General features: G+C 42.4%; 2 protein-coding genes and 1 long non-coding RNA gene across 3 annotated transcripts; all 3 read left to right on the top strand.

Annotated features, from left to right (window-relative positions):
• The first annotated feature begins 13,668 nt into the window (after nucleotides 1–13,668).
• On the top strand, nucleotides 13,669–34,930 carry LOC118493385. The gene is made up of 3 exons (XR_004895347.1): nucleotides 13,669–14,073; nucleotides 16,226–16,227; nucleotides 34,834–34,930. It is a non-coding gene; the product is annotated as an uncharacterized LOC118493385 (long non-coding RNA).
• Nucleotides 34,931–40,238: 5,308 nt separating this feature from the next.
• On the top strand, nucleotides 40,239–53,561 carry LOC116050077 (zinc finger protein 79-like). The gene is made up of 5 exons (XM_035993428.1): nucleotides 40,239–40,297; nucleotides 44,073–44,216; nucleotides 47,446–49,224; nucleotides 52,378–52,577; nucleotides 53,508–53,561. Exons 2-5 carry the CDS (start codon nucleotides 44,165–44,167, stop codon nucleotides 53,559–53,561), a joined length of 2,085 nt encoding a protein of 694 aa, XP_035849321.1. The 5' UTR covers nucleotides 40,239–40,297; nucleotides 44,073–44,164.
• A 6,180-nt stretch (nucleotides 53,562–59,741) lies between these two features.
• LOC118493373 (zinc finger protein 2 homolog) lies at nucleotides 59,742–67,969 on the top strand. Its single transcript, XM_035993005.1, has 4 exons — nucleotides 59,742–60,039; nucleotides 63,190–63,900; nucleotides 66,489–67,085; nucleotides 67,170–67,969. Exons 1-4 carry the CDS (start codon nucleotides 59,847–59,849, stop codon nucleotides 67,583–67,585), a joined length of 1,917 nt encoding a protein of 638 aa, XP_035848898.1. The 5' UTR covers nucleotides 59,742–59,846; the 3' UTR covers nucleotides 67,586–67,969.
• The last annotated feature ends 4,120 nt before the right edge of the window (nucleotides 67,970–72,089 follow it).

The raw sequence follows: 72,089 nt of genomic DNA, 5'->3' as shown, positions 1-72,089 counted from the left end.
TACCGTTTTCGGCTGCATATTTTACTACCTGCAGTTTATAATCTGCAGAATAGGATTTTCTTTTCTTTCTCAGTTGTCTTTAGGAGCAGCATATAGTTGTCACAAGCCTAGAGCGCCTCTCGCGACTTTAGACGGTAATGTTTTCAGTATGAATTAACATTTAAAAACATGTTAAATTATATATATTTTGATATATAAGTCGCACCTGACTATAAGTCGCAGGACCAGCCAAACTATGAAAAAAAAGTGACTTATAGTCCGGAAAATACAGTAGTGACTAAAGGGCGTTCTATGGTTGTGCGTAGAATCAACGGCGTACCCCCGCAGACCCCTCTGCGTCTATGCCGGACCGTATGCCATAGCCTGACATGCACCTCTCGAAAAAAGTAACTACACGTTGCAGCGACGCACGTTGCAGCGACGCACGTTGCAGCGACGCACGTCGCTCGGCCATTGCTTGGTAGCGTTGCATTTCCCCTGACTCTTTTTACTGGTTCTCCTCCATAAACAACCTGAAATCAAGGAGAGGGTTAACTTTTCCTGCTACAGATTTCCCACCTTGGTCAGAAAACACAGGGCAGACACTTTGTTTCTCTTACTATGACTCTAGAGTCGGTACTCGCTCCAAAGCTAAATGCCGTCACTCTCTCACTTCTCCCTCGCTTTATCACCCCATCCCCACACACACACACATGCCGGCTCGACCCACACACCAGCGCACAAGTATAAACATCAGGCCAATTACGTAGGCTACGGCGAAAGCTCTGCGTGGAGCCTCCGCAGAACTGTAAAACATAAGCGACAAAAACTTAGGTGACAATTGTGTGTGTGTGTGTGTGTGTGTGTGTGTCAAAAAAAAAATAAATGGCAATAGGTGAAAAGCACAAAATGGACAAAAACGGAAAAATATCCATGTGGAAAAACAACAACAGAAACGGCTGAAATCTTCCCTAGGGAATTATTAATCCTGCACACAAAGCTCATTAACGTAACAAACATCAACTCACTGGTGTGTGTGTGTGTGTGTTTGTGTGTGTGTGTGTGTGTGTGTGTGTGTGTGTGTGTGTATTTTTGTAGTAACCTAGAATTTCTCCTCTGATATTCCCGTTTACATGCAGCCGTGTAAAACAGGATGTTCTTTTTTTTTTTTCAAGTTTCCCAGCAGTGGAGACCGTGTTGGAGCGTGTGAACACAACGTCCCTCTTTCATTTTGCAGTAAAAACCCTGATGGAGACACGCGTTCTGAATGTGCTGTATACATCTCCAAAGAATGCTTCTAAATCCTGAATATTACCGACGTATCGCACACATCTTAACCCTTGTGTTGTCTTCCCTTCCACCATGAACTTGTTGTCCATCCAGGTCAAAGGTGAAATTGAATTTTTGGTGCTTTTTTCAGCATTTTTGGCTCTTTGTTATGCTTTTGCCACTTTTTAAAACGTTTTTGTCACTTTTTTCAACATTTTGTTTTAAATTCATGGTCGATAAACATTCTGACATTATTAATGACATTATACCTATTTTTGAGTTAAATAGGCAGAAATTATGAATTATTTTGACTAATAGTTAACATCAAAGGATGTTGAGTGAATCACAGACTGGTTTATGTCAAAGTTTAGTCACAATACTGTTTTATATCAAACAGTATCATGTCAGTTTGAAATCAAACTGGTTAGAACATTTTTACACCGGCCCAAACCTAGCATGAAACTGAGCAGAACCTCATCCTCATTAAATGGTGCAGCAAGTTATCTTACCTTCCAGCTCTGAGATTTTCTCAGACAGACTGGGACAGCTTTTACAGCCGGAGCACAGTGGAGGCATGACGTTTTTCTGAGATTCATTAGATCATTACGATTTATATTAATAAATGTCTGTCTGTGTTTCAGATTTACCTCCAGACATTCTGGAAGTGATTATTGGTGAAGAGGAGCAGCAGGAGATGGTGGTTAAAGAAGAGGTTCCCCCTGAGCAGCAGGAGTGTAGCTCCAGTGTGGACCAGCAGGAGCCAGAGTCCCCCCCAAACATTAAAGAGGAACAGGAGGAACTGTGGAGCAGTCAGGAGGGAGAGCAGCTTCAAGGGCTGGAGGAGGCTGATATCACCAAGTTCCCATTCACTCCTGTCCCTGTGAAGAGTGAAGATGATGAAGAGGAAGCTCAGTCCTCACAGCTTCATCAGAGACAAACTCAACACATGAAAACAGAAGGTAATTGTGACGTTTTGAAGGAGAGCGGCGAACCTCCGTCAGGTTTGAGAAGTCATGTGACTGTGTTGATGTGATCACACAGCAAACGTTAACGCTTATAGACAAATAATCAGTGCAGCTGTCTTCTGTTATCTGAGTCAGTGGAAGCACGTCGATGTTAAACAGAAGAGGCCCCAGAATGGAGCCTTGGGGAACACCGCATTTCATATTTGTCCGCTCAGATGTTTATCTATAGACACAAAGTAGTCCTTGTTCTTTAAGTAGGATTCGAACCACACCAGAAAATTAAATAAAAATAAAATAAGCCTCAGGTATAATTGTCAGTCTTTATAGCACTCAGGCTGTAAATTAGAATGCAGAAACATGAAATACCAGTTTTTTTTTACCACGTAAAGAGATTTGAAAAGAGACTCTGTACTGTTGATGCTGTCTCTCAGTGTCTGTCAACGTCTCTCTCTCTGTGTTTCCTGTAGATGTTGAGCAGCTGTTGGTGGTTAAAGAAGAGGTTCCCCCTGAGCAGCAGGAGTGTAGCTCCAGTGTGGACCAGCAGGAGCCAGAGCCCCCCCCACACATTAAAGAGGAACAGGAGGAACTGTGGAGCAGTCAGGAGGGAGAGCAGCTTCAAGGGCTGGAGGAGGCTGATATCACCAAGTTCCCATTCACTCCTGTCCCTGTGAAGAGTGAAGATGATGAAGAGGAAGCTCAGTCCTCACAGCATCATCAGAGACAAACTCAACACATGGAAACAGAAGCTGATGGAGAGGACTGTGGAGGACCAGAACCAGCCAGGAACTCACATCCACTTTTACAACCAGAGACTGAAGACCAGACTGGAGACTCTTCTGAACCTGAGACTGATGACAGTGCTGATTGGAAGGAGACCAGAGAACCTCAGTCAGCTTTAAACTCTCTGAAACATGATTCAACATGTAAGAAAACATTCAGCTGCTCTGAGTGTGGGAAAAGATTTGGCTTCACGTCAGATCTGAAGACACACATGAGAACTCACACAGGAGAAAAACCTTTTAGCTGCTCAGTTTGTAAGAAATCTTTTACACAGAGAGGAAGTTTACAGAAACACATGAGAATCCACACAGGAGAAAAACCTTTCAGCTGCTCTGAGTGTGGGAGAGCTTTCACTGTTAGTGGAACCCTGAAGACACACATGATGATTCATTCTGGAGAAAAACCTTTTAGCTGCTCAGTCTGTAAGAAATCTTTTAAATACAGTGGAGCTTTAACGATACACAAGAGAATCCACACAGGAGAAAAACCTTTTAGCTGCTCAGTTTGTAAGAAATCTTTTACACTGAGTGGATATTTACAGAAACACAAGAGAACTCACACAGGAGAAAAACCTTTCACCTGCTCAGTTTGTAATACATGTTTTACACAGAGAGGAAGTTTACGGTCACACATGGCAGTCCACACAGGAGATAGAAGATTCAGCTGCAGTGTTTGTAACAAAAGATTTTCCCGGCGTTCTGATGTCAAAACACATAAATGTGTTGGTCAGATGGAAACAGAAGCTGATGGAGAGGACTGTGGAGGACCAGAACCAGCCAGGAACTCACATCCACTTTTACAACCAGAGACTGAAGACCAGACTGGAGACTCTTCTGATCCTGAGACTGATCACATGGAAAAAATTAAGGTCTTTTGACTGTCTCCTATGCCACTAATTAGGCCAAGGTAAAGCTAATAAAGTAAAGAAATATAATCATTTGATATGACCGAACATGCTGAAGTAAACCATCTGTTGACTACCATGTATGTTAGTAGTTATTGTCTGGGTCACAACAACCTAGGTGTACTTAAGAAAAGGAAGATGAGAGGACTGTTAGAATTAAAAATATCACCAGTTCAAGTCCATCTAAAGATGTAACTAACATGAGGTAACTGTGGGCGTGAATGTGTCCAACTGACACCGCCCAAAACGCTGTATAAGAAGAGAGTTCTATGAAACTTAGATTCAGTTGTCTATGCGACTCACTATCACCGGTGGTCAGTTGATGTGTCCGAGGCAGCTCGGTTTGTTTGTTCAAATGTAACAAATAAATTGCATGGAGTGAATATCTACAGTCTCAGGAGTCTTCATGGTGTCCTCACACATAGCTTAATAGCCTTTCTATCTATCTATATCTATTTATTTCTATTTGCCATGGTCATTTGATGGGTACACAACAGAATGGCGATTGTGGTCAGTTGTCACGGTGAAAACATGCGTCAGTGGGGCTGTAAAGTGTCGAAGCTCGCTGGGAGGAGATGAGGAGGAACAGTTAGACCCAGCGACAGTGGGTCAGCAGACCCCTAACGTTAGACCCAACAGTAGTGGGTCAGCGGACCGCTAACCCAGCGGACCATTAACGTTAGACCTAGCGGCAGTGGGCAGGCATGCAAACTCTTGCTACAGATTGGATTTGGAGTATTTATAAAATGAAATGTCCAAATTTTGCGTTCAAAGCTTGTCCTTTTGATGACTCAAATGTATACTATACAAAAATGTGTTTATGGTTAAATCACTTACAAGAACACAACATTGTTTACAAGAGCACAGATTCTACATAGATCTAGCCTCTTAACCCTTGTGTGGTCCTCGGGTCAAATTTGACCTGTTTTCAAAGATCTGTATCAAAAATATGGGTTTCTTTCAACCAAATTGCCCAAAAATAACCTGGATGGTTCCATACAGGAAACAGGCTATATTTATGCATCAACATTTGTTCCTCTGATCTTAATTATTAGCTAAAGTAATTCATAATTTCTGGGGTTTTTAACTAAAGATTAGGCCTATTTTAACATGAATGAGGTTTATTGACCATGAATTCCAAACATAAGTGTAAAACTAGCAGTGATAAGTTGGAATGAAGTTGGCTTAGAAGAAAACAGACCGGGTCAATTTTGACCCGGGAAGAAAACACAAGGGTTAATTTTGCTGTCAAAGTTCACCAGATTGATGTTAAACTTTAAAATGTACAAACTTTTCTTCTGGGGGAGCATACCCCCAGACCCCCTTAGATGGTCCGGGGTCTGCCGTATCCTTCTCACCTATTATATCAATGACTTGTTTGTATGCCTGAGTGGGTCAGCGGACCACTAACGTTAGAGCCAGCCCGCTGTTCAGCTCATTCTGTGTAACCGATGCAGCATAAAAGCACGGCGGAACCAGCCATCCAGCTGGTGTTAGTTGGCTAACGTTAGCTTGCTAATTCCGCCTTAACGTTACCCCCTTGTCACATTGTTCACAGAAAATGAGCCGAATGAAGCTGTCACTCGGGGCGACAGCAACGTGCTTTGTGTGGATGAAAGATCAAGTTATTTGACTCATTGAGCGGCTGGCTCTCTGCTTTGAAACATTACTACTCCACGACTCGTTGGTCCGTTGCTGCAAAAGATTTACAAACTGGGACGTTTTGGGAGCGATTGGTGGAATTGCTGTAATAATATATTTAATTTAAAATTGCCCACGTTACTGTGTTGTGTCAACAGTTAACTTCATTTAATATAGAATGTGGATTTTTCTTTTGCGGGGTGCAAATGTTCCACCAAAACATGTTCCTTCCTGGGACTATTTAGCAGAGCCACCGTCGCTGCGTCCGGAGCTTAGCGCCGCCCAAGACGACTGTGATTGGTTTAAAAAAATGCAAACAACCCCAAAATGTTATTTATTTATTCCCAGAATGCACCTGTAAGTAAGTAAGTAAGTAAGTCAATTTTATTTATATACCACCTTTCACAGACAAGAGGGGTCACAAAGTGCTTTACAGTAAAAACAAATAACACATAAAATACAATACAAAACCATATGGCTAATTAAATGCTTGTCTTAAAAGATGTCTTTATGTGTTTTCTAAAAGTTTTCACAGAATCCAAGGCTCTCTAGGCTAAAGGGAGAGAGTTCCAGAGCCTTGGAGCCACCACAGAAAAGGCACGATCACCTATTATATAAAACGTGACGATTGTGCGACTTTTTGAAATGTCTCTACCTTTTACCAGAGATGGTTTACAAACGATAACCGAGACGCCCCCCAACTCAGAGCAGTTTCCTGTCTCCGTGTCCCGTGGGCTCCGCCACGGCCACGCCTCTTTAGGAGACTAGCGGGACGTCCTGAGTGTGTTGATTCCAACGGGAGAAGTTGGAATCCTCTATAAAGACTTGTGCGCATTAAACCCCAATACTGGAAGTGCAATAACAATATGTATATAGTGCCGCCTCATCATGTTTATTTATCTTGATTGTTATATTTTACTATTTAACCCTTGTGTTGTCTTCCCGTCGCCCATGCAACTTGTCCTCCCAGGTAAAAATAAAAAATTAACTCTTTTTTTAGACGCTTTGTTTTCCACTCCCACCGGATTCACCGCTAACATGAACTTCTTACTCTTATTTTTGAAATTCATCATCAATAAATCTCATCTATATGAAATTATACATGAAATGAGTTGAGAAATCAGTTAAAAAAAAGCGGAAATTATGAATAAAAAATTTTGAGCTGAGGACAACATGAGGGTTACATTTTATATTTCTATTTGTCTGTGATTTAACTGTCATTATTGAGAGCTGCTAAACGGTGTTTCATTGTTGAAAACAATGACAATAAAGATCTATTCTGTTCTAAGTGAACGTGAACACAGATTATGAGAGATCCTTTTCGCCCCGTAGTCATCAAAATAAATATTGGAGCCGTTCTTCAACAAGCCACATATCTCCAGAACATTCTGACACTAAAATAAATTATTCAAATATAACTTTTCATCCATCCACACGACGTTGACGTTCAAACGAGGCCACGCCCCTTTAGGAGACAGGAAGTGTTTACAGTTTTCATACTGCTGCTTGAAATGCACTATCTTTACAGAGCAGGGGTCTCCAACTTTTCTTCATCTCGTCGTATGACAAGTTGGTCACAGGCTACTAAAACTGCCCTCAGGCCACTTGGGTCATTATATAAAAGCTCTCTAAAGATTCATGATAAGAAAGGCAGACGATTCCATCACTGTCATATTCTTGTAAAATACCAATTTCTTAGCTTTGAAAATCTGATAATCCACACAAATCTGTGTTTAATGTATAAAATCCTCCATGACACCGCTGCTCCCCCACTAAAAGAATTCATATCTTTGGGCTCTGAAATAACGGCTCGAGCAACTAGATCTACAGTGCGAGGTGAATGCAGGATCCCTAAACGCAGGACAACATTTGGAATAAATGCTTTTTCTTGTGTGGCCGCTCGTCAGTGGAATATGTTGCCTACAGAGCTGATAAGAAGCACAAACTCTTACACGTTTGCAAGACAGGCAAAGACATGGCTTTTGTCAAATCAAATTTGTACCCACATGTGACCGGATATATGTATGTGTGTGTATGTGTATGTGTAAGTGTGTGTTCTGAGGTCTAAAAGAGTAGATTTGAGTACATGAAAGGTTTGAATATGACCTTTTTTATATTATTTATTTGGTCAATGTAAATCTCACTATTCATGTATGTATGATGTATGATGTATTTTAGCTACGATCAGCCTGCCCAGGGACTACGGGTGAAAATTAGCTCTTGAGCTAAAACCTGGTACTATGCATCTCTCCTCTTGAGGTTAATGTTTATTGTACGCTGTCCCTGTTTCTCTAAATAAATAAAATAAATAAATCTAAGGGTTACTTTAAAATAACAAGAGTGGCCAAGAGCTACTTGCATCACATCACTTACATTTATTTACATAACACACATAAGCTGAATGAAGCTACTGTTTGCTGAAATTGCAATACCCAAAGCTTATGAAAAATCTTAACTTGTCTATTTTACACTTCTTTTAGCTCACAGTTAGCTACATCACTGAAAATATTCCCATCACAGTCCAAGAACAAATTAACACTTTACGTGTCTATGGCCCACAAAGTTAGCTACCTCACTTTTAATATCGGGGTAATTTTGTGTCTCAGTTTGTCAACCTATCCACAAGCTACTGGACACCTGCTCGCGAGCTACCAGTGGCTCCAGAGCTACTTGTTGGAGACCCCCATAGGTTTAGAGGATCTTTGCTTTTACATCTTTAATTACAATTATCAAAGTGTTGTCAATCTGTTGTTTACCACACAACCCTCTAGCAGAAAACACCATCAAACCCCAAAAAAAAATTGCCGATCAATCAATCGATCAAGTTACTATTCCATCATTTCCTTAATGAAATAATGTGTTCATGTATTCATTCTGTTACTGATATTTTAATTAGATAGCTAATTCAAGCAGCGTTACAGCTGTAACATTATTTATTTAAACAAAGAAGAGTTTAAATTATTTATTTAAACAAAGAAGAGTTTAAATGTTTAAGTGTAAGGTATTTTAATGTGTTACCTCTCTGTTGAAGGTTAAGAGGAAGTTACAGTAAACAATAGAGCTTTTATTGTGAAGGGGAAAGCGGAAGTGGATAAAGTGTAGTATTGACTGTGTTGTGGGTGAATAAAGTGAGCCGTGCAGTGCCGTCTCTGTTCCGCCATTGGACGCCCGTGTTTCTTTATTTTATAGTCAGACCTGAGTCTAGGCAACAGAAGAAACCCTCGGTTACATTAGTAAACAAACATCTGCCCGGAAGTTGTTGGTACGACCCGGAATAGCGTCCGTCCCCGGAACTAACGTTAAGTGTTTGTGTGTCACATCGTGGTGAGGACGGCGGAGTAAAAGGCGCCAGTGTTTAGTTTCTTAAGAAGAAAGAAAGGTCCCAAACTGCTGGATGTGGTTTTAAAAGCTGGAACAAAGCTACACAGAGCAGGTTGGTTTTCTCTTTTAATGTCGCAGGGAGTCGGTGCTAAAGCTAAGGTTAGCCGCTAGCAGCTAGCTCCTGCTAAGCTAACGTGTTGTTGTATTTCCTGAAACAGGTCGGGGAGAAGAGGAGCAGAGCCGCGAGGAACTTTAACATGAAGTCTGAGAGGAAGCTGTCAGCGGACCAGGGGACAGGTGGGACACGTTTACATCTGAAATATATAGAAATATATACAAGCTATGTGTCTATACATGGATATAGAAGCTATGTGTGTATACATGGATATAGGAGCTATGTGTGTATACATGTATATAGAAGCTATGTGTGTATTCATATATATATATATATATATATATATATATATATATATATATATATATATAAGCTGTGTGTGTATACATGGATATAGAAGCTACACTACCGGTCAAAAGTTTGGGGTCACTTAGAAATGTCCATTCCACTCCATTCCAGACAGAATATCAGCTGAGATCAGTTGCATTGTTTTTTTAACCAGGGCAGCAGTTTCAGATTACATTATGTGCTTACATAATTGCAAAAGGGTTCTCCAATGTTTTCTCAGTTAGCCTTTTAAAATGATATCAGATTAGTAAACAGGATGGGCCTTTGGAACATTGGATGAATGGTTGCTGATAATGGGCAACGTAGATATTGCATTAAAGATCAGCCACTTCTGTCTACAACAGTCGAGAACCCTTTTGCAATTATGTAAACACATAATGTAATCTGAAAACTGCTGCCCTGGTTAAAAAAACAATGCAACTGATCTCAGCTGATATTCTGTCTACAATGGAGTGGAATGGAAAGTGCCCCCAAACTTTTGACCGGTAGCGTATGTGTGTGTGTGTATATATATATATATATATATATATATATATATATATATATATATATATATATATATATATATATATATCTCATACAATGTATGTCTTTTGCAACAAATGAAAATATTTGAGCAACAAAACTAAATGGAAGAAAAAAAATCAACAATAACGTGCCAAAAAGTAAGAAGAAAAAAAAGTGACAAAAGTTGAAAACAACAAGAAATGTTGAAAAAGAGACAAAAAAGCCAAAAATGCTGGAAAAATCTAAAAAATATCCATGCGGAAAAACAACTAGAGAAACGGCTGAAATCTTCCCTAGGGCATTATTAATCCTGCACACAAAGCTCATTAACTGACATAACAAACATAAAATAACAACAACGTCTGTAAGTGTGTGTGTGTGTGTGGCTGTGTATTTTGCTTTTATCTTTGTTTTAAGCCCCCACTGTCTCCTTACAGGCGGCGCTGCCTGGATTAGGCAATGGTTATGGTTTGGGTTAGAGTTAGGTTTAAGACTAGGGTTAGGTGCCTTGAAGTCAACGGTCGCAGTGCTGCCTGGAAGGAGACGTTGGGGGCTTAAAACACCATCGAGCGCTCAGGTTTAGAAGTTTTTTGTCAAAGTAACCTAGAATTTCTCCTCTGATATTCCCGTTTACATGCAGCCGTGTAAAACAGGATGTCTTTTTAAAGTTTCCCAGCGATGGAGGACGTGTTGGAGCGTGTGAACACAGCGTCCCTCTTTCATTCTGCAGTAAAAACCCTGATGGAGACACACGTTCTGAATGTGCTGTATACATCTCCAAAGAATGCTTCTAAATCCTGAATATTACCGATGTATCACACACGTCTTAATCAGAAAATGCTAAATTCGGTAATAGACCTTATTCTGAACATCCAAACAGAACATGCTGTTCACATGACCCATATCAAATGCATAATATTATCATAATCAGAATGATAGTGTTATAAAGTGTGCATGTAAACGTAGTCGTCTCACTGTCCTTATATATATGCACATGTAAGGGGATTAATGTTGGCCAGCAGATGACATTCTTGTGGAATATGAAGTGATAAGATAATATATACTTTATTGTCCCTGAAGGGAAATTAGTTTTGGACTCGGTCCGTTCCGCAGCTTTACAAAGACAACACAAAATACAGAAAATAAGCATCTCTCAACACATACTCTCATATACATTAGACAGGTACCTCTATAGTAATACTCTCATATACATTAGACAGGTACCTCTATAGTAATACTCTCATATACATTAGACAGGTATCTATATAGTAATACTCTCATATACATTAGACAGGTACCTCTATAGTAATACTCTCATATACATTAGACAGGTACCTCTATAGTAATACTCTCATATACATTAGACAGGTACCTCTATAGTAATACTCTCATATACATTAGACAGGTACCTATATAGTAATACTCTCATATACATTAGACAGGTATCTATATAGAAATACTCTCATATACATTAGACAGGTACCTCTATAGTAATACTCTCATATACATTAGACAGGTACCTCTATAGTAATACTCTCATATACATTAGACAGGTACCTCTATAGTAATACTCTCATATACATTAGACAGGTATCTATATAGTAAGCACATTAACTCCTTCTTTCAGTGGTAGTTTTTAATTGAACAACCTTGTACGTATTGCACAAAATGACCCAATGCCCAACCCCAGTAGCCTGCGTAGGTAGGGTTGCACGATATTGACAAAATGCGATATCGATATTAATTTTGATATTTTTAAACATACGTAAAATTACAAAAGTTATGGGAAAACGCATCAAAATAGATTCATAACAAATAAAACAAGCTTTATTCCAACTGACGGTCATATTGGACTGGTCCAACATGAATAAATAAATAAGGACCATGTCTACACAACAGGACATGTTTTACTGGTTGGACAGTATAAATATATAAATCAAGAGAACAGGACACAACTTTTCTTTCGCTTCTCTGATTCACTCCGTTTTGTTGTCTATCTGTTTCTTCACTTACACTGTCACTCTGTCTATCTATGTGGCAGATAGCCATATAGATAGATATAATTTATTAATTATATATTATTTAAATTTAATATTTAGTGTTAATAAATAATTGTTAAATGTAGTACAGAGTCTGTAGTCTATCACAAACACTCAACGAATGCTACAAACATTTGACAGCCAGTATGAATTACCTGGGAGAACATATGGGTCACAAACGGCGACTCCACAACTGTCCAACAGCGTGAAAGACGACTAAAGGAGATCAAAGACATATTGTGGATATTTAAAATGTCTTCCAGTTCCAGTGTTAAATATTCTTTAGAAATAAAAGTGTATTGATCTTTGAAAAGGTGTACCTGCATTATTATGCCATTATCATTATATTAGATGAAAATTATCTCAGAACGACAATATTATTGTTCATCGCAATCATTTCTGGGACAATTTATCATCCAGCAGAATTTGTTATCATGACAGGCCTACTGTCACGTAGTGGACCCATGCGCTGACCAACATGTGCAAGTGGCATGGTAACAGGCCAATGAAACATGATCATTGTGCGTGTGGCTGTGTGTGTTTGTGTGTGTGTGTGACACAGTTTCTGCCGCTGTATATGTGAACTATCATGCGGCACGTGTGTGCTGAAGACAATGAGTGGACGCCCGTCCCGTGCGTCGGTTCCCTGGATGTATAATAATAACGGTTGGCTCATTGTCCAAATGCTCTCCCCTTGTTTTTACGTTCATATGCGTAAAAACAGTTAGGCGCTGCGCCTAAGCCGTATAATAGCAGGGAAAACCCTGCATTTAGCTAATAAGCATTCAGCCCACCTGTTCCTTCTACCTGTCCACCCTAATATAGCAGGCTAGACCCGGCCCTGGTGTTGAATCTACTCCAAAGCAGCAATGCAGGACGTGTGAATGCAGCCTAAAGCAGCCTTTAGAAACTTCAACAGGTTTGTGGTGAACCGTGGGCCTCGTCTTAGAGCTACGCTTCCTTCTGACTAACAACAGAAGCTTGTTAACTACTAACAAAACCCCAGATATATTTAGTCTACAGTCATTGAAGACAAACAAAATCAACATATCCTTAAATTTGAGGAACCGTCTTCTTAAAATTGTTGCTGAATAATTTTCAGTGTTGGATTTTGCCACGTTTAATGGAATTGTAGATGTTAAATTGTACAAATATTCACACTGTGTTTCAGCTTTACCTCCAGACGTTCTGGAAGTGATTGTTGGTGAAGAGGAGCAGCAGGAGTGTAGCTCCAGTGTGGACCAGCAGGAGGCAGAGCCCCCCCCACACATTAAAGAGGAACAGGAGGAACTGTGGAGCAGTCAGGAGGGAGAGCAGCTTCAAGGGCTGGAGGAGGCTGATATCACCAAGTTCCCATTCACTCCTGTCCCTGTGAAGAGTGAAGATGATGAAGAGGAAGCTCAGTCCTCACAGCTTCATCAGAGACAAACTCAACACATGGAAACAGAAGCTGATGGAGAGGACTGTGGAGGACCAGAACCAGCCAGGAACTCACATCCACATTTACAACCAGAGACTGAAGACCAGACTGGAGACTCTTCTGATCCTGAGACTGATGACAGTGCTGATTGGAAGGAGACCAGAGAACCTCAGTCAGCTTTAAACTCTCTGAAACATGATTCAAGATGTAAGAAAACATTCAGCTGCTCTGAGTGTGGGAGAAGATTTGGCCAAACAGGAAATCTGAAGAGACACATGAGAACTCATACAGGTGAAAAACCTTTTAGCTGCCCATTCTGTAAGAAATATTTTACACAGAGTGGACATTTACAAAAACACATGAGAATCCACACAGGAGAGAAGCCTTTTAGCTGCTCTGAGTGTGGAAAAGCTTTCACTGATAGTGGAAGCCTGAAGAACCACATGAGAACTCACACAGGAGAGAAGCCATTTAGCTGCTCAGTTTGTAAGAAATCTTTTACACAGAGAGAAAGTTTACGGTCACACATGACAGCCCACACAGGAGAGAAAAGATTCAGCTGCAGTGTTTGTAACAAAAGATTTGCCTGGCGTTCTGATGTCAAAACACATAAATGTGTTGGTCAGATGGAAACAGAAGCTGATGGAGAGGACTGTGGAGGACCAGAACCAGCCAGGAACTCACATCCACTTTTACAACCAGAGACTGAAGACCAGACTGGAGACTCTTCTGATCCTGAGACTGGTGACATGGAATAACGTTTGTGCCTTTAAGTCCAAGCTAAAGTTCTCAAGTATCAACATCTGAATAGAAGACATTATATAGTGTGGTAGGAAAAAGTACACTCTTATTTCAAATATTTTATTAGATATTGTTTTGTAATGTCTGTCATATTATCAATTATAATCAAGAAATAAGACAAATGTAACCACATATATTCACTTCTTTCTAAGTAACGTATGTTTAGCAAGATTCACTATTAATCATGTATCAGTATGGGAGTTTATTCAATATACATTGGGTTCATGTTTTAATTTTGTGTATCATGTTTAAGCACAATTTAGGCCCAGCAGTCTCAGAGAGGAGACTTTTCTCTCTGAGTCAGGGAGACAGGAAGTGCAGGTTGAAAGCTATCTTTAGTTTAAACAAGGGAGATGTGAGGGAGGTAGCATAGGGAAGTTAGCCTAGCAAGGTGTTTCCTGTCAGGGAGAGGAGGAGTTTTCTCTTTGGAGCAAAGCTGAGATGGACATATTATGGTCTGTAGAAAACTATAAAAACTCACTTGTGCATTGCCATGTTCCAAGGTAATATGATCAGTGACACCAACATGATTAAGGTCTTTTGACATGTATAGTGTCTCCTATGCCACTAATTAGGCCATGGTAAAGCTAATAAAGTAAAGAAATATAATTGTTTGATATGACCGGTGTGGTCACCAGGACATGCTGAGTACCCTCCAGGATGAAATAAAGTGAAATCATTTGAAGTAAACCATCTGTTGACTAGCATGTAGGTTAGTAGTTATTGTCTGGGTCACAACGACCTAGGTGTACTTAAGAAAAGGAAGCTGAGAGGACTGTTAGAAGTAAAAATATCACCAGTTCAGGTCCATCTAAATATGTAACAAACATGAGGTAACTGTGGGCGTGAATGTGTCCAACTGACACCGTCCAAAACGCTGTATAAGAAGAGAGTCATGTGAAACTTAGTTGTCTATTCGACCGACTATCACCGGTGGTCAGTTGATGTGTTTGTTAAAATGTAACAAATAAATCTGCATGGAGTGAATATCAACAGTCTCTGGAGTCTTCATGAAGTCTTTGCATGGAAATAAAATGGATAGAAAGGCCATTGGACTGTTTGCCGTGGTCATTTGGTGGATACACAACAAAATGGCGATTGTTGTTAGTTGTCCAGTGACAATATGCGTCAGTGGGGCCGTAAACTGTGTCGAACTCGCTGGGAGGAGAGCCTCCTGATGCAGCTCGGGAGACGTTCTCGGAGGGAATGAGGAGGAACAGTTAGACCCAGCGACAACGGGTCAGCGGACCGCTAACGTTAGACCCAGCGGCAGTTGGTCAGCGGACCGCTAACGTTAGACCCAGCGGCAGATGGTCAGCGGACCGCTAACGTTAGACCCAGCGGCAATGGGCAGGCATGCAACCTCCTATCAGTGAAATTTTCCGTTTTGAAACCAAAATGGGTCACCTACGTGATTTTTGCAGATCCGATGAGAAACATATTTTGGTGGGGGGTCTGGTCCGGCCACAGTTTTATAATGAATCAAAAATATTTTTACATCTCTCGTGTGTTCTGTGCTAATGCTTCCTACGCCACCCCGAATAAACACCAACAAAGAAACCCCCACCCCGCTGTATGCGTGCCGCTCACACACAGACATGCTAGGAGGCATGCAGTGTAAAGTTCACGGCTCGATCCGAGACCTAGACCTCATTATACATCCATGTCCCGAGACTCACTGACAACATCCTTTCTGGTAACGTTAAAACTAATGACACAGTATCCACTTCAGTTATCTACTAGTCTAGACACACTTTTATCATTATGAATGTACGACAGCAAACGGATAGAGTTACTGAAGAAGTTATCATTGATAATTAACGTGATCATTTGCTAACGTTAACGTAAGTTACGTGTTGGCTAACAATGTTAGCTGACTCCTCTCCAGCTTGTCATGACAACGTTAGCTTACGTTAAAGGGAAGCTATGCCAATTTTCCACCTGTATTTGTCTTTGCAGTGTGGGATGAACGGTGTTTGGCTTCCCCTCATTGCCCTAAACGTTAACTAACTTACATGACAAACTACATAACGTTAATCTTCTTATCAAAAATATGGGTACTGACAGTGTGCTCCAAATGCACCTTGTGCCTTAACAGGCTCTCCATCAATGGGTCGAAACTAGAGGCCATTAGAGCTGTTCTTCTCAAAGCCCAGGAACATTAAATGTCTAAAATCAGGGTGCAAAGTTTGTCAAAAGGGAGGTAGAGAGAGTTAGAAAATAATATATCTTATTGTCCACCATGACAAGTTGTCTGATTAAATTCAGACAGTGAGCTGGATTACTAGGGCCCTATGAAATCCGTTTTATTTTTTTTTCAAATTCCGTTTTATTTTATTTTTTTTTCAAATTCCGTGTTTTCGGATTTATTTTTAGCCCTTTCGGAATTTTCGGATTTGCTTGATTTCTTTTCACTTCTAAGCAGTATTGGCCTTTAAAAACTCAGTGACACAAACTCACAATTCAGCTTTTTTATTTAAACTGTTAATATATTCAGCAAAGCACATTCAAAATGACCTAAATAAAAGCTTTGGTTCCTCACCTATAACAATGTTGAGGACACTGCGTTCTCGGTTGTCTGAGGTTTAGTTGACAACAACGAAGATTTTCTTTCCACGGATCTCTTGCACCACTTTTTGCGTGTGCTGGTCAAAGACCCACGGCAGGTGGGACTGAGGCTGCTGGCGTTTTCTCCCTGCTTGCAATGTTTAACAAGAAACGGACGCATCCTCTTCATTTTCTCTAGCGGTATGTCAGCTTCATCACACAAAATCTTCCACAAACTCACACCTTGCATCTATTGATTTTGTCGTTGCCTCAATGGTTACCTGGAGGGATTTTCCCGCTGAAGATTTAGCTTTGTTCTTGAGATGAGCTTTTGATTTCAAATGGTCGTTACATGTGTCTTTGCGGGTCCAGTCAACAGTATGTTGACAAAACTTACAAAACAGTCATCCAGATTCATAGTAGTCGTTGGGGTATTGTTCAGCCCAGTATTTAGCAGTTAATTCAGAGTTTCTTAATTTTTTTGCCACCGTTGTCTTATCGGTAGGCGCCACTTGCTTCGACATTTTTTCCCTCACAACAAACTCAACTTGAGCGTGATGACGTATGGTTACTAGGCAACAGGCTGTGCCATTTGGCCACGGTTTAGGTAGAGACCTGTCTCTGCTTTTTGTTAAGACCTTTCTCTGCTTGTTGTTTTAAACTGAAAAATGAGAAGGAAGTTTATTTAATATGTCAACAAAATATATGCAAATTACGTGCGATTCCGCGTGTATTAAAATGTCTAAAAACGACCAAGCCTATGTTATATATTTTTATGAGTTATAATTTTTTCTGTTTATTGATCCCCAGTGGGGAAATTACAATTTTGTTAGAAATCACTACACACAGGCCTGAAATACACACACATGCTCAGGACCTATTCATGCACAAATGGAGAGATGTCAGAGTGAGTGGGCTGCCAGTGCTGGACCAGCGCCCTGAGCGGTTGGGGGGGGGGGGCATCATTGAACTGGCATCTCTCCAGCTACCAATCCACACTCTGTACTTTGGTCCGTATTGGGACTTGAGCCAGCGACCCTCCGGTTCCTAACTCAAGTCGCTACGGACTGAGCTACTGCCACCCCTAACCTAGTTGTGTTCTTTCACTATCCCAAATGTTTCCAGCAAATTCAGAGAAATCTGTTATTTTATTTTCAGACACGGAGCGTTTCCTTTAGTCGCCCGTCAGTGGCGTCATATAACCTCTCACCCTCTACTTACTCGTAACCCTCGTCAAAACACGGGCACCCAGATGATATGTTCAGGAGTAATTGTAAAAAGGTGGGGTGATGGCGCAGTGGATATGACACATGCCTTTGGTGTGGGAGACCCGGGTTCGATTCCTGCTGTGATACATCAACCAATGTGTCCCTGAGCAAGGCACTTAACCCCTAGTTGCTCCAGAGGCGTGAGACCTCTGACATATATAGCAATTGTAAGTTGCTTTGGATAAAAGCGTCAGCTAAATGTAATGCAGCATCATTTTGTGATTAATTACATGCCACTTTGCAACACAGTAATACAACAGAGACCTTATTTATTGATACATATCAATATCAATCCAGCTTAACGTTACTACAATGTGCTGGTTGACAAGTAGCTAACGTTAATGCTAGCTAATGCTTGGTGGATAACATTATAGGATTACAACATCGTTCAACACGCTCATTAAGTTATTTTTAGTATGATTGTTTTCACCATGGTTAACAGCACTGGTCTAACCCACGAATGAGTTCACCAGTAACGTTAATGTTAGCTGTATAGATAGACAATTAATCTAATGCTAATTTAGCCAGCTAGCTAGCACAGGCAGTCTGTCTGCCTCACTCCCCCGGCGCAGAGAGACTCAGTCGGGATGACAGCTGACAACTGCCCCGGGACACTACTAGCTAGTTACCGTTAGCCCCTAGTCAGCTAGATAGAGGCCAGGCACTTTCATTACAGCAATCCCCCCGGCCAGCACTTAACTCCAGTGCCTGCCTGGAGCTTACAACACTAACGGCAGTTTAATGAAGTGTCGGGAAACAGACCATATCAGACCCAGCACCCGAGTCCCAACAGCAGCCATCCAAACGTTAGCTAGCTAGCTAGTCTCCGTTAGCGCTACCGGTGTCCGTGCCGAAAATCTCCTCTCTGCCGAATTTGTCCCCCTTAGCTGTCTTTACCATTAGCTAAATTAACCCGACAAAGACAGATAGGTTAAGCACCAAAATGAAAAGTTAAAGGTCCAATATGTAATATATTTACTGTAATAAATCCAAAAATGACCCCAATGCGTCATCAGATATTAAGGAAACATGCTAAGTTGAAATACTATCTTTTCTGACAACAATGCTAATGCCAGTATTTTCTTCTTTTGAAATTTCCGTTCCGTGATGGAATTTCTGTTTGTGTTTTGGCCTGTTTGTTGTTATCAACTGCCCAGATTGTCAGCCAGGCCGGGTTGCCAGATATACCTGTAGAAACGTAAACACAGCGCGCTACAGCAGTAACGTTAGTACAGCCGTGAAAGCAGCAAACAAACGAACAGGATCAATGGAGATTGATTTTACCCGACAAAAAAAAAGGCATGTTTCTAATAGTTGCGTGACCAGAGATGTAACAAACCCATCTGGGTAAATATTGGAGATGTATTTGAAAGATGGAGACAGCTTAGAACCAATTTATCACAGCTACTAGGGATGTCATTTCAACATTTGTGTAGCTACTCCTGTGTGTCTGTCTGTGATGTTTGTCTCCACCTGCAAGTGGCAAGGGGCGTGCCTTGTGAAACTAGGTCAAGAGGCGTGGCCATTCATCCTACTCCGTTCTACACAGCTGAGGCACATTCCATGATTCACCTCTGCAGTATTTAGACCCGGGCTGTTTACCTCTCCAGCGCCAGATCGTTACATACTACGACGTGGTAACTTGGCTCCCTGCTCGTATGTTCTCGTTTACTCTTGTTGCTTTGTAATCAGTTCCTCTGTGCAGATTCCACTGCTGCCTGCTGTTTACCTCCCGTGCCTCACGCCACTCAGACATTTCTACTTTCCGTGCCCCGCCATGCCTCCTGTTTCACTCCACTCAGACATTTCCACCAGCTTCACCTGGATTCCATTGTGGAGCTCCATCGTATCTGCCATCGCCTGATTCCTCCAGGCTCCAGCTTACTCCCAGGAATTCCAAGCTCAGCCTCGATTGTTCACCTTCCACTGAGTATTTGCTTTGATTAAATTACTTGAACTACTTATCTGTGTCCTGGTGGTATCTCTGTGTGCTGGGTCATAAAGACAGTCCTAACAGAACGATCTGGCCATGGACCCTACAGAGATACCCCAGGCTGTTCAGGAAGATGGCGCCCAACGGGCCATCCATTCCGAGGGAATTTTACTAGGCCAACACGACCAGTTAATCCGCACCCTTCTGGAAAACAATCAGCAGCTAATCAATCAGGTCACCAAATTAACTACACAAGTTGCTAACCTGTCTGTTTCCAACCCACCTTCTCTCTCTGCTCCTTCCGTCTCCCCACCTGTTTCCCCAGACATGGCGACCGCGCTGTCTCACCGCGAGCCTCCCATCACCTCACCGGAGCCCTTCGCTGGAGAATTGGATAAATGCCGTGGATTTCTACTTCAATGCGGGTTGATCTTCCAACAACGGCCGCAGTCCTTCGCCACCGAGTCATCCAAGGTACACTATGCCCTGGGGTTGCTCAGAGGCAGAGCACTGGCTTGGGCCGAAGCTGTATGCATTAATCAAGGGTGGTCGGGATTAACTTTTGATGATTTTTCCTCTAAACTGAAATGTGTTTTTGATCATCCGGACTACACTGGGAGCGCTTCTAAGCGACTGATGAACCTAAAACAGGGTGCGGACAGCGTGGCAGATTACTTGATTGGGTTTTGGACACTGGCGGCGGACTCCAAGTGGAATGAGGAGGCACTGCAGGGAGCTTTCCTCAATGGTTTGAACGAAGCTGTCAAAGATGAACTAGCTGTCAGGGATGAACCCAATGATTTAAATGGTCTCGTGTCCCTTGCTATCAAAATAGATAACAGGTTGCGGGAGAGGAAGCGAGAGAGAGGCGGCCGGCCACACTCCACTGGTCGGATGTCAACACCATCAATTCCCCTTGCCACATCCTCACCGTTGCTGCGCCCCATCTCTCCTGTTCCAGCCTCGAGGGTTGAGGATGAAGCTATGCAGCTGGGTCGGACTCGGCTTACCCCTGCGGAGCGACAGCGCCGATTCCAGGTGGGTGAGTGCCTGTATTGCGGTGAATCCTCTCACTATATTGCAAAATGCCCCTCTCGGCCAAAAGACAGGGCTCGTTGGTAAACGTGGGCCTACTAGCGAGCCCAGATTCAGATTCAGTACCCACAGGACCCCGATTACAAATCCCAGCCACTTTGCAATTTAAGAATTTGTCCCTGCCCCTCTCTGCTCTCATTGACTCCGGTGCTGAGGATAACTTCCTCGATATCAACCTCGTCCCTCAAGCTGGTTTCCCCATTATGCCTATATCTTCCCCTCTCCGTGTTACTGCCATAGATGGTCATCTCCTGGCGAAGATTACTCACCAAACCGTCCCTATTACATTAATTCTTTCTGGAAACCATCGTGAAACAATCACTTTTAAGGTCATGTCCGCCTCAACTACTCCCCTTATCCTCGGTTTTCCTTGGCTGAGTTTTTATAACCCCCAAATTGATTGGCAGCGTCATGCTATTCATAGTTGGAGTAATCGTTGTCATTCTGAGTGCCTGGGATCGGCCATTCCTCCAGCTGAGACCCCTCCTGCAGTCATTAAAACTCCACCTGTTTTATCCTCGGTTCCTGAGATTTATCATGACCTTTCGGAAGTTTTCAGTAAAGATAAAGCGTTGCCACTACCTCCCCATAGACCGTATGACTGCCCTATTGAGCTGCTGCAGGGAGCCCCGTTGCCTTCAAGTAGGCTGTACAATCTGTCCCGGCCATGGAGAAGTATATAGGCTATGGAGAAGTATATAGGTGACTCTCTGGCTGCTGGAATCATCCGCCCTTCGTCGTCCCCCGTGGGGGCGGGTTTCTTTTTTGTTGAAAAGAGACAAGACATTACGGCCATGCATTGACTTTCGTGGACTAAACAACATAACGGTGAAAAATAAGTACCCCCTGCCGCTTATTAACTCCGCTTTCGAACCCCTTCAGAGCGCCACGGTTTTTTCTAAACTGGACCTCCGCAATGCCTGTCACCTTGTTTGTATCCGTCAGGGAGACGAATGGAAAACAGCTTTCAACACCCCTTTAGGCCATTTTGAATACCTGGTCATGCCGTTTGGCCTCACCAACGCCCCAGCGGTTTTTCAGACTATGGTTAATGACGTGATGAGGGATTTTTTGAACGGCTTTGTTTTCGTGTATCTCGATGACATCCTCATTTTTTCTAAATCCCTCGAAGATCATGTATCCCACGTCCGCCAGGTCCTCCAGGTCCTCCAGCGCCTTTTAGAAAATAAGCTTTATGTTAAAGCGGAGAAATGTGACTTCTGTCAGCGTTCGGTCCCTTCCTGGGATTCATCATTGAGAGTGGGCAGGTGTCGGCTGACCCGGAGAAGACCAAGGCGGTTACTGACTGGCCCACGCCCACCACTCGTAAGCAATTACAGCGTTTTCTGGGGTTTGCTAACTTTTACCGCAGACTTATTAAAGACTTTAGTCATGTGGTAGCCCCCCTTACAAGACTCACGTCCCCCAAAGTTCCTTTCCACTGGTCTCCCGAGGCTAGTCAGGCTATGGAAAGGTTACAGAGACTGTTTTCCTCCCCACCGGTGTTGATCCATCCCGATACATCTTTGCAGTTTGTTGTGGAGGTGGACGCATCTGACTCTGGGGTGGGAGCCGTTCTCTCCCAACGCTCCCCCTCAGACCAGAAACTCCATCCCTGTGCCTTTTTTTCTAAAAAAATTGTCACCTGCAGAAAGAAACTACGACGTGGGGAATCGGGAGTTGTTGGCGGTGAAGTTGGCACTTGAGGAATGGCGGCATTGGCTAGACGGAGCTGAACAACCGTTTGTGGTGTGGACTGACCATAAAAACCTGGCCTACATCCAGTCCACCAAAAGACTCAATTCTCGTTTAGCCAGATGGGCTCTGTTTTTCAGCAGGTTTAACTTTAATCTGACCTACCGACCCGGCTCTCGGAATGTTAAACCCAACGTTCATCGACTCTGAGGATTCCAACAAACCTGAAGCAGTCCTGCCTCCCTCCTGTGTTGTGGCCGCTGTTCGTTGGGGAATTGAGTCGCTGGTGAAAGCGGCCCAAGTTTCAGATCCAGGACCTGGAGAGGGACCCCCGAATCGGCTCTACGTCCCTAATTCTGTACGTTCCCAGGTTTTGCAGTGGGTCCACACCTCACGTTTTGCCTGTCACCCGGGGATGCATCGCACTCTGACGCTTTTAAGGAGACACTTCTGGTGGCCTTCGGTGGAAACGGACGTCCGAGCCTATGTGGCGGCATGCTCAATTTGTGCTCGGGGTAAAGCCTCCCACCAATCGCCCTCTGGATTTCTGCAACCCCTTCCAGTCCCTAATCGCCCCTGGTCCCACATGGCATTGGACTTTGTCACCGGCCTACCTATGTCTGAAGGTAATGATACTATACTTACCATTGTGGACAGATTCTCTAAATCTGTTCACTATATAGCATTACCTAAATTACCTACTGCCAGTGAGACAGCTGACCTCTTAGTCCAACATGTATTCCGTCCCCATGGAATACCTGTGGATATCGTTTCCGATAGAGGACCACAATTCATTGCACGTGTTTGGAAGGTATTCTGTTCTGCCCTTGGTGCATCTGTCAGTCTGTCTTCAGGGTTCCATCCCCAGTCAAATGGTCAGACGGAGAGGGCAAACCAGGATCTAGAAGCGTCTCTCCGTTGTGTGGCTGCTCAACACCCCACCACCTGGGCGAAACACCTCCCTTGGATTGAGTACGCACATAACTCGCTGACCACCTCCGCCACTGACCTCTCTCCTTTTAAGGTAGCCCTGGGTTTCCAACCCCCGTTGTTTCCTGCCCAGGAGAAGGAACTGGCTGTGCCCTCTGTGCAGGAACACCTTCGCTGTTGCCACCGGGTTTGGAGCGATGCCCGAGAGGCCCTGCTTCGGACCACGGAGCGAAATAAGGAGATGCCGGATAGACACAGAACACCTGCTCCCCCGTACCACCCGGGCCAGGAGGTCTGGCCTTCCTCCCGAAACATCCCCCTGCGTACGGAGTCCCGCAAGCTTCCCCCCCCCCCCGGTATCTGGGACCCTTCGTCATTGATTCCATTGTGAACCCCTCCGCTGTTCGGCTTAAGTTGCCTCCAGCGATGAAGATCCACCCAACCTTTCATGTGTCCCAGCTTAAACCCGTGTCCTCTAGTCCCTTGTGTCCCCCTACGGAGCCCCCGCCTCCGGCGCGGTTGATCGATGACCACCCAGCCTACACGGTCCGTCAGCTCTTGGACGTTCGAAGACGTGGTAGGGGATTGCAATATCTGGTGGATTGGGAGGGGTATGGACCGCAGGAAAGGACCTGGATCCCCAGGAGGTTCATTTTGGATCCACAATTGGTGACTGACTTCCATGCGGCACATCCTGACAAGCCTGGTGGGACGCCAGGAGGCGTCCGTTGAGGGGGGGGGTACTGTTGTGGGTCAGCTGCCTTTTCTCCCCATCCTGTGTGTTTGTATCTCCCTTTTCCCCTGTGTGTCTGTCTGTGATGTTTGTCTCCACCTGCAAGTGGCAAGGGGCGTGCCTTGTGAAACTAGGTCAAGAGGCGTGGCCATTCATCCTACTCCGTTCTACACAGCTGAGGCACATTCCATGATTCACCTCTGCAGTATTTAGACCCGGGCTGTTCACCTCTCCAGCGCCAGATCGTTACATACTACGACGTGGTAACTTGGCTCAGTCTCCCTGCTTGTGTGTTTTCGTTTACTCTTGTTGCTTTGTAATCCCTTCCTGTCTAACATCAGTTCCTGTGTGCAGATTCCACTGCTGCCTGCTGTTTACCTGCCGTGCCGCCTGCCTCACGCCACTCAGACATTTCTACTTGCCGTGCCCCGCCGTGCCTCCTGCTTCACTCCACTTACGGTGCAGATCCACCTGGCCGTGCGACGCTTCTGTCGCGCCGCGCTCCACTCTATTCCTATGGGTGACGTTAAGCGACTTCAACGTGCACACAAAGCATTCCGAGAAGGCGGCGCTGCATTTGAGAAAATGTTGCGCGTCAAGAAGCTCGCCGATGCCCATCTTTATGCAAATGAATCCGGTGAATGTGATGCGACTATCCAGTTGAAGTAGACGAAAATCTTTTAAACTGACCTTTGTCGATCTGAAATAAAGACAGATTCAGCAACTGCACGGCCTATTTCTCGCTTAAAATGTTTTCAGAAACATGTTTCGGTGAACTATTTTCGTAAAATACCAGATCGTTTTCTCAATGAGCCGCCATGACAGTCTGTTGAAATTCTCGAGAAGCCAAACCCACGACACGCGTTCGTTCAATCAGCTGCCGGTCAGGGGCGTGGAGCATCAACCATTGATCTATGACGTCGCGACACCACGCTTCAGTCGTGTCGGACATATGGATCTGTACCGTCAGACATTTCTACTTGCCGTGCCCCGCCGTGCCTCCTGTTTCACTCCACTCAGACATTTCCACCAGCTTCACCTGGATTCCATTGCGGAGCTCCGTCGTATCTGCCATCGCCTGATTCCTCCAGACTCCAGCTTACTCCCAGGAATTCCAAGCTCAGCCTCGATTGTTCATCTTCCACTGAGTATTTGCTTTGATTAAATTACTTGAACTACTTATCTGTGTCCTGAGTGGTATCTCTGTGTGCTGGGTCATATAGACAGTCCTAACAGCTGGGCAGCTATTTTATTTGAATAACATGAATAAACGTTACTAAATGTAACGTGAATTAACTTGAATGGGTAAACTCGTCCGTGAACAAATGCATTCTAACCAGCGAAGGCGTTTAATACTAAAAACTACAACTCCCACAATTCCACGCAACTTCCCAACGTCATCAAAAGTTTGTGTTTACCATCCATTGTTTTGCAAGGGGGTAAGCTTCTCCTCGGACCGCGAACCTCCTATGGCGCCATTTAGATGCTACCAAGCCATCACCTCCCGTTAGCATCCCATTGACTGCCATTCATTTTGACGTCACTTTGACAGAGAATAACTTTACATCTGAAGAGTTTAAAGACTCTATTTGTCCATTGTTTATTTCTAAAGAAACACGACAATGTATAAAAGGCTCCATTACCTTGTACCTCACGTTATGGCTCCGTAGCAGACGTTTTTATAAAAATAGGCTAACGATTGGGTCATAACCACGAGACTTACTGTCTCATAGTAGAGGAATTACCGTATAGTACAGGAGAAGCTCTCAGGCAGTTTGGACTTCCATTAGCTGTTTAAGTTTAATTACTAATGTTAACTATCATTGTAGTGATCAATAATTAGCCTGTGCCTATGTTATCTCCTTACATATACCTACGCTCTCCGTCTCTGCTAGATTGGGAATGATTGAGATTTCTCTTGGCACAGCTACCAGAAGACTTCCAACTTTCAGACAGGTTGCTCACGTCACATCTACGTCTTCAAGCTCAGTTGGAGGCTGCTCAGTAACGCTCAGCCATCACCGGGAAAGAGACTTCACTGGTCTCCGTCCAGAGACACGAGATCTGTTGGTCCATTCTTATATACAGTCTATGTTGTTTTGGCAGAAAGTTACATATTGTACGTTTAAGTGATGCTTTTGACTTAAGCTGCAGATCATCTTGCCTTTGCTGTCTCACAGAACTTACAATTCATAGTGTTTCCTGCTTCATGAAGGTGAAGTTAATGTTCACCTTCAGACAAACAACAAAATCAGATGAAATTACACTGCAAGACCAAAACTTGTATCTTCTGTTTGACACATTAAAAGAAAAAGGAAACAAACTACCATTGTCTTTAATTTGGTTCATTGTTTTCACTGAGCTCTGAACATGTATTTGTATTTCTTCCAAAGTGTATTTTAATCATTATTCTTCTTTGTGTGTATTTCTGAGGAAGTCTTGAACACTTCCGGACTTTTATTTTGAAGCTCAGCAACTAATCTACACCGGAAGCTGTAGTATTCACTGCGGCTTCACACTTTGAAGATGGCGTCTAGCAGGAAGGTGTGTTAGCAGAGTGTCTTAGTTGTGTTGAGAAAGAGGTAAAATGAGTAAAGTCCAGATGCTGAGAGCGTTGGTGGAGCAGCGACTAACTGCGGCTGCTGAAGAGATATTTGGGCTGTTTGAAAGAACGATAGCAGAGTACGAGGAGGAACTTTGTCGTTCAAAAGAGGAGAACGAGCGACAACGGGAGCTACTGGACGCTGTTTACAACCCTCAGCTTCGGCTACACAGAGCAGGTTTGGTCATTAAACCTTCAGGTGATCTTTCTCTCCTTCCTGTCATCTCTTCTCTCAGCAACCATATGACGATAGGACGTATGTAAATAAGCATTTATTCATAAGATCTATTGTAATCTTCGCTCTTTATCAAAAGCCGTCTTGTTCACCGATTTACATGTGGAAATATGCTGGTTCTACACACGCTAAAAGTCCTAATTATTTACATGGAGTCTGGTGGGTTTGGTGATGGTGATTTCGGGGCTGTTATCTAGATAAACAAAGGTTCTTATTTAATAGGTATTTCCTTAGGACTGTATAGGTGATGGTTACATAGTACTGATGTTCACCTTGGAACACAACAGCACAGAATTGAAACCACTGAGGCTTAGATTGTGTGTGTGTGTGTGTGTGTGTGTGTGTGCGTGCGTGTGCTTGTGTCTCTGTGTGTGTCTGTGTGTGTTTGTATGTGGGTGTGTCTGTGTGCTTGTGTCTCTGTATGTATGTATGTATGTGTGTGTGTGTGTGTGTCTGTGTGCTTGTGTCTCTGTATGTATGTATGTATGTGTGTGTCTGTGTGTGCGTGTGTGTGTCTGTGTTAGGGATGTCACGAGAACTGATACTACCGACACCTTTCGGTTCTAAAATGACGAAACACCGGCGATGCCCATTTTTTTGAAGCACCGTAGGCACCGTTAGAGACGATGCCAGTGTTAGCAGCATCGGTGCTGCGCCCTCTTCCGGAACTGATGGGGGCGGTATCCGCTTCAGAGTGTTCCAGTCGGTACATTCAGAAGTAGGACGTCACGAACAAGTGGCCACAGTCAGTCCTTCGACTTCCGGTACATATCTTTTGAAAAACTATGAACCAGAGTCAGTCAACGGAGAGTAAGAGATAGATTCTACCCGACCTAAAAAACTGCATGTTCACTGCAAACTCACGGTCCTCAATTCCTGATTTACAGCCCCCCTCTCTTGGCTTCAAATAACTCACCGTTGTCGGCTACGGCCGCTGAACAGGCTACACGTTGTTCCTCCGGTAACGTTAGCCGTTAGCAAGGTTAGCGTGGCATCGTTAGCCAGGACCAGTCGGGATAACTTTACTGGCTGTGTCTCAATTGTTTTTGCGAGTAACCAACTCGGGTACTCTAGCTATATAATTCAATGTGAGTACACAAATGTTGAATTAACATAAAATGCCCATCCCTTCCCTTGTAGCCATGATCAATTAGCCTGAAGCTAATGCTTAGCTACCTGTTCAGGAGGAAATTAGCCAACTCTGCGACTTACAATTGCTATATATGTCAGAGGTTACACGCCTCTGGAGCAACTACCGGTTAAGCGTCTTGCTCAGGGACACATTGGTTGCTGTATCACAGTGGGGTTCGAGCCCAGGTCTCCCACACCAAAGGTACGTGTCATATCCACTGGACCACCACCACCCAACTGTCCCTGTGTCCAACTGTTAGAAACACTGTTGTTGTTTTTGCACAGTACCTTTTTGAAAAGATGCCTGGAATGTGTCTGGGTACACTAGTTGTTGCACTATGACCATTAAACTAAGGTCATTGTACAATTGAGCTACGGACACCTGATCAACTCCAGCGATCTTACTGACTGTTTTGACTACTCATTGCAGTTTCTTCTGGTCCTTAATGTACGTGTTACCAAAGGCACAAATAAGGCCAAATGATAAGACACTCTGCAAGAGAGCTTTGTAAAACATCTGAAGAATACAGCTGTCTATTCTAAAACGATTGAGTTTCCTCAGCGAAAACATCCTGTTCTGCAACTTTTGGACTTATTTTGTGCACATTCATTAAATGTCAGTTTATTGTCTATTTCAACACCCAAATATGTGTATGTTGTGACCCGCTCTACCACTACACCATTTATGTTTGAGGGTGGAACTATAATTCCCTTTTTTATTAAAATCTATGGTCATCTGCTTTGTTTTCTTCGCATTAACCACAAGGAAATTATCTGTACACCATTTAGTAAAACCCTGCACCTCCCTCTCAAAACCCTCTAGGGATGCAGTATTAGACTTAAGAATTAACCCACTAATGCTGTATCATCAGCGTATTTAAAATAAGTGTGGTCTGAAGAGGTTGCTTGGCAGTTATTGGTGTATAAGGTGTATAGAATAGGGGACAGAATGCACCCTTGTGGTGCCCCTGTGTTTATGGCTTTTAACGATGAGACACGAGTTGAATTTCACTTGTTGACTACGGTTTGTCAAAAAGTCAAAAATCCACAAAATTAATCTTGGGTTAACCCCGAGGTGTACCAGTTTTTTTTACCATCAGGTGGGGTTGGATTGTGTTGAAGGCACTGCTGAAGTCTATTAACCCAATCTTGACAAGACTCTTTGCCTGTTCAAGGTGCATTATATATGTTGTTTGTCAGGGTCAGCAGTGCATCTTCAACCCCTCTCTCAAACAATTACGCCTTGTTAAAGTCCCCTGCTACGATATGTATCCCCTCTGGGTGATCGGGCTGCAGTTTGTTCACTATGGTTAGCAGTGAGCCAAACTTGTGGTAACATTAGCATCGGGGGCTATGTAGCCGGCAGTGTGCTGTGTTCGTGGTAAATAAAATGGCCTGTATATCACCGACAGGGCTTCCAGGTCAGGTGAGCAGTGCTGGGCAACGATCCTGCTGTTGGTACTCGATTCATTATGCACAAAGACGCACAGTCCTCCTCCTCTGGTCTTGCCGGAGTTCTTGTCTCGATCCTGCCTGTAGCTAGCTCGGCCTGCTAGCTGCCGACAACAATCCACGGAGCGCCCGGTCTGGCTATGTCCCCCGGGATGTTACGAGCCGCCTGGAAGGCTCTCGTTAACGGCTGTGTTGTATCGTAGTCCTATATTGATTAGTTCAGTGTGGCTGCGCTTGTATAAATATACACCGACAGGAGAGCTAGTAGCAGCTGCACAATCGCGCGCCGCCGTCTTTGTTGACATTAGTGAATGTGTAGCGTTCCAATGCGTGTTTTGAAGTGTTTTTTTCTAAGTAATTTAAATACTCGATAATGTCAATTTGCACATCGTTAACGCAACAATGACGATATTATCGTAGATGATATATATCGCACCGAGGGGTGGGAATCTCTTGGCACCTCACGATTCCATTTGATTCCGATTCAGAGGCCAACGATTCGATTCTAAACCGATTATCGATGCATCTCGATGCAACAATTTTTTAATGTACATTTCCATGCGTGATTTAAAAAAAATATACATATAAATCAGAGTTTGCTAATCACTTCCTAGACAAAGCAGCTAGAAAAAGCGTAGATTTTGACATATATTTGTCACACACAAGTTTTAATGAAATGTTTTTGTCTACTGAGGTCTTTGTTTAGTAGTCGTTCCATGCTGAAGCCTTAAACGTGCTCGTGAAGTCCCCTTCTCTCCAGTAATCTTCCACGTCAGAGGCTCAGTCATGTTTAAAGGTGGAGAATTGGCTTCTTAGAACAGGAAACATGAGGTGGTCAGATGTCATGTGATAGAGTAGATCAACAGCCTAGATGTGTTTGCCTAATTATTTTATGTATGTCTTATTAGATCATGTGTATATTTATAAAAAAAAGTTTTTCCTTTTGGCCATTTTTGTGTGTTTTTTTTCTGCCTAAACTCTAAGTTGTTGTCCATTATCCCGTCCTCTTTCAGTCACTCTGTTGTCTGGAGACAGTCACTTTGAAATAAAAATCAACACATAAAAAAAAATTAAAAAAAAACTTAAATAAAATAATTATAATCGATTATTAACTTATCAGAATCGTTCTAGAGAGAATCGCGATGCATCTAAGAATCAATTATTTGTCCCACCCCTAATCGCACCCTAGTATGGGCACAATCAAAAAATCTTTCCATTGACAAGGAACTACACCAATGTCTATTGACAGCTGGAACATCCTTTGAAAGGGCTGTGCCAACTGATCTGCACACACCCTCAATGTCCTGCTGCTAATACTAGTGATAGACCGATTTTATCGGCCGGCCCATATATCGGGCTGATATTTGCGTTTTTACGTGTATCGACATCGGCCGATACGCGGCTGCTGCGTTCGCTGATAGTTTTTTCCCGGCATTATTTACAGACAGGCGTCCACAGGCAGCTCTGTGCTGCTGGAGACGCTGCAGTTCACGTGCAGACCATGCACTGCCCCGCCCCCCTAGCACCATGGCAATTAATCATGCTCTTTATTTCAATGGCTACTTTTCAGGTTTATTGTTTTCTTAAATTATTTAAATGTGTTGACAAAGGACATTTTGTGATGACCTGATTATATCTGTCTTATAATATGTCAGCAAGCAATGCATCATCAAGGCTGTGTTGTAGATGTTGACCCTTGCACAGTTAACCATATGCAGTGCACCCATCCATATGATGCACATTGCAACACATAATTTGGGTGATATGAATGTAAGATGATTGCAGAAGTGACACTGATCTGTGTTTTTGTTTATTATTTTTTAAAGAAATGGCAGAGCAGATTCTGATAATCTTTACAATAATTTTGGAAGGTTGTGCTGCGTTTGGCCCCTGGGGGCCTCAAAGAGGGCTGAAAAAACATATTATGCACTCCTGGCTGGCCTGAAATGAAGTACCGCTAACTTTTATTTAACAGGGGTATAAATGTCAAGCATAATTTGTGGATTACATTCTGCTAAAACTCATTGAATTACGCATAGCCTATAGCTTATTATTTAAAACCGGTAGATGCCTCCAGATCCTCCATTGCACATGTGTTTTGTGCTTGTGCCATGTCTGCTTTCTTCAGGGCACATTGACAAAAAGACTGGATGAAGGCTGCTCAGGTTAAAAAGTTTAGGGTGCAGGTGCCTGTAATAAGTCCTAAAGGAGATATAGTTGAAAGTGTCTCTATTGAAGGAATGTTCTAATTTGAAATCAGTATAATGTGGTGGAAGGCAATCCCTTATATTTGGCCAATGTATGAACTAACCTAAATTATGGTGCACTTGTGCTCTGTGAATGTTCACAATTTTTTTGTGTCATGCGGTTCTTTCATTATGTACTGAAGGTGAACCGATATAGTATGTGGGGACTGTATTTCAGGGGTGTCTGGTGGACCTTAAGCAGCAGAAAATGTGTCTGGCATGCTGATGATTGTACTTTGTGGATGTGCACAATTGGTTCAGAAACAGTTTGAAGCGGTACTCTCAACATTTAATCTAGGTCAATTGTATAATATTGTATATTGGGGCCACATTTGAGGGGTGTCTGGCAGGCCCTTTGCAGCGAGGAATTTGTCTGGCATGGTGATATTCGGGTTCGGAGGGATGTGCTTTTTCATTTCAAGGTGGTTTCATGTGGTAGCTCCTTCGTTTGATCTAGGCCATATCTGAGGGGCCCTTTTTTGGTGTCTGCCGGGCCCTTCGCAACGGATAATTTGTCTGGCAGGGGCCATTGAGTACTCTGTGTGACCTGCCTGTTCATATCAGATTGGTTTGAAATAGTACTTTTGAATGTTTGATCGAACACATTTTTTCAGCCCTCTTTGAGGCCCCCAGGGGCCAAACGCAGCAGCTGGGCTCCGGCAGACATCCATATCTGCATATGAGATGTCATCCCCTGGATGCCCCTGTGCTCAAATGTTGGTACTCTTTTCGTTTGATCAAAAGGCTCTGGGCTGCCAGACTATTAGGGACACTGCCTGGCTGAACATGCTGTGTGGAAGAAAGAGGTAATACCTGGGGGGGAGAGCTTAGCTCTGCAAGCTTAGATAAGCAATAGTCTCTCCCCGGCCAACTTGGCATCATAAAAAGGTTGCAGGGGGAAGTCCACACTGTGTGGCAAAGGAGCATCTGACGATGTTTTCCAAGGTCTATTGTAAAATGAAGGATTGGCCACCCAGCTCCTACAGGTTGTTGCTCACCAATAGGGTGAGTATTAAGTGTCCTAGTCTCATCAGGGCTAAGGGCCCTTTCATCTGAGGTATAATCCCATCCTGTTTTTAGGACGTTTTCACACCTGAAAGTTCAAACCAAGGTTCATGTTTTTGTTACATTGTATACATTTGATCCGTTAAGTTTACGATTAGCGATTAATGTTTTGCTCAGACAGAAAATCATTAATTTACAATAAGAGAATACGTTACTGATGCATCGTTGCATTTCAAGTGTTGCTAACGGTAACTTAGCCTACTTACTTGATGGCCTATTCGGGGTGTGTTTGGAATCATATACAATCCCGTAATTGTCTCCATCTGTTGAAAGCCCCACCGAAGTTGACTCGCGGCTTTTCCTGTGTTACAAAAAAAACTGTGACTACCTGCCATAAATCATTCTGTGACTACGCGGGAAAAATCGAACCCGAGCAACGGCACTAATTAAAAACTACCTAAAAATAGCGATCTTTTCACTGTTAGTCTCGTTTGCTGTGCTCAGCAGCGCAGTTGCATTATTTTGCCACAAGAGGTCCCTAATATGTCAGTCAACAGCCTTTCCAACAGTTTTCTAAGGCTGAAAAGTAAGACTAGTAGTGTAGATGTAACCTACGTAACTGACTGAACAACCAGTGTTTCTTTATAACAATCACAATCGAGGTGATAAGATACAGTTCCACAACATTTCTCTGTGTGTTTCCTGCAGATGTTGAGCAGCTGTTGGTGGTTCAAGAAGAGGTTCCCCCTGAGCAGCAGGAGTGTAGCTCCAGTGTGGACCAGCAGGAGCCAGAGCCCCCCCCATACATTAAAGAGGAACAGGAGAAACTGTGGAGCAGTCAGGAGGGAGAGCAGCTTCAAGGGCTGGAGGAGGCTGATATCACCAAGTTCTCATTCACTCCTGTCCCTGTGAAGAGTGAAGATGATGAAGAGGAAGCTCAGTCCTCACAGCTTCATCAAAGACAAACTCAACACATGGAAACAGAAGCTGATGGAGAGGACTGTGGAGGACCAGAACCAGCCAGGAACTCACATCCACATCCACTTTTACAACCAGAGACTGAAGACCAGACTGGAGACTCTTCTGAACCTAAGACTAATGACAGTGCTGATTGGAAGGAGACCAGAGAACCTCAGTCAGCTTTAAACTCTCTGAAACATGATTCAAGATGTAAAAAAACATTCAGCTGCTCGGAGTGTGGGAACAATTTTGGCTTCAAGACACATCTGAAGAGACACATGATAATCCACAGAGGGGAAAAACCTTTTAGCTGCTCAGTCTGTAATAAATCTTTTTCATACAGTGGATATTTACAGAATCACATGAGAATCCACACAGGGGAGAAGCCTTTTAGCTGTAGATTTTGTAACGAAAGATTTGCCCAGCGCCCACAGTTCCAAGAACATAAATGTGTTGGTCGTAAAACTGAGGAGAACAGAGAGGCAGAGCCTCCATCCAGGAACTCACATCCACATACACTTTTACAACTGGAGACTTTTAACTCTCTGAAACATGATTCAAGATGTAAGAAAACATTCAGCTGCTCTGAGTGTGGGAGAAGATTTGGCTTCAAGTCATGTCTGAAGAAACACATGATGACTCACACAGGAGAAAAATCTTTCAGCTGCTCAGTTTGTAATGAATCTTTTACACAGAGAGGACATTTAAAGCAACACATGAGAATCCACATAGGAGAGAAAAGATACTGCTGCACTGTTTGTTACAAAAGATTTGCCCAGAGTTCTGATGTCAAAACACATAAATGTGTTGGTCAGATGGAAACATAAGCTGATGGAGAGGACTGTGGAGGACCAGAACCAGCCAGGAACTCCCATCCACTTTTACAACCAGAGACTGAAGACCAGACTGAAGTATCAAACAGAATTCTTTATGTATCAACATCTAGATAGAAAACATTATATTGTGTGGTAGGAAAAAGTACACTCTTATTTTAAATATTTTATTAGTCATATAATCTGCCATATAATCAAGAAATCAGACAAATGTAACCACCCAATATTTTATAGGGCCCACACATATATTTACTTCTTTCTAAGTAACGTACTGTATGTTTAGCAAGATTCTGTGATGGTTGGGACATTTGTTACCCGTTTCTGTTGCCTGTATTATTTCTGTGATGGTTGGGACATTTTGGTTACCTGTTTCTGTTGCCTGTATTATTGATTTCTGTATGTTCCTTGTTGTTGTATGTTTTATTCTGTAGATTTATGCCTTGTTTTGTAGGTTTCCTGTTTTTGTGTTTATTCTGAATTGTGTATGTTCTGTTATTCCTGTGTCCTCTGTCCTCCCTGGTGTTTAGTGTTGTGTCAAGTTTCTGTTTATTTGATGTCATGTTTTCTGTCTGTTCCTGTCGTGAGTTTCTGTTCCTCATACTTCTTGTTTGGTATTGAGTCAGTTTATTTCAGCCTTGGGCTTTTTTGCATTTTTCCCTGGTGTTTTCCAGTCGCTGTACTGCCGTTTTTTGTTGAAATAAATCCTCGTGTTCTACCCTCTGCCTGCCTGCCTACCTCTCTCTGCGTTTGGGTCCACTATTCTCTGCCTCCACGTAACAGAACACTCTGACCACCATGGATCCAGCAGTGTGGAAATTTGAGCCTTTTTTTCACCCTATGGACACTGATGGTGTGCTTTTGCTGGGATTTTTTCAGGGTATAATTGAGAAGAATCCCGCTCTGGCCAAAGCCATCATGGAGGGTCGCTGGCAGGCCACTGCAAGAGAGTGTGGCCTTCCGTACCTCTTGCTGCCCAGCGTCCCCGAGCTGACGTGCAGCTCTCCTGATCCCGGGCCGACGTGCAGCTCTCCTGACCCCGGGCCGACGGTCAGCTCTCCTGACCCGGGGCCGACGTGCAGCTCTCCTGACCCGGGGCCGACGTGCAGCTCTCCTGACCCGGGGCCGACGTGCAGCTCTCCTGACCCGGGGCCGACGTGCAGCTCTCCTGACTCGGGGCCGACGTGCAGCTCTCCTGACTCGGGGCCGACGTGCAGCTCTCCTGACTCGGGGCCGACGTGCAGCCCTCCTGACTCGGGGCCGACGTGCAGCCCTCCTGACTCGGGGCCGACGTGCAGCTCTCCTGACTCGGGGCCGACGTGCAGCTCTCCTGACCCTGGGCTGGCTAGCAACCTCTCTGAGCCCTGGCTAACTAGCAACCTCTCTGAGCCCCGGCTAGCTAGCAACCTCTCTGAGCCTCGGCTAGCTAGCAACCTCCCTGAGTCCCAGCTAGCTAGCCGCCCCCCTGAGTCCTTGCTAGCTAGCAGCCCCCTTGAATCCAGGCTAGCTAGCAACCTCCCTGACTCCCAGCTAGCTAGCCGCCACCTAGAACCCAAGCTAGCTAGCAGCCTTCCTGAGCCCAGGCTAGCTAGCAGCCTCCCGAATCCCCCGCTAGCTAGCAACCCCCCTAAATCCAGGCTAGTTAGCAACCCCTTTGAATCCAGGCTAGCTAGCAGCCTTCCTGAGCCCTGGCTGGCTAGCAGCCTCCCAGATTCCCCGCTAGCCAGCAACCTCCCTGAGCCCCGGTTAGCTAGCAACCTCCCTGAGCCCCGGCTAGCTAGCAACCTCCCTAAATCCAGGCTAGCTAGCAACCCCCCTAAATCCAGGCTAGCTAGCAACCCCCCTGAATCCAGGCTAGCTAGCAGTCTTCTTGAGCCCTGGCTGGCTAGCATCCCCCTTGAGCCCTTGAGGATATCACCAAGTTCCCATTCACTGCTGTCCCTGTGAAGAGTGAAGATGATGAAGAGAAAGGTAGGAACAACTTGGACGTGTTTATTTAACGTGTTTTTAGGGGAAGGGGGAAACACTGCAGAAGTCTAGGGCTGCACCCTCTGAGTGGATTAGTCGACTAATCTGTCATTTTTAACAAGTTGTATTGGTGTCTAAACTTAACTGTCTTAGCTGCATGATGCTCACCTTTTGTTGGCTAAACTTAAATGTAACGGCCTCTAAGAGGACTGTCACCTCCCGGTGCTCAGTACCCGGCGCCATGGGACCAGCCGGCGGTCACTTATTTCATGTGGTATCATACAAACAAAGAATGTGTTGTCCAATCTGTGTGGGTATGCTAAATTACACTCTATAGGTTTCCAACAAGTAACAGAGTCAGGACTAAATCAATCTGATAGTATTCTCAAGGCAAATGTCCAAAATAATGACCATGTTTAAAATTATGAATTAAAAGTCCACTCTCTGATTTGGGATGTTGGAGAGTTGTCAGCTTTATGCAGGTTGTTTTCCCACCCCAAATACATGTTGACCCAGTAATCAGTTGGAGGTGGTAAAGGTAACATGGAGAAGAAAATAATTTGTGGTAGTATGTCCATGTTAACTATTGATACCCAAGCTTGTAGTGATTTTGGGAGGTAAGACCATTGATCAAGACCAGGTTAAATTAAATTATAGATTATAGATGTCCTGGAAGTTTTTATTAGCAATACTAATTAATGAGGGCAAAATGTCCACCCCCAAGTAGTCTATATCTTCAACGGTCCACTTCCGGGATTGCTCCGGTACCGATGGAAATTCTGCCGGATGTCTTTCATTTCGGCCAAATATCTGTCACCTTCGTCTTCCTTTGTGTTGGCGTTCTAAACTCCGGTGGATTTATGAGTACTGTGGTCCTCAGATCTCTGCAGGGTAAATCCAGACAGCTAGCTGGACTGTCTGTCCATTCTGAAGTTTCTGTTGCACGACTTAAACTACTTTTAAACGTACACGTTCTACCAAAACAAGTTCCTTCTTGAGACTATATTGCAGAGGCACCGTGACTCCGTCCGGCACTTAACACCGCCCAAGATGGTTGTGATTGGTTTAAAGAAATGCCAATAAACCAGAGCACGTTTTTCTCCCATCCTGGAATGCTGTGTGGACTAGCCAGACCTTCCTCCGCAGTGCTGTGGAGGAAGGTCTGGCAAAGCGAGACTAACCCCCAATTGCTTAAATTGTTTGACAATAGGAATAAGTTGGAGTAATGAGTTAGGGTCCAGTTTTGAATTGAATGGAAATAGTGCTGATTTTGGTTGAGTTAAGTTTGGGGCCTTGTGTGTGCCAGTCACAGTCATTTGAACATTAATAATAAAATATTGAAATATTAATGACGTTTTTTGTTTTTTTTAGATCAACTTTTTATTGTTTTCTTTATATGCAGACATACAGAACAGAGAAACATAAACTGAACAAGAACAAAAACCCTCACCCACCCCCCACCCTCCGCGATCAAGATGGGTGACGTTAGTGATATGAGGACGGATAAGGTTAAATAGTTAAGTTATCTGAAAATTAAAATGTCAGGGCTTCAATATCATCTCCCGACATAAAACACCCTGCGAAGTAAAGCAGCATCAACGGGATCGTCGACACAAGGAAATGCCATGTTTTTAGAAAACAAAAGTTTTATAGTCTGCCTAACATGGTTAATAAACGAACACAATTTTTTTTATTCATGCCGATAACAAACTGCGCTAAAATGCGCATGATACAGACTGAATGAATAAATGAAAGAGTGATGTGTCAGAGGGAGGAGACTGAGAGAAGAGAACCTGCTCCTGACCAGGTTAGGTTCACAGGCTCAGTTACCATAGTAACTGACTCTGAGGTGAAGTTACCTCTCTTTCTGAAATGGAAGACCCAGAGTTTCCCTCATCTTAGGGTTAACTAACTCAGAGTTTTCACTAAACCTGCTTTCTGAAATGGGGCCCAGGTTGGCACAGATTGTTTTTGTTGCTGTTTGTGGAGCCTGGGCTGTCTACAGAGACCACGTTTTCTGTCTGTTCAGGGGGACAGGCAGCTAGCAGATAGTGAGGAGATGTTTGCTCTATGTGACAAAAAAATGTTGTAGCCTAAAAAACGCATGACATTGCTTAGAGCACCTTTAACTACCGCTCAACAGCACTCGAAACCCAGGGTGGCCGGATTAAGGCGTGCCCTGCAGCAGCGTACAATTGCTTGTAAGCCTTCCACAATGTTAATGCTACAGAATATACCTTGTATGTGAATGTAAATATGTTGTGAATATCATTATTGAGATATATTATGAGAGTAATCCTGTATCACGTCTACATTTTTTACTACTTGTGAAATCCCGTGAACAGAGTAACTGATTTCCTAATGATTCGTTAATACACTAACTCCCAGTCTGTTTACCAGTAACTAATCATTAGTGCTTGAATCACAGTTAGTCAGTAACTACTCATTAACTAACCAGTTGTTCCTTATTCGTTCCTCGGTAACTACCTACATCTTTGTGTACCTTATTGTTAAGTGTTACCGAATGGGGAACAAACGAGTGACGACTGGTTAGTTAATGAGAAGTTACTGATTAACTGTGATTCTAGCACTTATGATTAGTTACTGGTAAAGTATTTCTACTGTCAAACTAAGAGCTACTAAACGGTGATTCGTTGTTGTGAAACATTGACTACGTTTACATGCACATAATATTCCGGTTTTTGCCCTTATTCCGAAAAAGACGATATTCCGATTAAGCTGTTTCCATGGCTAATGAAAGTGAATATTCCTCTAATATTCCCATTTACATGTAGCCGTGCAAAATACATTTTTTTTCAAAGTTTACCAGGGGTGGAGGACGTGTTGGTGCGTGCAAACGCAGCGTCCCTCTTTCATTCCTTCAACCAGCTTCTAGAAAAGGTCGGCGTATCGATATGTGCGCGTATCCAAAAACCTGATATCTAAGTCTTTGATAACGTTTAAAAGTAGCTTTGTTTCTCCTTCTTATCAGGTCCACAGCAGAGATGCAGCAGAGAGGTGCAGTCTGGGTAGGCAAGCTAGGCATTGTCCTAACCCTGCCAAAATTAAAAACAGAAAAATGTTTAATAATTTTATTTAATAAACTTGGTATTTGTATTTTTACTGTTTATTCTTTTGATTTATATATGCAATATGTGTGTTATTCCAATTGTTTAGACGTTACGATGACAAATATAGCAGTTACGCATAATCAAATTAAAAAAAGTAGAATAAGCAGTGCTTTTACTGTATAATATGCTGTTTAAATGACCTGTATCAAATTAATAATAATAATAATAATAATAGTGGAATATGGGTGTGCATGTAAAGGTACTCAATGACAAAGATTCTATCAACGTATAATATTCAGGAGCTTTTATTTTGAAGGGCGAGAGGAACTGCTGCGAGAATTCTCCGGTGCAGACGGTGATGTTTCAATCCTCCAAAAAAACACAAAGAAGATGAAGAAAAAGAAGATTCCGAAGCAGAAGTCGCGCAGTGTTCGGTTTCCTCCAGAAGGAAACATCCCAGACGGCTGGATGTGGTTTTAAAAGCTGAACCAAAGCGACGCAGAGCAGGTTGTTTTTCTTACCTCTAACCGGAAACGCGTTTGTTGCTGCTAATGTGTCCGTGCTAGGCTAGCGTTAGCTGCAGCTAGCTCCTGCTAAAGGCCTGCTCACACCGGGGCTCGAAAAGAAGCCAAATATTCGCTAGTGTTGGTGATTTTAAAGGTTCAACCTTTTCACACCGAGTCCGACACGAATACCCGCCTTCAGCATCGACTAATGGCTGTGGTTAATGACGCTGTGTTTACTATAAACCCAAATGTACACAGCGGATCCGTTAGGAGTTACAGTGTGGGCATGTTTGCTGGGTCGCTGGGTCGCTCCAGAGAAACATAAATGCTGCACAAGTTGTTGTAATTTGAAGACTAAAAGGTGCTGGTCAGTGTGTGTAAAACAGACAGGAGAACACACACTTCCCTGGCTCTACCTTTACTGATGCACATACCAGGTTTAACCACAGGGTGGCGCTGTTGACTAAGCAGTTGGAACAACAAGACACCCTGGCTGTTAGAAACTGTTTCCTCATTCACTCAAACATACAGCGCTGCTCATAAGTATTCATACCCATGCTAAAGTTGACTAAAAAGAGGAATAAAAAAAAATCATCTTTTGGAAATTGATCTTAATGCCTTAATTAAAAAAATGAGGAAAAATCCGACCTTTTAAGGACACAAATTTTTTTTTGTGAATGAATAATGTATTGTAACTAAATGTTCTTCCTTAAAATACAGAGGCCATAATTATACATACCCCTATGTTAAATTCCCATAGAGGCAGGCAGATTTTTATTTTGAAAGGCCAGTTATTTCATGGATCCAGGATACTATGCATCCTGATAAAGTTCCCTTGGCCTTTGGAATTAAAATACCCCCACATCATCACATCCCCTTCACCATACCCCCACATCATCACATCCCCTTCACCATACCCCCACATCATCACATACCCTTCACCATACCCCCACATCATCACATACCCTTCACCATACCCCCACATCATCACATACCCTTCACCATACCCCCACATCATCACATACCCTTCACCATACCCCCACATCATCACATACCCTTCACCATACCCCCACATCATCACATACCCTTCACCATACCCCACATCATCACATACCCTTCACCATACCCCACATCATCACATACCCTTCACCATACCCCCACATCATCACATACCCTTCACCATACCCCCACATCATCACATACCCTTCACCATACCCCCACATCATCACATACCCTTCACCGTACCCCCACATCATCACATACCCTTCACCATACCCCCACATCATCACATACCCTTCACCATACCCCCACATCATCACATACCCTTCACCATACCCCCACATCATCACATACCCTTCACCATACCCCCACATCATCACATACCCTGCACCATACCCCCACATCATCACATACCCTTCACCATACCCCCACATCATCACATACCCTTCACCATACCTAGAGATTGGCATGGTTTTATTTCAGTTAGCCTAATAGCTGGTCTGATTTGCATTGATATGGCTCTTATCTCAGTTAGCTATTAGGCTAACTGAAATACAACCATGCCAATCTCTAGGTATGGTGAAGGGTATGTGATGATGTGGGGGTATGGTGAAGGGTATGTGATGATGTGGGGTATGGTGAAGGGTATGTGATGATGTGGGGGTACGGTGAAGGGTATGTGATGATGTGGGGGTATGGTGAAGGGTATGTGATGATGTGGGGGTATGGTGAAGGGTATGTGATGATGTGGGGTATGGTGAAGGGGATGTGATGATGTGGGGACCAAGGGAACTTTATCAGGATGCATAGTATCCTGGATCCATGAAATAACTGGCCTTTCAAAATAAAAATCTGCCTGCCTCTATGGGAATTTAACATAGGGGTATGTATAATTATGGCCTCTGTATTTTAAGGAAGAACATTTATTTATTTACAATACATTATTCATTCACAAAGAAAATTGGTATCCTTAAAGGTCGGATTTTTCCTCATTTTTTTTTTAATTAAGGCATTAAGATCAATTTCCAAAAGATGATTTGTTTTTTTTGTTTTTTTTTTTAGTCAGCTTTAGCATGGGTATGAATACTTATGAGCAGCGCTGTAAATGCTGCTGTGGTTTTCATCATTTCATTTCATTTCATTTTTTTTTTTTTTTTTTGTTCAATTCAACTAAGAGTTACCTCAGGATTTTTTGTTTTATTAGGTCAATCCAAATACAGTATAAATAATTTGGATGTTTAACAATCTTTTGTTGCAGTGACTTTTCAGTTAGAGAAAGGGTTTGCCTTTGCAATTTTGTTTATGTTGATTTACTTTAATTAAATACAATAAATATATATTTTTAAAATATATTTACAGTTCGCAGTTATTTTTAATAATTTATTGGTAGTAGTAATTTATTTTATTTAGTAATTTATTGTTTTAAATGGAAGGCGGGGAAAAATCGAATCGTAAATCGAGTTTTTTATTAAAAAAAATCTCATTTTTTTAAGGAAAAAAATGGCCCAGCTCTAATTTAACCTTTATTTAACCAGGTAGGCCGTTGAGAACAGGTTCTCATTTGCGACGGCGACCTGGCCAAGAAAAGCGTAGGGGTGCAAGACAACATGTAGTTTCACATTCAATACATTATAGCGGCTGAATGGTTTGTAGATTGAGTTGTAAAGCTCTACGTTTGTTGTTCATTCATTTTATTTGATTACTTCCGCTTCCCAAGCTGCCACAGAGTATGGCAAACTTAGATAGATAGATAGATAGATAGATAGATAGATACTTTATTCATCCCCAAGGGGAAACTCAAGGTCCCAGTAGCTTACAGACATCACACACAACATACACATACATCACAAACAGGATGATATAATGGCAAATCCACATGAATAATATGGACAGTAAAAGAAAAGATACGAAATAAAAAATAATGATTACATGATTATTAGGGCTGTCTTCGACTAAAGAAATTCTTAGTCGACTAACACTTATATGATTTTGTCGATTTAATGGATTAGTTGATGTAATCGACAGAGCTGTGCTCTTTGAGAGGTGGTTAAGACTAGAAAAGCACAATATAAATGTAGTTAATGAACCATCTGTAAAACTGACTTTCTCCACAATTAATCCTGCAAAAGCACCACTTTAAATCTTGTGTTTACCAGAAATGTGCTCATAAGTTTCTTAGAAATGAGTAATTAAGCATGAATAAGCATAAAAAATGACTCAACTAAAGAAATCTTAGTCGACTAAGACCAAAACGTCCGATTAGTCGACTAATCGACTACGAGGTGGCAGCCCTAGTGATTATCAACTGCAGAGTAACGTAAGACAATCTGCTTCCTGTTTACACCGCCACGCACATGCCCAGTGTGTAGTAGTAGTAGTAGTAGTAGTAGTAGTAGTAGTAGTAAATAACTTTATTGTCCCCGTGGTGCAGTTGGGTTTGCGGCACAGTCGCAAGGCACTTCATGACAGGACATCAGACATATGATACAAACAAATAGTCCCTACATCAGACACCGACAGACATAACATGAACATACATCACACACTACAAGAATGATCATGTGATGTATGTGTTGTCAGACGTGTATAAACAAGATTTTCTTTCTGTCTCCAAACACTTGTCAGCATCTGAAAACCATCGAAATTGCAACGGCTTCAGAAAAAAGAGAGAGATTTGTATTCAGTGTGAAGAGTCTCAGAGAGATGGACAGGCTCCGTTTATTCACGTTTCTTCACCTCGTTGTGAGTTGCATATTTTTTTTTTTCCACAAATGCAGGCCGGAAAGAACTCGAGGAGGGCGGACGTTTGATTTTACGTTCAAAGAGAGTTTGGCAGTTTGCGGAGGAAAGTTCCGGGAAGCACTTTAACATGGACTCGAGCCGCAGTGACCACACGTCCTCGCCCTGCTTCAACCATCAAGGTAAGATGATGATTGCTATCAGATATTTTGTTGAATAGAATAGTCTTTATTGTCAATGTACAATGAAATTGGATGCTGTACTTTCAGTGCAAAACATCAGCAACAGTGCAGAAAATAGGTGAATAAATATATTTAAAAGAGTCTCTAAAAGTCACTATAGAATGTATAAAGAGGTAAGATTTAAAAAAGACGGTAAAGACACAAAGACACAGACATACAAGACATACACTGCACGATTCATCCTAAAAACGTTTTGGATAAAAACTCTGAGTCTCTTTGTCTGTGATTTAATTGTCCTGAAACGTCTGCAGCATCAAACAGAGAGTGTCTGGGTTGAGATGGATCTTGTAGTTTGCTCTGGGCTTTTTTGAGGCAGTGGGGACTGTTAAGATCTTCCAGGTGAGGGGAGAGGGCAGCCAATGATCTTCTGGGCGCTGGTGACGACCCTCTGGAGCGCTTTCCTCTCTGCTGCTCAGGGCCGGAGCCAGACGTTGTAAGAAGCAGTCTCATGGCATCATTATAAGCCACGTTTAGTCTCTGCATGTTGCTTTTTCTGTAAAAAACGCCACAAGGAGACAGTATCATCCTTCAATCAAACAAAGTATGTAAGTAGTATAATGCAGTTTAAAAGAAGGTACAAAAGATATCTTTTTGAAAAGTACATGTAAGGGAGTTTTCTATGTTTGCCAGAAGAGGGCGGCATTGGGTTATTTTAGATGCTGCAAACTATTCTTCCCAATACAATTAAACAGCTCATTATAATGTTGCTGCCACATCTGGCAGATTACATCTGAGCCACTGACCTCCTCAATATTTAAAAGTTAAAGACATTTTACAACTGTTCATGGCTCTAACCTCCTTCCAGAAGTCATTATAACTTTTATTTTGCAACTTACAACTTACTAAGTGTAGCTTTAGCAATGAATGCATTTTCTTGTATTTGAAATAGTGTTTATAACCTAAATTTTTTGTTTTTATTTTTGGACACCTGAGGCCTATACTGTGAAGCAGGATTTTGGGTTAGTGATATAAATTCAGGTTTGACCTTGTTTTTTTGGGAGGGTTATGACGTAGGTAACCTGTTACCTGCGTACATCACCATGCTGACTTATGCTGCACACCTAACCTGCTCCAAAGCAGGTTATATTAAACGAGCTCAGTCTAATACTGTTAGCTGCTGAGAATATAACCTAGCGTGACCTGGCTGACACGCTGCACAGATGTTAACATTGCTGTGTAGCGTTCAAGAATCTACAGGCGGAAAACAACGTTATCAGCTGGTTAGCTTAGTGCAGGCACAGAGATACAACAAAAATATTTATTAATTTAATGATTAAATAAGGTAGTGTCTCCAAACTTACCTCAATTATAACTTGTCTCCTGCTAGATGTATTACAGAACTTACTTTTAAAAAATAAGTTAAATTAATAAATATTTTTGTTGCATCTCTTTTCGATGTAATTTGTAGACGTCCCTAAGCACTCTTACTGCCCGGTAGCAGTAGCAGCAGAGAGCAGAAGCCAGCAGGCAAGTGATATTTAAATAAACTCCTGGTGTACTTACAAACTTTCCAATCCATCGTTTTATGAGTACATAACCTATTTGTACTACTGTAGAAGTTGGTATCATTTTGGGCATTATTAGTGGGGTAATTTACGCGATACAAACCTGGATCCGTTAGTGTCTGCACTAAGCTAACCAGCTGATAACGCTAACTCGCCCAATGTTCGATCCAGGTGAAAAAGGCTTCTGGGGGGTTCTTTGGCTCGAGGTCATGGTGCAAAGGACCCTCGGGTGAAATTACTCAGAACCATCACTCTAAGACTTGTCTGCTTGTCCGGGACAAGTGGATTTTTTTGTACGGCAAGTGGAAGAGAAATTTACTTGCCTACTGGACAAGTTAAAACTCAAACAAAATAAAATGCCATGTTACTTCACGTTATGTGCCACTCATTACGTCTGTGTTACCGATTTTATTTTACTGATTTGAAACGAAGACATTAACTAACGTTAGACCCAGCGGCGGTGGGTCAGCAGACTGCTAACGTTAGACCCAGCGGCGGTGGGTCAGCAGACTGCTAACGTTAGACCCAGCGGCAGTGGGTCAGCAGACTGCTAACGTTAGACCCAGCGGCGGTGTGTCAGCAGACTGCTAACGTTAGACCCAGCGGCAGTGGGTCAGCAGACCGCTAACGTTAGACCCAGCGGCAGTGTGTCAGCGGACCGCTAACGTTAGACCCAGCGGCGGTGGGTCAGCGGACCGCTAACGTTAGACCCAGCGGCGGTGGGTCAGCGGACCGCTAACGTTAGACCCAGCCCGCTGTTCAGCTCCTTCTCTGTAACCAGCAAGCCAGCCAGCCGGTGTTAGTTAGCTAACATTAGCTTGCTAACTCCGCCTTAACGTTACCCCATCGCCACATTGTTCACAGAAAATGAGCGGAATACAGATGTCACTCGTGGCGATAGCAATGTGCTTTGTGTGGATGAAGCAATACGTTAATTTGACTCATTTAGCGGCCAGCTCTCTGCCTCGTAGTGTTACTACTCCACTGCTCGTTTGTCCGTCAGTTATTTTAAGACCTCAGCTCCGCGACTTGCCGGATTTAATATCAGCTAATAATCAACTGTAAAGTAGCTACACCTTTTAAAGGATCCCATGGTAAATCAGCCTCTGCTGGGTAGAAAGTGAAATTGTAGGAAGAAAAAAAAAAAAGTTAACACCAACATTTAGGGGCAAAATCCATTGTTATGTCTACAAAATTATTTTAGATAGGCTATAGTATATGTTCAATTGTCACCACTACCTCTGGACACTGCACACCGGCGTGCAACGTATTACTTTGTATTATGGAGTCCGGAGATCCTTTTTTCTTGTTGAAGGGGAAATCTATTGTTGGGACATGTTTGTTTCTACTGTGTCAACTGAATTTTATTAATGTTGATAGTGTTTGGATGCGAAAGTGAAACGTAAATGTACTTGTCCAAAGGACAAGTGCCTCAAAAAGTTAATGTCAAGCCCTGGGAGAAAAATACGCTGTTCCTTGTTTGCATTTCTTTAAGCCATTTACAATTATCTTGGGCTGTGCTAAGCTCCGACGGCAGCAACGGTGGCTCTGCTAAATAGTCTCTGGAAGGGACTTGTTTTTGTTGAAAAGTTCAAAATATACAATAAAAAATAAATAATAAATTAAATTATTAAATAAATAATAATTGTATTTCTGTGTTTCAGACATAGAACAGATAGTTGATGAAGAGGAGCAGCAGGAATGTAGCTCCAGTGAGGACCAGCAGGAGCCAGAGCCCCCCCCACACATTAAAGAGGAACAGGAGGAACTGTGGAGCAGTCAGGAGGGAGAGCAGCTTCAAGGGCTGGAGGAGGCTGACATCACCAAGTTCCCATTCACTCCTGTCCCTGTGAAGAGTGAAGATGATGAAGAGGAAGCTCAGTCCTCACAGCTTCATCAAAGACAAACTCAACACATGGAAACAGAAGCTGATGGAGAGGACTGTGGAGGACCAGAACCAGCCAGGAACTCACATCCACTTTTACAACCAGAGACTGAAGACCAGACTGGAGACTCTTCTGAACCTGAGACTGATGACAGTGCTGATTGGAAGGAGACCAGAGAACCTCAGTCAGCTTTAAACTCTCTGAAACATGATTCAAGACGTAAGAAAACATTCAGCTGCTCCGAGTGTGGGAGGATATTTGGCCACAAGGGTAGTCTGAATAGACACATGATAACTCATACAGGAGAGAAACTTTTCACCTGCTCAGTCTGTAAGAAAGGTTTTACACAGAGTGGAAGTTTAAAAAAACACATGAGAATCCACACAGGAGAGAAGCCTTTCAGCTGCTCTGAGTGTGGTAAAGCTTTCACTGAAAATGGGCAACTGAAGACACACATGAGAACTCATATGGGAGAGAACCAATTTAACTGCAGTGTGAATGGTTCAAGATGTAATGCTGATGAGAAAACATTTAGCTGCTCTGAGTGTGGTAAAAGATTTGGAACCAAGGGAAGTCTGAAGAATCACATGATAAATCACATAGGAGAAAAAGCTTTCAGCTGCTCCGTCTGTAAGAAATGTTTTACACGGAGTGGAAATTTACAGACACACATGAGAATCCACACAGGAGAGAAGCCATTTAGCTGCAGTGTTTGTCACAAAACATTTGCCTGGCATTCGCCGTTCAAAACGCACAAATGTTGTCAGTCGTCACAGCTTCATCAGGGTCAATGTGAGGAGAACAGAGAGGCAGAGCCTCAGTCAGGTTTAAACTCTTCAAAAAATCAGTCAAGATGTAGTGCAGATGAGAAACAATTTAGTTGCTCTGATTGTGAGAAAAGATTTGGAACCAAGGGAAGCCTGACGAGACACATGATAACTCATACAGGAGAGAAACCTTTCAGCTGCTCGGTCTGTAAGAAGTCTTTTGCACGGAGTGGACGTTTACAGACACACATGAGAATCCACACAGGGGAAAAGCCTTTCAGCTGCTCAGTGTGTGGTAAAGCTTTCACTGAAAGTGGACAACTGAAAAGACACATGAGAACTCACACAGGGGAGAGGAAGTACAGCTGCAGTGTTTGTGACCAAAGATTGACTTGTCCTCGGCAGCTCAAAAAGCATAAATGTGTTGGTCGTAAGTCGTCACACCTTCATCAGAGTCAAACGGAGGAGAACAGAGAGGCAGAACCTCCAGCCAGCAGAGAAACTCAACACATGGAAACAGAAGCTGATGGAGAGGACTGTGGAGGACCAGAACCAGCCAGGAACTCACATCCGCATCCACTTTTACAACCAGATACGGGAGATAGTGTTGTTAGCGATTCTCTGGAGACCAGAGAACGTCCGTCAGGTTTTAACTCTCTGGAACACGATGGATGTAATACTCACAAGAAATCATTCAGCCTCTCTGAGTATGGGAAAATATTTGGCAAGATTTGGTGTGTGAGAAGACACGTGAGAATCCACACAGGAGAGAATCCATTCAGCGGCTCAGGTTTGTTTTAGGGCTGCAACTAACAGTTATTTTCATTGTCGATTAATCTATGGAGTATTTTCTGGATTAATGGATTATTTGTTTGGTCTCTAAAATGTCAGAAAATTATGAAAAATGTTGCTCAGTGTTTCCCAAAGCTAAAGATTACATCCTCAAATGTCTTGTTTTGTCCAAAACTCAAATGTATTTAGTTTACTGTTACTGAAGAGAAAAGAAACTAGAACATATTCACATTTAAAAAGCTGCAATCAGAGATTTACTTTTTTTCATTAAAAAAAAGACTCAAACTGATTAATTGGTTAGCAAAATAGTTGGGGACTCAATTAATAGTTGACAAATAAATGATGAATCTTTTTAAGCTCTAGTTTGTTTTATTTCTACAATAGCTATGCTAATGTTAGCCGGGGCTAGCAAAGAGCCAGTCTTTGTGTTAACTGTTTGACTGTTGCTCAAAGATAACGGGTACCGAGACAACAATATTAAAATGATGAACATGTGAATGGTTCCTTTTTTATTTTACATTATTTTTACAGGCAAGTCATTAAGAACAAGTTCTTATTTACAATGGCAGCCTGACAAGTGACAAAACCACATAGGGGAAGAGGGTTAGAAGATAAATTATAGTGGACATACGTGCAGTTTAAAATGACACAAAATGCAATTTAAAGTAACAACTTGAAGCGTTTCGTTTAAAAGCATATTTAGGACGGAAGCGACACTTAAGATTTACCGTATTTTTTGTTTTTGGGTCAAACGGCCTTTTGAATGGGAGTATTAGGGACACTTTTATGCTACCCTCAAAATAGCTATTTAACCCTTAGAACACGTCTTCGGTGACGAACAATGGCACCTCTGATTAATATTTAGATAATTTGATAACTGTTTAATGTAGAAGCTTACCGATTTTTGCTGCTAGAAGCTAAGGAGTTAGCCATCACGGAGGTGTCTTTGGTGTCTTTGTAGCCTTTACAGAAGGTTTTCTATCCAGCCTGGAAGTTGTGCCTCTTTTCGGAGTTGTTCAGCAATAGATCCAAAAGCTCATATCCAAGATTTATCCACTTGATGTCCATAATTTATCAATTTTCCGTCATTTTTGCCGCTAGCTTGATGCTAGCTGCCATTTTGAATATCCCATGATGCTTTGCGAGATTGTGTTGACGTCTTTCAACCAATGGGAAGGCAGGTCCGTCATACAAAGAGTATATCGAGTGGAAAGAGATCACTCCAGCGAATCCGAGCGAGACCAAAGACTATAGAGTGAAAGATGGATCACTCCAGTCTAATTACCGTTCTACAGAGAAGAATGTTTTGAGATGTTGCATAAATTTGGGCCTTTTTTGAAGAAATGTAAATAATTTGTCCTTTTACATGAGTTATAATGTTCATTATGTATATTTTTGCACTGCATGACTCCAAATATATAGGAGAACTGTTTTAGAACATTGCTGTGTGTGTGATTTCAGTAACTATGACACTATTATTTGATTATTGGCATAAGTGAATGTCATGAGGGCAAAAGCGTCTGGACTTTTTTTGAAAAAAATTTATATATTTAGTCAACTGTATAAGTTATAATGTTATTTATATATAATATTTCTTCACAGTGTGACTCCTAATACATATGGGAACTGATTTAGACAGGAGATTGGCTGTGATATCAATACATATCTGTGAGATTCATGTTCCGTTTTATTTATTATTTAGTTATTATTTATTTTAGTCTTTAAGGTCATACAACCTTTTTTTATGTTCAAGTGACCTCACTGCAGCACAAATATTCTAATAGCCCAGTTTTTCCTGAAAAAAATATGTTCAGAAATTGACTGTAGACAACAGGGTTGATGTTTTTACAAGCTTTTTTAGAAAATAAAACCAGACGGACAATGAACTGTAAAAATGACCTTAGGGCTGGTAGGGTTAAACACTAAGAAGGCTCGACACAACATGAAACTTTGCTCCAAGTATCACCAGGGTCTCTACACAGGAACTTGAGCATTGAGAACATTGTTTGTGTACCCAGAGTTTACTAAAAAAGGTTTTGAACAACTCACCGTAGCTCTTGTTTCCGGCCGCTACCACCTCAGCAATCAAAACGAGTCGATATCAAAACAAGTAGCCACAGATTTAGGATATCAGTTGTGCACCGGTGTAGTTAAGGTGTAGAGCCCCTGGTGATACTTCGAGCAAAGTCTCATGTTGTGTCGAGCCTTCTTAGTGTTTAAAAATAGCTATTTTGAGGGTAGCATAAAAGTGCCCCTAGCACTCCCATTCAAAAGGAGTCATTTGACTGAAAAACGAAAATATGGTACATCTTAAAAGTGTCGCTTCCGTCCTAAATATGCTTTTAAACGAAAGTTTGACTCAGGTACATTCACAAAAAGACCCTAGGTTGCATTTTGGCGAGAGTTACGCTTTAATTAATTTCGTAAAAGAGAACGCAGACAGCAGTCAACAAGTATAACAGGAGAAGTGCACAGGTACATGGGTGAGTAAGAAAGGGAGAAATGTTACAAATGTGTAGCTGGGAAATTATGATGTCTTTTGTGGAGCATTCCTGTCGCAAGTGGCGGCAGATTGAAAACATGCGAGACCAGAGGCAGAGTTGGTTTTGGGATGGCTTATTTGAATGTGAAGTGAGGTCCCGGGTATTGTATGTGACGGACATTGGCTGCAGCAAGCAAGTTAGGAGGTGATCTGCCAAGAAGGGTCTTGTTAATGAAAGAAAACCAGTAAATCTTACAGCGAGTGTGAAGATAGGACAGGTTGACTAGTGAATAAAGGGAGCAGTGGTGTTTGTTAAATGGGGTATTTGTGGCAAACCGGAAAGCAGAGTTGTATAGTGTGTCGAATTTTGATAGAGTGCTATTGCAACCCTGTATATTGTGTCACCATAATCTAACATGGAAAGAATGGGCATCTGAATAAGAGTGAGTTTGGCAGAAAGGGTGAAAGTGGAGTGGTTTCTATATAGGAAGCCAAGTTTAGCCTTGACCTTAGATTGCAGCTTTGAGCTGTGGATGGGGGATAAAACCTAAGTTAAAAAAAAAAGTTTCCATCCCAGGTATAAATATGATTTTTTAAATTATTATTATTGATTAGAGTCTGTCTTGATTCTGTTTCCTGACGTCTGTGTGTGTTTCCTGTTTCCTTTAGCGGTGCAGCAGCTGTCGGTAGTTAAAAAAGAGGTTCCCCCTGAGCAGCAGGAGTGTAGCTCCAGTGAGGACCAGCAGGAGCCAGAGCCCCCCACACACATTAAAGAGGAACAGGAGGAATTGTGTATCAGTCAGGAAGGAGAGCAGCTTCAAGGGCTGGAGGAGGCTGATATCACCAAGTTCCAATTCACTCCTGTTTCTGTGAAGAGTGAAGATGATGGAGAGGACTATGGAGGACCAGAACCAGCCAGGAACTCGCATCCACATCCACTTTTACAGCCAAAGACTGAAGACCAGACTGGATACTCTTCTGATCCTGAGACTGATGACAGTGCCGATTGGAAGGAGACCAGAGAACCTCAGTCAGCTTTAAACTCTCTGAAACATGATTCAACATGTAAGAAAACATTCAGCTGCTCGGCGTGTGGGAGAAGATTTGGGACCAAGGCACACCTGAAGAGACACATGATAACTCATACAGGAGAGAGGCCATTCATCTGCTCAGTATGTAGGAAATCTTTTACACAGAGTGGAGATTTACAGAGACACACACTAATTCACACAGGAGAGAAAACATTCAGCTGCTCTGAGTGTGGGAGAAGATTTGGCCGCAAGCAACATCTGAATAGACACGTGATAACTCACACAGGAGAAAAACCTTTCAGCTGCTCCGTCTGTAAGAAATCTTTTACACACAGTGCAAATTTAGGCCCACACATGACACTCCACACAGGGGAAAAAAGATTTAGCTGCGGTGTTTGTGACAAGACATTTCAGTGGCGTACTCAGGTCAAAAGACATAAATGTGTTGGTCGTAAGTCATCACAGCTTCATCAGAGTCAAACGGAGGAGAACAGAGAGGCAGAGCCTCCAGCCAGCAGAGAAACTCAACACATGGAAACAGAAGCTGATGGAGAGGACTGTGGAGGACCAGAACCAGCCAGGAACTCACATCCATTAAGGACCTTATGCCGTAGCCTGACGTGCACCTCTCAAAAAACGGCAGACAAAATAGTGGCTTGTTGGTTTAATTGAGAACCCACACAGGTGAGAAGCAGTATTCTTGCATAACCTTTATAGTTATGATAAATTCTGTGCTATACACTTCTCTACACACTTCTGTTCTGGTAGTTGCTCAGAAACCCCCTTATTGTTAATATACATAGGAAGCCGTACATCTTCTGAATGCCATATTTCTCTAGTTTGTTTTACTTGTGGGTAAACATGGACCTTCAGGAGCTGCCATTCATCTGCATGTACGGCTGTACACAGTAAAGTCTGCAAACTTTCCCTTAAAGTGGACATATTATTTTCTGCATTTTCTGTCATATCTACAATGTTATAACGTCGGATTTTCATGTAAAACGTGGCCTAAACTTCAAATAATGAGGTAAACGTATTTTAGACAAATCCCTATGAGCTAAAACATTCAGATATCCAACTATTCTGAATGCTCCCGTTTCAACCGTTTTTCTACTCTTGGCTTACGCAACTCTAAGCCGGCCTTCTATGATTGGTCATCTGCTTCAGGTAGGCAGGACTCAAGTGTTTTTGTTTTTTTTTAAGCCACTGCGGTGGTGTTAAAGGTGTAATATGTAATACTTACTGCCAGTGTTTAAAATAGTCACTGCAGTACAAATTCAAAATACTGGAGAGAGACTCGTTTCCCCCGCCCCCTCCTCCCTAGACTCGAAGTTCACGTTGGTTGCCAGGCTGACTGCAGCATCCACAACAACGTTGCTAGACGCTGCATAGGGGCCCGGTGTTGGCTCGTTACGCCACTGCATATAAGGGATGAGATGACTGACAAAATCAGGAGTTGCCTACGCACACCACAACAACAACAAAACACTGGTGAATGTGCACCATAACATGAATTTTTTTTGTGTAGTTCTTAAAAATAAAAAAAATAAATCAAAAGGAAACTTGTTTTGGGGAGAATAATACTTATTACTATTAATTCATTACTCTGGGCTGAGATTTCCTAGGAACCTTACCAAAAAGGCTCAGGATGCTGCAAATGTTGGTAAAATATGAAAAAGGCTGGTGGATTTAAGACACAAAATAATGTATTGGATGAATCAAATATGAACATATCTGTCATTGTCAGTGGCTTGTTGATCTTTACATTGTTAGTTAATTTTCTATCCTGGCCTGGGACACACATTCATACGGTTTAACTTTAACTTATCATTGCACTTACAATAACGAGCGTAGCTGTCCTCAATGTAGGTCATCCTTTACGTCTCATCTGCGTTTTTTCCTGCATCCACCGTGTGCGTTTGTGTGTGATTGTGTGTTTGTCTGTGCGTGTGTTTGTGTGTGCGCGTCAGTCGCGGGGGAAACGGAGCAGCCCCGCCCGCTGCAGAGAGCCGACAGTATTGAAACAGCAGCGCTGACTTTAGAGTGAAAAAACGTTACAGCCTACATTGATGTTAAAATGTATACAGGTTGGCAGGACGGTCTGAAATGTTTTGCATGGTCTTTCGCTGTACGTTTTATTGGTAAATGTGAGATGTTAGAGTCACACACACGTCTCGTCTTCATATCAGAAACAAGGAAATTAATTTTACCCATTCTCACTCCCGCTTGGTCAGTGGCTGCATGTGGGACTGCTGGGATTGTGTGAGTAATGAAAATGCGATAGGGGGCCCCGGCTGTCAGTCAATGTCTTCCAGTGATGCGAGCCCCTGATTGGACCAGGGCCGTAAGCAACCATGTACCCTGCTTACCGATAGTTAGGTGTCTGAATCACTCAATTCTCATTGGTTACCCGCCAATGTGGCAGGTATATTGACAGTTTTAACCCCCAATTGCAAAATTCACCCGCATTTGGCGTGTGGTCGGGTGTTAATTCCATGCCCTGCTCACGGCCCTCCCAGCCCCCCACTTTTGGCTTAAAATAACTCACCGTTGCCGGCTACGGCCGCTGAACAGGCTACACGTTGTAAACAGCCATGGCCCGCTTGCCTGGTCCTCCGGTAACGTTAGCAGTTAGCAGGGTTAGCATGGCGGCGTTAGCCAGGACCAGTCTGGATCACTTTACTGGCTGTGTCTCATTTGTTTTTATATAATTCAACGTGAGTACACAAATGTTGAAATGACATAAAATGCCCGTCCCTTGTAGCCGTGATAAATTAGCCTGAAGCTAATGCTTAGCTACCTGTTCAGAAGGAAATTAGTCAACTCTGCGCCCTTTCGGGCTCTAAGCTGTCTCCATCTTTCAAATACATCTCCAATATTTACCCGGGGTTTGTTACGTCTCTAGTCACGCAACTGTTAGAAACATGCCGGGTTTTTTTTAGGACGGGTAGAATCTATCTCTGTTGATCCTGTTCGTTTGTTTGCTACTTTCATGGCTGTACTAACTTTCATGCTGTAGCATGCTGGGTTTACGTTTTTACAGGTATATATGGCAACCCGGCCTGGCTGTCAAACTGGGCAGCCAATTTGTTAAATTCTCCCCAATTTTGGGTCGTAGTAATGCTGTAACATGTCCTATTGGGTAGTGTTTGGTTCAGAAGCTTTCATCTGCGATTCTTGCAGGAGAAAGTGCTGCTTCGATACATTACAATCTAGCATTAGCCTGGTGCTAAATATTAAGTAGCTGCATGCTAACACGAGGTAGCTGTAATCTTGGCGGCCAATGCTGGTCATATCTCCCCAATTTTGGGTCACTTTACTGCTGGGACATGTCCGGTTGTGTAGTATTTGGTTTAGGAGCCTTTATTGGTGATTTACACGGTACACAGTCCTGCTATATACTCCGTTGCAGTAGCTCTAGCTTTAACTAGCTAGTGAAACAACAGCGGAGGCTGGGGAGCGCAGACTCCAGGAAACAATCTGACCAATCAGAGCAGACTGGGCTTTTTCGGGAGGGGGGCTTAAAGAGACAGGCACTCCTACAGAGGGTGAATACAGGTGCAGCAGCCATGGGCAGTATGAGAAATTTTTTTTTTTTACATTACAGCATTTAAACATGTACAAACACAAAATACAAGTATTATCCTGAAAATGCTATATTATAGTTGCTCTTTAAGTTAACATTACCAGCTATTGCTAGCCTTAGCTAGCTAGTTTGGTTGGCTATTTGTCTGAAGCGTTGCATTTCCTTCTACTCATTTCTGTGTTCTCCTTCTCTGTAAACAACATGGAATTTAGGAGAGGGTTAAGTTTTCCTGCTACAAAAAGCTGCAAAATGCTTTCAGCATAAAATTGCGAATAATCTGACCTGGAGGCAACATGTATAAAGTAAACAATATTGGGCCCAATACCGAACTCTGTGGACCACCACAAGACAGGGGCGATGATGCAGAGTGGCAATCCCCAATAGTGACATCAAAACTTCTATCTGAGAGATAGGATGTAAACCAGTCTAGGGCCACTCCTGATATGCCCACCCATTCATGTAATCTCTTAGTCATGATATGGTGGTCAACTGTATCAAAGGCAGAACTGAGGTTTAGAATGAGCATAGACCTACGTCTGAGGCCATCTGAAAGTCGTTATGGACTTTCACCAAGGCGGTCTCAGTAGAGTGTCTCTTCCTAAAGCCTGACTGAAATTTGTCATACAGCTCCAAATTCTCTAAAACAGCTGTAAGTTGATTAGCCACAGCCTTTTCGACAATTTTGGACAGCAATGGCCAGCATTGAAATGGGGCGATAGTTTTTTAACACTGTTGGGTCCAAATTAGGCTTCTTTATTATAGGTTGGATAGTGGCATATTTAAAGTAGGACGGGACACAGCCTGTGGCCAATGAAGAGTTGACAATAGCCACTATACTAGGGCCAATGGCAGGAAGTGCTTTTGAGAATAATGAGGGTGGTATTATATCCAGGTAAAACAAACTAGAGACCTATGGCATTCAGAAGATGTATGGCTTTCCTTTTATATATTTACAATAAGGGGGTTTCTGAGCAATTACCAGAGCAGGACTGTGTAGAGAAGTATACAGCACAGAATATATCAGAACTATATAAGTTCTTGCAAACATACAGCTTCTCACCTTTGTGGGTTCTCAATTGAACCTACAAGCCACTATTTTGTCTGAAATCTTTTTCACGTTTTGCAAGAATATGGCTTCTCACCTGTGTGGATTCTCATGTGTTTCTTCAAACCTGAATTATACTTAAACTCTTCTCCACATGTGTCACATATGGAAGACTTTTGTACCTGTTTGAGTATTACAGTGAATCTCTGACAAGATAGTGTTGTTTACATTGTTACTCTGACTTCTGCTCTTGAGATGTCTCTACTTTGGTTCTGGCTCTGCGTTTCTAGTTGATCCTGAGTCTCCATGCTCCTGAGTCTCCATGCTTGCCTCCTTTCTGATCTTGGCTCCCAGCTTCATTAGAGTTGTGAGAGAAGAGCTGATGGTAACTGTTTGCTTCCGATACCCCGGAGGTTATAACTGGCATGTTGGATACAGGCTCTTTCTCTGCTGCACTTATATCTCTTTCACACCAATGACCAGGGTTGGGCCCTGGTTATCTGACCATTGTTCAACCATTCTTTTGTGAATTCAAACCAAGCCAGTCAACATGGGTGTATCCCTGGTCATAACATTTCAGGTACGACCCGGGTCACAACCAGGAAGCAATGCATAACAATTACCTTAAGTGCTATAAATGGGCGGGGCTTACACGTCATTCAGCTAACATAATATGCTCCAGTCCAATTGTATACCACAAGAACTAATATTTTGTAATTACTTGAATATGTCATTGTACAGTAGAGAAAAAGAAATTAGCTTTTTTATGATTGCTTTGCAGTGAGTATATTCAAAAGCACAAATAAATAACCGTCACAGCACGTATCACATGATTTTGCGCCGACTGATTTCTCCTCTGCTTTTCTTTGCAGCAGCTGGACAAGGAAGTAGGCTGCTGTAGTTTCGGTTGTATGACTGTTTTCTCTTTGTTTGATACCATTAAAAGTAAAATTGGGCTTTGCTGTCGCCTCACGACCCATTTTAAAAGAAGAGATTAGCGCTACTCAGCAGCTACACTGAACAGCAGTCTGCAGATGTGTGTCTCGAGCACAAGAAAAAGAGAGAGTGGCGCTTGCTGAAAGAATTAAACAAGACTTATTTTCATGCATTTTTGTTCCAGTGCTGGGTATTTACAGGCAGTTTTGCCTTTGTCAGCAGAGAGTGATTATGAAAAAAAAAAAGGTGAATAATTGTTCTGTTTCTTTGTTGTTGCGGACGCGTTCATGTATGAGTGTGCATGTGTACAGTACCCTCCCACCCCTGAAAAATAGGGCTCCCCCAAAAGCTGCAAACTTATGTTGCAGAACTGTTTATGATCAAATGAATTAGGAATACGTTAAGAATATGCATTCAAGGCTCTTGAAAGCTGTTGCCAGACGAATGGAAGTGCCTTTGTAGCTTTTTTATTTTTTTATCAAAGGACAATGTAGAGACTCAGTCTGTAGTCGGAAGTAATTTAATGAACATAGCCAACTATTACAGATGTTAAAAGGTTGCCATTTAATTTTAACAAAATAAACATTTGAAGTATACTATACACTTCTGTACAGGGAAACAAACTACCATCATCTTATGAATTTGGTTCATTGTTTTTCGAAGTAATAAAGTATTTGTCTTTATTCAAACTGAGTTGGTTGAAATAGTAACAAGCAGTAGAGTGTTTCCCAAACTGAAAGGACTTAATAAAGGCAACACAAGAACTGAAAGAGCTGCTTCGATCATTCCACGTTTCTTTTTTCTCTGCTCCTTGAAAAGACATCACACCATAGTATGCCACGAGATTAACATTTTAACATGTTATTTAATGACATCTCCGTGACGTCTGAGCAATAGATTCCCTTAGGACGGCACAGATTGTGGTTGAAATCTTCAGAAACAACAATTTATTGTTATTGTGTTGAGAAATGTTTTGAAGCTTTTGTTTCCAAGTTCAAGGATGAACTGTCAGGCTCAAAAAATGTCATTATTTTAAAAGTTGTTTTTTTTTTTTTTAGTAAGCCTGTAATTTCTTAGACTTTTATTTTGAAACGTAGCAACTAATCCGCTGTGGTGTGTGGCATAGGTCTATGCTACATACTTGTCCATATATGAATAACAAAACAAAAAAACAGGAAACAAACCACCATCATATTTTATTTGGTTTATTGTGTTTTCTCAGAGCCCTGAAAATGTATTAAAAATTTGCAAACTAAGTTGGTTAAATAAGTAAAAAGCAGCAAGTGTTTCCCAAAGTGATAATAGTGATGAAACTGTAAATTTCTTCGGATGTCATTTAAAAAAATAATGTATTAAGTTATCGTCCTTGTGTTGATCTGAAAGTCTGAGACACTTCCGGACTTTTATTTTGAAGCTCAGCAACTAATCTGCACCGGAAGCTGTGGTATTTACTGCAGCTGACTTCACACTTTGAACAAGATGGCGTCTAGCAGAAAGGTGTGTTAGCAGAGTGTCTTTGTTGTGTTGAGAAAGAGGTAAAATGTGTAAAGTCCAGATGCTGAGAGCGTTGGTGGAGCAGCGACTAACTGCGGCTGCTGAAGAGATATTTGGGCTGTTTGAAAGAACGATAGCAGAGTACGAGGAGGAACTTTGTCGTTCAAAAGAGGAGAACGAGCGACAACGGGAGCTACTGGACGCTGTTTTCAACCCTCAGCTTCGGTTACACAGAGCAGGTTTGGTCCCTTTACTTCTTCCTCTTTATCTGTCTATACCAGGGATGTTAAACATAAAGGCACTTAAACGTATATGCGTAGATACCACCTTCTGCTTGTGAGATGCGTCTTTGCCGCCGCCATCTTGGGACGGACACCTGATCCGTTCTGACCATAAAGACTGCTAGAAAAATACTTTTGTCCTGCTTTTGGATGTTCATGCGAAAGAAATGCCAAAACTGACAAGCATGGACTAACATTTCACGGATGAAAAAGGTGTTTCACAATATTAATTTGGGTTATTTAGTGGTTTTAGGACGAGGGGAAGATTTACAAACTGAGAATTAAGCAGAGGTGCTTGTGTGTATGTGGTGAGTACTTAGGTTTGATCTAAATGAGATCTCGTGAATAATGTAGTCTTAACTAACTAAATAAACGTCCATACGTCCACTTAGAAACCATAGAAAACGAGACTGCATAACTTGTTTTGAACTTTTCTTCAGTATAATACCTATGTTATGTATTTTGTTGTTGTCGTGTACTTGTGTACTATTATCCCATATGTTTCCAACAGTGTTGAAACTCAGGGAAATCTGTAATTTTAATATATGACACGGGACATTTTCATTGGGTCATATAATTTTTGACCCCTCTAGTTACTCTAACTTCCATCAAAACACAACAAACACAAGATCAGGGGTCACCAACACGGTGCCCGCGGGCACCAGGTAGCCCCCAAGGACCACATGAGTAGCCCTCAGGCCTGTTCTAAAAATGAAAATTGAATATTGACATTATCTGTTTCCCACCTTGTTAAGTCATTGTTGGTAATTATTGTGAGAAATCATTAACGTGATCAGTGTCTTCACATAGATGAGTATCATTAATCATTAATAATCATATATAACTAAAGGCAAACTGAGCAAATTAGTTATTTCAGAAGAGTGTATCAAACTGGTAGCCCTTCGTATGACTCGGTACCCATGAAGTAGCTCTCAGTTTCTAAAAGGTTGGTGACCCCTGCACTAGATGATACGTTTGAGAGTAATTGTAAATCATACAATGTCAAAAAATGATACTCTGTAACAGTAATACCGATTTCTTTCTGTCACATAGCATCATTTTTTTTCATTAATTACATGCTACCTTGCAACTCATTAATAGGCATCATTTATTGATATGCGTTTTTATTCCCAAATTCCAGATTAACATTTGACAAGTAGCTCATTGTTATATTCTTCACTGTTTCATGTTACTAGATATAACAATGATAACACGGACTACGATGGATTATTAAGCGTTTATTAGCCCAACAGCATGTATTTACAGCAGCATGGCTAACACCAACGGAAGCTTGTTTGTGTCGTTTACCAGCAATTTACTGGTGAAATAAGTCATTGTTATAAGTTATAGTTATTACATTATTATTAAATCATTTAATTTTGACCATATGGCTTTAGCAATAAACAAGCCATTCTTTAATGTCGCCAACTGTCGTTTTGTGCTCCTTTTTTTTATATTTTATATTATATACATTATAAATATATATATTTCGGTTCAGGCAGCATTTAGGCACTGGCACCGTTTTAAAAGTATCGATTTAGCACCGGTATCGGAAAAAACCCAAACGATACCCAACCCTATGGATGGTGCAGTTGTTAAATCACTGTTAGTTCGCCCCTTTTTACACCTAGTAACTAGGAAGGAACAGAGGAACTATGGGGAATTCAGGCTGTTATCTCAAGCAATGTTAGTTCCCCTTGTCAGTGTTTTTCCAAGGTTTGTGGAAGAATTAGGTGCACGTATTTGGCGGGGGGTGTAAGGGTCCTCCCTCAAGCAAAATGTGATGTTTATCAACGACAACATTTTTATTTCAAATCAGTCCTTCCAGAAAATTTTTTTTGTGATTGTTGCGGGCAAAAATCCTTGATTATGCGGCACGTTTTCTTAAAAAATGCGATGGAATACGCGGGATATTTATGCAATTTTATGCGATGAAATTGCGGGAACTTGCAAAAATTGCGGTTTAATGAAAAAAAGAAAAAAAAGTGATATCCCCTCAACACCCTGTTCTCACTAGGCTACTACCTTAATGTAAAGAGTCATTTCTTATTACTTCCTATGATAAGCAAGCATACTACATCACAGAAAGTGCTGGGAATATTTAAGTTCTCATCTTGTTTTATTTCAGACCTTAATAAACACATGGCTCAAACTTACAAAACATTGATGAGTAAAACAAGTTCTGTAGCTTTACAAAAGGAATATGCTACAATGTGTGCTTCCTGTTTTACAGAGGTAGTTATACAAAACAGACATCTTTTGCAGCTTTTCGATGATGTTCACGTCGCGTAATTATGTCACTTCATAACGTTCCCATGGCAACGGGGGGAAATGGCTGCTCTTGTGTGAAGTAAACGCAAAATTTTTCAACTTTCTGCTAAGATATATGTGACTTTTTTTGCAACGAAAATGCGGGGATTATGAAATCATGCATGCCCCGCATATTTTGCGCGGAAATCTGCAATTTATGCGGCGAAAGTGCGGCGTATTTGAAAAAATGCGGTCCCCGCATAAATATGCGGACTTTGGCTGATTATGCATTGAATTATGCAATTGCATAATCGCATTTTTCTGGAGGGACTGACTTATGACCATTATTATTACCATGTCTGTGTCTGTAACGTTAGAAAAGCTCGAGCAGATAATAAATAAATAACACTCCAAAAGTTTAAAGACACTGGGGAGCGACTACAAAACAATAGATACATCCATTTGGCTTAGGTGCTGTGCCTAAGTCTTGTATTTAGTAGTACAAATCCTGCTTGTTAAACATAATTACAGGGAATGTTATCTAAATCTTAAGATCACAGCCCTATTTTCGTTGCAATTTCAAACTGTAGTGGCCTGACCTAGACTGTAGGTCAATAAAGGGAAACATGGCGGGGGAATTTTTTTTTTTTTTTATGAAGCAGCAATATAGTTGTAACATGATGTGTTTGGGTTAATTTGCCTGACTTGACATTGCATGTCCTGAGATGTAACTATCTGCATGTGCACATCGTGATGTTGAGTTTTAAAACAATTTATTTCTAGAACACGCACACTGTTCTACCCCTACTTAGCATTAAGTCTCGGTTTTCCTTAGTGTGTCTTTCCTGTTTCCTGCAGCGGTGCAGCAGCTGTCGGTGGTTAAAGAAGAGGTTCCCCCTGAGCAGCAGAAGTGTAGGTCCAGCGCGGACCAGCAGGAGCCAGAGCCCCCCCCAAACATTAAAGAGGAACAGGAGGAACTTTGGAGCAGTCAGGAGGGAGAGCAGCTTCAAGGGCTGGAGGAGGCTGATATCACCAAGTTCCCATTCACTCCTGTCCCTGTGAAGAGTGAAGATGATGAAGAGGAAGCTCAGTCCTCACAGCTTCATCAAAGACAAACTCAACACATGGAAACAGAAGCTGATGGAGAGGACTGTGGAGGACCAGAACCAGCCAGGAACTCACATCCACATCCACTTTTACAACCAGAGACTGAAGACCAGACTGAAGACTCTTTTGAACCTGAGACTGGTGACAGTGCTGATTGGAAGGAGACCAGAGAACCTCAGTCAGCTTTAAACTCTCTGAAACATGATTCAACATGTAAGAAAACATTCAGCTGCTCTGAGTGTGGGAGGAGATTTGGCCGCAAGGAAAATCTGAAGAGACACATGATAACTCACACAGGAGAAAAACCTTTTAGCTGCTCATTATGTAGGAAACGTTTTACACAGAGCGGTAGTTTACAAACTCACATGAGAATCCACACAGGAGAGAAACCTTTCAGCTGCTCATTGTGCAGTAAAGCTTTCAATGAAAGTGGAAACCTGAAGAAACACATGAGAACTCACACACGAGAGAAACCATTTAGCTTCAGTGTTTGTGACAAAGGATTTGCCTGGCAGCAACAGTTCAGCAACCATAAATGTGTTGGAGGTCAGTCGTCACAGCTTCATCAGAATCAAACTGAGGAGAACAGAGAGGCGGGGGTTTATCAGAACTTTCTAGGATCATCCTTTACGGGATTCAGCAGCTGATCAATTGGACATCGTTGGATTTTTCTCTTTGGATTAGAATTGGACAGCGCATGTTAGCCTAGCTACTAGGACCACCACCGATACAGAAAACGATAAGATTACTCCTAAAGTAATAATATAGAAGTCTATCCGCATTTGCCTTTTATTTCTGACAATTTGATGAACAAAAATGTTGATTATTCTTGAGTTAGTAAAACCCCAATCAAAAAATATTTATATTGAAATACCACTGTTTAGCCTAAATCACCGGGAGAGTCCAACACAGCCAGGCACTGGATGGTAAAACTGAGATTAGCGCTCCTATTCAAGTTTATGCTCTGCTATTCAACTGTTGTTTGGTAAATTGCTGTTAAACACAGTTAAAGAGGATTGAAATAGCAATTTTTTTTCCCTCTCAATTCTTATTTTAGCACCGATTATTCCTCTTTGGGGTGCGCCAAAACATCCTCTATGCAGGAGAAATCCTGGAATTGTAAATCATACAATGTAAAAAAAAAAAATGTATACTTGGTAGCAGTGGTATGTGCCACTTTGCAACACACTAATACAGCAGAGACCTCATTTATTGATAAGATATTTCAATATTGATCGATCCAGCTCAAGGTTACTGCAATGGACTATGTTGACAAGTAGCTAACGCTACTGCTTGGTGGGGAACGTAACGGTTACAAGATCGTTCAACACACACATGAAGTTATTTTTAATATGACTGTTTTTGACCACGGTTAACAACACTGGGCTAAACTAAAATTGGACAGCGCCCGTTAGCCTAGCTACAGAGGCCAACCCTGCGGACGATCTGACCCGAGGCAAGCTCTTAGCTGACCTAGCCAAACCAAACTGGTAGAGTAATGGACCGCCCTTCCTGTTGCGGACCCCAGATGAATGGCCCAAACCGCCAGTGGTTCTCTAGCCAGACAAAGACACCTCAGAGCTCCGACGATCCATGTTCTGCGGGGTTACCACCACTGGCCCAAACCCATCTGTGCCCAATCCAGAAAAATACGACTCCTAAGAGAACCTGTTCAAGCTAATGCACAACAACTTCACGGGGCGGCCAGCCAGGATGGACCACCCTCAGCAGCCATGTACCAGCAGGCACCACACATCTAAACCTTCAGAGATCCCAGATGGACTGCTTTCCATGTGACTATGCCTTCCTGCGAGCGGGCAAGCCTGTGCCTGCTAATATTATCACCTTATATCTTATCACCTTATCCCCTGAGTTTGATACAGACTCCTGGATTCTACATGGGGGCAGTGCCATTAGGAAGCAACATCATGCATGTCCAGAGTGCAAAAGATGGTGAGCCAAGTCCTCAGCACAATTCATGACCAACTTGCCACCTGCACGTCTCCGTCTCTTTAGACAACCGTTCCAGCCTAATGGTGTGGACTGCTTCGGCCCTTTTCAGGTGAAAAAGGACGGCGGACAGAGAAGAGCTGGGGCCTCATAACAAAATTCTTTATGATCCAAGCTGTTCATTTGGACCTTCTGACTGCCGTAGACTCTGATGCCTTCCTTATTGCAGTCTGGAGGTTTACTGCTCGCCACGGCACCACGGCCGAACTCTACTCCAATCAAGGCTCTACTCAGATAATGGTGCTGAGAGGAAGTTGGCCACAGCTTTCGCGGTGATGCATCCTTACCTGAAAGAGCTCCTTGCTAAGTACCATCGGATTGAGTTCCATTTTAGTCCACCTCAACACCACACGTCAGAGTTGCATGGGAATGCGAGATTTGTTCCGTAAAGTCCAATCTCCGGGCCACCATTGCCAATGGCCAACTATGGCATAAATAGCATAAGGCAACGGATAACCTCACCTGCACCGTCGTCATGCTAGCCGACTCTCAGCTGCCCGGGCTCTCTGATCTAGCTCACACGGTAAAATCAGAGCAGCGGAAGTACAGGTTGGGGATGAAGGTTGTACGGCTCATTGTCCCTGAACTTCTCGACAACAGTACCCCTGCCTAACCTAACATCTGCCTGGTCTACGCAACTGTGCGGGCTGCTGTAATAAAAATGAAACCGACTATATAATAACATTAATAATAATGTTAATAGAAATAGAGTGTTAGGACACAGAGATCCATCTTTCGCATGCAAGGTTGTACTGCCAGATCCTTTCTTCATTTTATATGGAAAAATTGTACCTTAAGTTCATAATCAACGTTCAGTCGAAGAAGAATTCAGACCAGATAAACCACTGTCCTCCATTTTAACCTGATCCTTCATTTACCTGCAGAAGTAGTTTGTCTACACTTTAGTTGTTCATCAGCTGTACTCACTAGAAAAACAGTCCATCACATCATTAATGGTTATTCTCTATTTTATTATTATCATTGTTTTGAGTTTAGTTAGAAGGGTGGTCAGTAATGTGTCTGTTTCATTCTGTTTCCTGCAGATGTTGAGCAGCTGTTGGTGGTTAAAGAAGAGGTTCCCCCTGAGCAGCAGGAGTGTAGCTCCAGTGTGGACCAGCAGGAGCCAGAGCCCCCCCTAAACATTAAAGAGGAACAGGAGGAACTGTGGAGCAGTCAGGAGGGAGAGCAGCTTCAAGGGCTGGAGGAGGCTGATATCACCAAGTTCCCATTCACTCCTGTCCCTGTGAAGAGTGAAGATGATGAAGCGGAAGCTCAGTCCTCACAGCTTCATCAGAGACAAACTCAACACATGGAAACAGAAGCTGATGGAGAGGACTGTGGAGGACCAGAACCAGCCAGGAACTCACATCCACTTTTACAACCAGAGACTGAAGACCAGACTGGAGACTCTTCTGAACCTGAGAATGATGACAGTGCTGATTGGAAGGAGACCAGAGAACCTCAGTCAGCTTTAAACTCTCTGAAACATGATTCAAGATGTAAGAAACGATTCAGCTGCTCTGAGTGTGGGAGAAGATTTGGCTACAAGGAAAATTTGAATAGACACATGAGAACTCACACAGGAGAAAAACCTTTCAGCTGCTCAGTCTGTACGAAATCTTTTACACAGAGAGGAAATTTAAAATATCACATGAAACTACACACAGGAGAGAAACCTTTCAGCTGCTCACTTTGTGATAAAAGATTTGTCCAGAAGGGACATCTGAAGACACACATGATAACTCACACAGGAGAAAAAGTTTTCAGCTGCTCAGTCTGTAAGAAAACTTTTACACATAGTTGGAGTTTAGGGCCACACATGAGAATCCACACGGGAGAGAAACCTTTCAGTTGCTCAGTTTGTAAGAAATCTTTTACGCAGAGAGGAGGTTTACAGTCACACATGGCTGTCCACACAGGAGAGAAAAGATTCAGCTGCAGTGTTTGTAACAAAAGATTTTCCCGGCGTACTGAAGTCAAAACACATAAATGTGTTGGTCAGATGGAAACAGAAGCTGATGGAGAGGACTGTGGAGGACCAGAACCAGCCAGGAACTCACATCCACTTTTACAACCAGAGACTGAAGACCAGACTGGAGACTCTTCTGAACCTGAGACTGATGACTTGTGGTGTTAACGGACCATAGTTGATCCGATAGTTGAACACTCACGGTTCGGCCTGCGGATCATTGCAAAGTTTAACAATAATAATAGTGTAAAATACCTTTTTACTGTTGCTGTTACTTACAGTAAAGTAGCCTGATAAATGAAAAGATACAGGCAACTACATTTTCTGTTCACGTGAACGGCGCATGTTAAAATCCGGCGCTAATATGGTACCAGTGCCTAAACGACTAGTACCGGAATAGCCACTTAAATGCTTGTGCTGCTCTCTGATGCTCCGAAACAGACGGTGGAGGCAACAGAAGCATTGCAGCATGTCACACTAGTTAACACTAACGTTACACTTGGCAGCAGGTAACGTGTATGTTAGCCTACCGTTAGCTAGCAGATGGATTAAACACGGTTTAAATGCTGACAGCTAAACGGTGTAAAAGTGTGACTGTATTTCACTGGAGAGGATTCTAACAGGACGTACAACAGTCTGCTGCTAAAGCTATGAGCTAACGGACACAAACTAGCTCTATGGTCACTGCTGTGGTCGGTAAAACATCATTGTGACTAGCTAAATGTTGCGTTTACTGGTAAACTGGCAAACCTCGTGATGCGTTCAAAGTTATTGTAAAATACTCTTTTATCCTCTGTTTTTGTCTTTTAACAGTGATTTGCTGGTGAAAGAAGTTATTGTTACATTTTTAACAAATCATTTAAATTCCGCCCTTTTTTTGTGCTGATCTGAAAACGTATGCGATCCGTGACTCAAAACCGTGATCCGAACCGTGAGTTTTGTGATCCGTTGCACCCCTATTGATAACAGTCCTGATTGGAAGGATACCAGAGAACCGCAGTCAGCTTTTAACTCTCTAAAACATGATTCAAGATGTAAGAAAACATTCAGCTGCTCTGAGTGTGGGTGAAGAACACACATGATTTCTCACACAGGAGAGAAACCTTTTCATAATGTAATAGTAGTGTAACTATTTTTGATGACATTTCTAATGAATGTAGTCAACTGTTAACCATTTTCAGATGTCACGTTACCAGAAAACGGTGGTTTTTTTTAGTTTTTTTTTAGTGAGTGACGAGATGATGTGTGGCAGAGTTAGTCTCAAAGAAAACTAAAACTGAGCCGCCAAGATGGAAACATTTGGAATTTGTGAGCTGAAAAAGACGAGGCAAAGTGTAAACACCGAACCAATCAGTTATAACCAAAGATATTAAACCGTCTCTGTTATAACTTCACTGCAGGTAATTTCCCCTTGCGGGACTAATAACGTATACATTATCATTGTTATTATTGTAAAAAGTCCTGGCTTAAGGCTCCTACACACTGCCTAAGTGGCGTGAGCGTGGTGTTTCTGTTGCGTGGTAGTTGCGTGGCGGCTGTGTGACGTTTTCTGTGCCTTTGCACACCAGAAACGTGTCTCACGCTGCTGCTGCTAGCCTTGTCTGTACACATGTACGTAATGTAATTTACTGCACTCAAACAGTAGCATACTTCATGTTAAATATAAATATATACTGATTTGATCACAGCAAAGACGGCGTCGGCAGTATTGACGGCAAAATAGGCTACAGAATATTTCGTTCTGTATTGACAGGTGCAATATTTGAAAATTGATCATTATTAATTAACGCCATGCAGCTGACACGCTCACGCCACGCAGCCAGTGTGCAGGAGCCCTTAGAGGCGCTTTACCGCCACCGTGTGGTCTGGAGTGTCTCACCTCTCTCACTCGAGAGCGGCTGAGAAAAAGTGTGACACCTAGTGGTGAAGTTCGGTACACCGGTTTGATCCGGTGTTAGGCTTGATATCAAACTGGTTTGTAAAATGTTACACATGGAACATTTGGAAAATAAAGTGCAGTAAACGTTCTCTTTTGTCGAATTTATGTTATCAGCCCCTATAATACTTAAAATCATATCGGCCCTGAAGAAAACATATCTGCTGGTCCGTGTTGAGGAAACACTGATAGTTCAACCGCTTCTGTTTCATGCTGTAAGTGCCAGCTATTTTATAAAGAAAGGACAATGTATGTACTCTGGCTGTAGTATGAAGTATTTTTAAAGTTGATGTGATCAAAACCAACACATTTTAATGCACGCGTTCGTATTATATCGTATGATATCCTACGAAATTACAGCGACCGTCGCCCGGTGACGTAATGAAGTTTAGCCTAGAAAAGGTGACTGTGAGCCGGGTACAGAGCACCGTGAGGGGGGCGGTCCTTTGGGAGGCTGTTACAGTTGAGTTTAGCCGAGAAAAAGTGAGCGTCATGTGGCAACGACAGTTAGGTTTAGACACCAAAGCGACTTAAGATTAGGAAAAGATTGCGGTTTGGATTTAAACACTCCCGGGACATGAACACCTGTTTCCTGGGTGAAAGTCTTGCGTTTTCTCCTTCTTCGGGACATGAACACCTGTTTCCTGGTGAAAGTCTTGTGTTTTCTCCTTCAGGACATGATCACCTGTTTCCTGGTGAAAGTCTTGTGTTTTCTCCTTCAGGACATGAACACCTGTTTCCTGGGACATGAACTGTGCTCCCCCTCTTAAAAGCCCTGTGTTTTAGGAGCCAAACTTCCCCCTATGAGGATCTTCACGCTCTTATACAGCAGCAGTCAATGTGCTGCTGACAGTAATAAATACGTGGAATACATAACAATTACAGAGCTTTACTTTTTCAGAGATATATGTACAAATGCTTCATGAGAACAGGCTGATTTCATTTGTACTGAACTGTTAGAGGTGCTTGACAAAACTATGGAAAAGTTTAGAAATTTTGTCCATGAAAATGTGAAATGCGTGGGAACACACACACACACACACACACTCCAGGTTCTGAGAGGAGTCACTCTGCTGAAAAGTTTAAAAAACGTTAGCGAAATGTTGCTTCATGAGGTCATAAATGAAATCTTATCATCGGGAGGACGAGGCTGGTGTTGATACACCGAGAGAGCGGAGGAGGGAGGGAGAGGCAAAATAATTAAGGAAAGGAAGAGAAAGCAAGAAAAGAAGGGAGCGAGAAGTGTGCTTATGTAACCGGTTTGGATTTAATATTCGTTCATTCCTTGTTTCTCTGTCCCAGTGAAATCTTGCGTCTGATTGGTCGGTGTGAAACAAACGAGACTGAGGAAAATTTAATTAACTTTCTGTTTTTTTGGCAGCGAGTCATTCTCCCTCAGCAGCAGCAGCTTTTCTTCTCTCCTCCGACTGAAGAGGCCTCGATGGTCTCAAGTGTTTGTGAGCAGAAACCTGCAGCTCCAACGGCAGGTCAGTGAAAAAACACAGTCACTGTCTACCTTTACATCTGCATAATATTCCGTTTTATGCTCTTATTTTGAAAAAAAAAAACCAACTACATTCAGACTAAGCTGTTTTCGTGGCTAATGAAGGAGCATATTCCGCTAATATTCCCGTTTGCATGCAGCTGTGCAAAAAAAAAGGATTTTGTCTGAATATTTTTAAGAAAAGTTATTTTCTTTCTAAGATTTTTTGAAGGTTTTGAGAAAAAGTGAAATATTTAGAGTTTCAGCGGCGGTGGATGTGTTAGAGCTCTATGTGGCGCTATCAGTTTGTTGTTTTTTTTCTCTCAGGGCGAAGTGATCCACAGCAGTGGTATGTGGTTTTTATATCACAGCTACTTGCGTTTTATAAACAGACATTTTCAGTATTTGGAAACCAGTAAAGTGGCTGTTTCCTGATGTACAGTTACTGTATATACAATATATAAACTACACAGACATACAACACAGACACACACACACACACACACACACACACACACACACAGACACACACAAAAAGACAGAGACACACACACACACACACACACACACACAGCCATACAACACAGACACACACACACACACACAGATACATACACACAAACACACAGACACACACAGACACACAAAAAAAGACACACACACAGACATACAACACAGACACACACACACAGACAACACTGACATACACACAGATACACACACACACACACACACACACACACAGAGACAGACAGACAACACACACACTCACACAGACACACATTTAGCCTTTTGACAATGTTCACATAAGTCTCATACACACACACACACACACACACAGCCATACAACACAGACACACACACACACACAGACAGACAACACACACAAACAGACACACAGATACATACACACAAACACACACAGACACACACACACACACAGACATACAACACACACACACACACACACACACACACAGACATACACACACAAAAAGACAGACACACAGCCATACAACACAGACACACACACACACACACACACACACACACGCATCCACACACACAGACAGACAGACACACATTTATCCTTTTGACAATGTTCACATAAGTCTCATACACACACACACACACACAGTAACACACACACGCTCTCTGACCCCTGCAGACTCTCACGGCGTCCTGAGCTGCGTTCAGCTGCGTTCAGGAACATTAAGTTAAATATAGAAGCCATGAGAACACCACGACTTTCC

The sequence above is a fragment of the Sander lucioperca genome, chromosome 16 (genome assembly GCF_008315115.2).
Source record: "Sander lucioperca isolate FBNREF2018 chromosome 16, SLUC_FBN_1.2, whole genome shotgun sequence".
NCBI classification, from domain to species: Eukaryota; Metazoa; Chordata; class Actinopteri; order Perciformes; family Percidae; genus Sander; species Sander lucioperca.
The sequence above is the reverse complement of the archived record's forward strand: the minus strand, read 5'-3'. Positions and strand labels throughout refer to the sequence as shown.

Excerpts from the sequence above, each read along its gene's own strand:
- LOC116050077 (XM_035993428.1), top strand. The coding sequence starts at position 44,165 with ATGGACTCGAGCCGCAGTGACCACACGTCCTCGCCCTGCTTCAACCAT. Across the intron at positions 44,217-47,445 it reads GCCCTGCTTCAACCATCAAG|ACATAGAACAGATAGTTGAT; the intron begins GTAAGATGATGA and ends TCTGTGTTTCAG. Across the intron at positions 52,578-53,507 it reads TCCAATTCACTCCTGTTTCT|TTGCTCAGAAACCCCCTTAT; the intron begins GTGAAGAGTGAA and ends CTGTTCTGGTAG.
- LOC118493373 (XM_035993005.1), top strand. The coding sequence starts at position 59,847 with ATGTGTAAAGTCCAGATGCTGAGAGCGTTGGTGGAGCAGCGACTAACT. Across the intron at positions 60,040-63,189 it reads GCTTCGGTTACACAGAGCAG|CGGTGCAGCAGCTGTCGGTG; the intron begins GTTTGGTCCCTT and ends TGTTTCCTGCAG. Across the intron at positions 63,901-66,488 it reads GAAACACATGAGAACTCACA|CAGATGTTGAGCAGCTGTTG; the intron begins CACGAGAGAAAC and ends TTCTGTTTCCTG.